This window comes from Hypanus sabinus, chromosome 10 (assembly GCF_030144855.1).
Source record: "Hypanus sabinus isolate sHypSab1 chromosome 10, sHypSab1.hap1, whole genome shotgun sequence".
NCBI lineage: Eukaryota > Metazoa > Chordata > Chondrichthyes > Myliobatiformes > Dasyatidae > Hypanus > Hypanus sabinus.
In genome coordinates, this window is record NC_082715.1 from 150,534,616 (window position 1) to 150,606,704 (window position 72,089).

Sequence of the window (72,089 nt, forward strand, 5' to 3'; positions counted from 1 at the left end):
GCTAACAATGTTTACATCATGTTAGCACATAGTAGTTATCAGCAAAATTGAACTGTACAGTCCATTCATTTCAATGCATTACTTTCTATTCAATGCATTCTGTGGTAAGGTTGTGTACATAACTACTCTGGGTGGTTTGGAACTGTATAGATAATGCATATAGAGTGCTCAGTGCCATGGAATACTCCAATGCAAGGTGAATTCAGTAACCTACCTGGTACCATTTACAGTGGAACAGCCATTGACTTGGTTTACTTCTACAAAGGGTATAGTTCCACTGTCTAGAGAAGGTAATGTTACTGAAAGTAACTTCTGGAGAATAGGTAGCACACTCATAAAATTGGTTGCAGACAACTCTAAATCATATGGTTAGTGTGCTAACAAAGTTTACATCATGTTAGCGCACAGTAGTTATCAGCAAAATTGAACTGTACACTCCTTTGAGTTGAATGCTTTACTTTCTATTCAATGCATTCTGTGGTAAGGTTGTGTACATAACTACTCTGGGTGGTTTGGAACTGTACAGATAATGCATATAGAGTGCTCAGTGCCATGGAATACTCCAATGCAAGCTGAATTCATTAACCTACCTGGTACCAATTACAGTGGAACAGCCATTGACTTGGTTTACTTCTGCAAAGGCTAAAGTTCCTCTGTTTAGTGAAGGTAATGTTACTGAAAGTAACTTCTGGAGCATAGGTAGCACACTCATAAAATTGGTAACAGACAACTCTAAATCATATGGTTAGTGTGCTAACAAAGTTTACATCATGTTAGCACATAGTTATCAGCAAAATTGAACTGTACACTCCTTTGAGTTGAATGCTTTACTTTCTATTCAATGCATTCTGTGGTAAGTTTGTGTACATAACTACTCTGGGTTGTTTGGAACTGTATTGATTTTGCATATAGAGTGCTCAGTGTCATGGAATACTCCAATGCAAGGTGAATTCAGTAACCTACCTGGTACCATTTACAGTGGAACAGCCATTGACTTGGTTTACTTCTGCAAATGCTAAAGTTCCTCTGGGTAGAGAAGGTAATGTTACTGAAAGTAACTTCTGCAGCATAGGTAGCACACTCATAAAATTGGTTGCACACAACTCTAAATCATATGGCTAGTGTGCTAACAATGTTTACATCATGTTAGAACATAGTAGTTATCAGCAAAATTGAACTGTACACTCCTTTGAGTTGAATGCATTACTTTCTATACAATGCATTCTGTGGTAAGGTTGTGTACATAACTACTCTGGGTGGTTTGGAACTGTATAGATTTTGCATGTAGAGTGCTCAGTGCCATGGAATACTCAAATGAAAGGTGAATTCAGTAACCTACCTGGTACCATTTACAGTGGAACAGCCATTGACGGTTTACTTCTACAAAGGCCATAGTTCCACTGTCTAGAGAAGGTAATATTACTGAAAGTAACTTCTGGAGAATAGGTAGCACACTCATAAAATTGGTTGCAGACAACTCTAGATCATATGGTTAGTGTGCTTTCAATGTTTACATCATGTTAGCACATAGTAGTTATCAGCAAAATTGAACTGTACACTCCTTTGAGTTGAAAGCATTACTTTCGATTCAATGCATTCTGTGGTCAGGTTGTGTACATAACTACACTGGGTGGTTTGGAACTGTATAGTTATTGCATGTAGAGTGCTCAGTGCCATGGAATACACCAATGCTAGTTGAACTCAGTAACCTACCTGGTACCATTTACAGTGGAACAACCATTGACTTGGTTTAATTCTACAAAGGCTATAGTTCCACAGTGTAGAGAAGGTAATGTTACTGAAAGAAACTTCTGGAGAATAGGTAGCACACTCATAAAATTGGTGGCAGACAACTCTAAATCATATGGTTAGTGTGCTAACAATGTTTCCATCATGTTAGCACATAGTAGTTATCAGCAAAATTGAACTGTACACTCCTTTGAGTTGAATGCATTACTTTCTATTCAATGCATTCTGTGGTAAGGTTGTGTACATAACTACTCTGGGTGGTTTGGAACTGTATGGATAATGCATATAGAGTGCTCAGTGCCATGGAATACTCCAATGCAAGCTGAATTCAGTAACCTACCTGGTACCAATTACAGTGGAACAGCCATTGACTTCGTTTACTTCTGCAAAGGCTAAAGTTCCTCTGTGTAGTGAAGGTAATGTTACTGAAAGTAACTTCTGGAGCATAGGTAGCACACTCATAAAATTGGTTGCAGACAACTCTAAATCATATGGTTAGTGTGCTAACAATGTTTAGATCATGTTAGCACATAGTAGTTATCAGCAAAATTGAACTGTACACTCCTTTGAGTTGAATGCATTACTTTCTATTCAATGCATTCTGTGGTAAGGTTGTGTACATAACTACTCTGGGTGGTTTGGAACTGTACAGATAATGCATATAGAGTGCTCAGTGCCATGGAATACCCCAATGCAAGCTGAATTCATTAACCTACCTGGTACCAATTACAGTGGAACAGCCATTGACGGTTTACTTCTGCAAAGGCTAAAGTTCCTCTGTTTAGTGAAGGTAATGTTACTGAAAGTAACTTCTGGAGCATAGGTAGCACACTCATAAAATTGGTAACAGACAACTCTAAATCATATGGCTAGTGTGCTAACAATGTTTAGATCATGTTAGCACATAGTAGTTATCAGCAAAATTGAACTGTACACTCCTTTGAGTTGAATGCATTACTTTCGATTCAATGCTTTCTGTGGTAAGGTTGTGGACATAACTACACTGGGTGGTTTGGAACTGTATAGATATTGCATGTAGAGTGCTCAGTGCCATGGAATACCACAATGCAAGGTGAATTCAGTAACCTACCTGGTACCATTTACAGTGGAACAGCCATTGACTTGGTTTACTTCTACAAAGGCTAAAGTTCCACTGGGTAGAGAAGGTAATGTTACTGAAAGTAACTTCTGGAGAATAGGTAGCACTCTCATAAAATTGGTTGCAGACAACTCTAGATCATATGGTTAGTGTGCTTTCAATGTTTACATCATGTTAGCACATAGTAGTTATCAGCAAAATTGAACTGTACACTCCTTTGAGTTGAATGCATTACTTTCTATTCAATGCATTCTGTGGTAAGGTTGTGGACATAACTACTCTGGGTGGTTTGGAACTGTATTGATTTTGCATGTAGAGTGCTCAGTGCCATGGAATACCGCAATGCAAGGTGAATTCAGTAACCTACCTGGTACCATTTACAGTGGAACAGCCATTGACTTGGTTTACTTCTACAAAGGCTAAAGTTCCACTGGGTAGAGAAGGTAATGTTACTGAAAGTAACTTCTGGAGAATAGGTAGCACTCTCATAAAATTGGTTGCAGACAACTCTAGATCATATGGTTAGTGTGCTTTCAATGTTTACATCATGTTAGCACATAGTAGTTATCAGCAAAATTGAACTGTACACTCCTTTGAGTTGAATGCATTACTTTCGATTCAATGCATTCTGTGGTAAGGTTGTGTACATAACTACTCTGGGTGGTTTGGAACTGTATGGATAATGCATACAGAGTGCTCAGTGCCATGGAATACTCCAATGCAAGCTGAATTCAGTAACCTACCTGGTACCAATTACAGTGGAACAGCCATTGACTTGGTTTACTTCTGCAAAGGCTAAAGTTCCTCTGTGTAGTGAAGGTAATGTTACTGAAAGTAACTTCTGGAGCATAGGTAGCACACTCATAAAATTGGTTGCAGACAACTCTAAATCATATGGTTAGTGTGCTAACAATGTTTAGATCATGTTAGCACATAGTAGTTATCAGCAAAATTGAACTGTACACTCCTTTGAGTTGAATGCATTACTTTCTATTCAATGCATTCTGTGGTAAGGTTGTGTACATAACTACTCTGGGTGGTTTGGAACTGTACAGATAATGCATATAGAGTGCTCAGTGCCATGGAATACTCCAATGCAAGCTGAATTCATTAACCTACCTGGTACCAATTACAGTGGAACAGCCATTGACTTGGTTTACTTCTGCAAAGGCTAAAGTTCCTCTGTTTAGTGAAGGTAATGTTACTGAAAGTAACTTCTGGAGCATAGGTAGCACACTCATAAAATTGGTAACAGACAACTCTAAATCATATGGCTAGTGTGCTAACAATGTTTAGATCATGTTAGCACATAGTAGTTATCAGCAAAATTGAACTGTACACTCCTTTGAGTTGAATGCATTACTTTCGATTCAATGCTTTCTGTGGTAAGGTTGTGGACATAACTACACTGGGTGGTTTGGAACTGTATAGATATTGCATGTAGAGTGCTCAGTGCCATGGAATACCACAATGCAAGGTGAATTCAGTAACCTACCTGGTACCATTTACAGTGGAACAGCCATTGACTTGGTTTACTTCTACAAAGGCTAAAGTTCCACTGGGTAGAGAAGGTAATGTTACTGAAAGTAACTTCTGGAGAATAGGTAGCACTCTCATAAAATTGGTTGCAGACAACTCTAGATCATATGGTTAGTGTGCTTCCAATGTTTACATCATGTTAGCACATAGTAGTTATCAGCAAAATTGAACTGTACACTCCTTTGAGTTGAATGCATTACTTTCTATTCAATGAATTCTGTGGTAAGGTTGTGTACATAACTACTCTGGGTGGTTTGGAACTGTATAGATAATGCATATAGAGTACTCAGTGCCATGGAATGCTCCAATGCAAGCTGAATTCAGTAACCTACCTGGTACCAATTACAGTGGAACAGCCATTGACTTGGTTTACTTCTGCAAAGGCTAAAGTTCCTCTGTGTAGTGAAGGTAATGTTACTGAAAGTAACTTCTGGAGCATAGGTAGCACACTCATAAAATTGGTTGCAGACAACTCTAAATCATATGGCTAGTGTGCTAACAATGTTTCGATCATGTTAGCACATAGTAGTTATCAGCAAAATTGAACTGTACACTCCTTTGAGTTGAAAGCATTACTTTCGATTCAATGCATTCTGTGGTAAGGTTGTGTACATAACTACACTGGGTGCTTTGGAACTGTATAGATATTGCATGTAGAGTGCTCAGTGCCATGGAATACCACAATGCAAGGTGAATTCAGTAACCTACCTGGTACCATTTACAGTGGAACAGCCATTGACTTGGTTTACTTCTACAAAGGCTAAAGTTCCACTGGGTAGAGAAGGTAATGTTACTGAAAGTAACTTCTGGAGAATAGGTAGCACTCTCATAAAATTGGTTGCAGACAACTCTAGATCATATGGTTAGTGTGCTTTCAATGTTTACATCATGTTAGCACATAGTAGTTATCAGCAAAATTGAACTGTACACTCCTTTGAGTTGAATGCATTACTTTCGATTCAATGCATTCTGTGGTAAGGTTGTGTACATAACTACTCTGGGTGGTTTGGAACTGTATGGATAATGCATACAGAGTGCTCAGTGCCATGGAATACTCCAATGCAAGCTGAATTCAGTAACCTACCTGGTACCAATTACAGTGGAACAGCCATTGACTTGGTTTACTTCTGCAAAGGCTAAAGTTCCTCTGTGTAGTGAAGGTAATGTTACTGAAAGTAACTTCTGGAGCATAGGTAGCACACTCATAAAATTGGTTGCAGACAACTCTAAATCATATGGTTAGTGTGCTAACAATGTTTAGATCATGTTAGCACATAGTAGTTATCAGCAAAATTGAACTGTACACTCCTTTGAGTTGAATGCATTACTTTCTATTCAATGCATTCTGTGGTAAGGTTGTGTACATAACTACTCTGGGTGGTTTGGAACTGTACAGATAATGCATATAGAGTGCTCAGTGCCATGGAATACTCCAATGCAAGCTGAATTCATTAACCTACCTGGTACCAATTACAGTGGAACAGCCATTGACTTGGTTTACTTCTGCAAAGGCTAAAGTTCCTCTGTTTAGTGAAGGTAATGTTACTGAAAGTAACTTCTGGAGCATAGGTAGCACACTCATAAAATTGGTAACAGACAACTCTAAATCATATGGCTAGTGTGCTAACAATGTTTAGATCATGTTAGCACATAGTAGTTATCAGCAAAATTGAACTGTACACTCCTTTGAGTTGAATGCATTACTTTCGATTCAATGCTTTCTGTGGTAAGGTTGTGGACATAACTACACTGGGTGGTTTGGAACTGTATAGATATTGCATGTAGAGTGCTCAGTGCCATGGAATACCACAATGCAAGGTGAATTCAGTAACCTACCTGGTACCATTTACAGTGGAACAGCCATTGACTTGGTTTACTTCTACAAAGGCTAAAGTTCCACTGGGTAGAGAAGGTAATGTTACTGAAAGTAACTTCTGGAGAATAGGTAGCACTCTCATAAAATTGGTTGCAGACAACTCTAGATCATATGGTTAGTGTGCTTCCAATGTTTACATCATGTTAGCACATAGTAGTTATCAGCAAAATTGAACTGTACACTCCTTTGAGTTGAATGCATTACTTTCTATTCAATGAATTCTGTGGTAAGGTTGTGTACATAACTACTCTGGGTGGTTTGGAACTGTATAGATAATGCATATAGAGTGCTCAGTGCCATGGAATACTCCAATGCAAGCTGAATTCAGTAACCTACCTGGTACCAATTACAGTGGAACAGCCATTGACTTGGTTTACTTCTGCAAAGGCTAAAGTTCCTCTGTGTACTGAAGGTAATGTTACTGAAAGTAACTTCTGGAGCATAGGTAGCACACTCATAAAATTGGTTGCAGAGAACTCTAAATCATATGGCTAGTGTGCTAACAATGTTTAGATCATGATAGCACATAGTAGTTATCAGCAAAATTGAACTGTACACTCCTTTGAGTTGAATGCATTACTTGCGATTCAATGCATTCTGTGGTAAGGTTGTGTACATAACTACACTGGGTGCTTTGGAACTGTATAGATATTGCATGTAGAGTGCTCAGTGCCATGGAATACCACAATGCAAGGTGAATTCAGTAACCTACCTGGTACCATTTACAGTGGAACAGCCATTGACTTGGTTTACTTCTACAAAGGGTATAGTTCCACTGTCTAGAGAAGGTAATGTTACTGAAAGTAACTTCTGGAGAATAGGTAGCACACTCATAAAATTGGTTGCAGACAACTCTAAATCATATGGTTAGTGTGCTAACAATGTTTAGATCATGTTAGCACATAGTAGTTATCAGCAAAATTGAACTGTACACTCCTTTGAGTTGAATGCATTACTTTCGATTCAATGCATTCTGTGGTAAGGTTGTGGACATAACTACACTGGGTGGTTTGGAACTGTATAGATATTGCATGTACAGTGCTCAGTGCCATGGAATACCACAATGCAAGGTGAATTCAGTAACCTACCTGGTACCATTTACAGTGGAACAGCCATTGACTTGGTTTACTTCTACAAAGGCTAAAGTTCCACTGGGTAGAGAAGGTAATGTTACTGAAAGTAACTTCTGGAGAATAGGTAGCACTCTCATAAAATTGGTTGCAGACAACTCTAGATCATATGGTTAGTGTGCTTTCAATGTTTACATCATGTTAGCACATAGTAGTTATCAGCAAAATTGAACTGTACACTCCTTTGAGTTGAATGCATTACTTTCGATTCAATGCATTCTGTGGTAAGGTTGTGTACATAACTACTCTGGGTGGTTTGGAACTGTATGGATAATGCATACAGAGTGCTCAGTGCCATGGAATACTCCAATGCAAGCTGAATTCAGTAACCTACCTGGTACCAATTACAGTGGAACAGCCATTGACTTGGTTTACTTCTGCAAAGGCTAAAGTTCCTCTGTGTAGTGAAGGTAATGTTACTGAAAGTAACTTCTGGAGCATAGGTAGCACACTCATAAAATTGGTTGCAGACAACTCTAAATCATATGGTTAGTGTGCTAACAATGTTTAGATCATGTTAGCACATAGTAGTTATCAGCAAAATTGAACTGTACACTCCTTTGAGTTGAATGCATTACTTTCTATTCAATGCATTCTGTGGTAAGGTTGTGTACATAACTACTCTGGGTGGTTTGGAACTGTACAGATAATGCATATAGAGTGCTCAGTGCCATGGAATACTCCAATGCAAGCTGAATTCATTAACCTACCTGGTACCAATTACAGTGGAACAGCCATTGACTTGGTTTACTTCTGCAAAGGCTAAAGTTCCTCTGTTTAGTGAAGGTAATGTTACTGAAAGTAACTTCTGGAGCATAGGTAGCACACTCATAAAATTGGTAACAGACAACTCTAAATCATATGGCTAGTGTGCTAACAATGTTTAGATCATGTTAGCACATAGTAGTTATCAGCAAAATTGAACTGTACACTCCTTTGAGTTGAATGCATTACTTTCGATTCAATGCTTTCTGTGGTAAGGTTGTGGACATAACTACACTGGGTGGTTTGGAACTGTATAGATATTGCATGTAGAGTGCTCAGTGCCATGGAATACCACAATGCAAGGTGAATTCAGTAACCTACCTGGTACCATTTACAGTGGAACAGCCATTGACTTGGTTTACTTCTACAAAGGCTAAAGTTCCACTGGGTAGAGAAGGTAATGTTACTGAAAGTAACTTCTGGAGAATAGGTAGCACTCTCATAAAATTGGTTGCAGACAACTCTAGATCATATGGTTAGTGTGCTTCCAATGTTTACATCATGTTAGCACATAGTAGTTATCAGCAAAATTGAACTGTACACTCCTTTGAGTTGAATGCATTACTTTCTATTCAATGAATTCTGTGGTAAGGTTGTGTACATAACTACTCTGGGTGGTTTGGAACTGTATAGATAATGCATATAGAGTACTCAGTGCCATGGAATGCTCCAATGCAAGCTGAATTCAGTAACCTACCTGGTACCAATTACAGTGGAACAGCCATTGACTTGGTTTACTTCTGCAAAGGCTAAAGTTCCTCTGTGTAGTGAAGGTAATGTTACTGAAAGTAACTTCTGGAGCATAGGTAGCACACTCATAAAATTGGTTGCAGACAACTCTAAATCATATGGCTAGTGTGCTAACAATGTTTCGATCATGTTAGCACATAGTAGTTATCAGCAAAATTGAACTGTACACTCCTTTGAGTTGAAAGCATTACTTTCGATTCAATGCATTCTGTGGTAAGGTTGTGTACATAACTACACTGGGTGCTTTGGAACTGTATAGATATTGCATGTAGAGTGCTCAGTGCCATGGAATACCACAATGCAAGGTGAATTCAGTAACCTACCTGGTACCATTTACAGTGGAACAGCCATTGACTTGGTTTACTTCTACAAAGGCTAAAGTTCCACTGGGTAGAGAAGGTAATGTTACTGAAAGTAACTTCTGGAGAATAGGTAGCACTCTCATAAAATTGGTTGCAGACAACTCTAGATCATATGGTTAGTGTGCTTTCAATGTTTACATCATGTTAGCACATAGTAGTTATCAGCAAAATTGAACTGTACACTCCATTGAGTTCAATGCATTACTTTATATTAAATGCATTCTGTGATAAGGTTGTGTACATAACTACTCTGGGTGGTTTGGAACTGTATGGATAATGCATATAGAGTGCTCAGTGCCATGGAATACTCCAATGCAAGCTGAATTCAGTAACCTACCTGGTACCATTTACAGTGGAACAGCCATTGACTTGGTTTACTTCTGCAAAGGCTAAAGTTCCTCTGTGTAGTGAAGGTAATGTTACTGAAAGTAACTCCTGGAGCATAGGTAGCACACTCATAAAATTGGTTGCAGACAACTGTAAATCATATGGATAGTGTGCTAACAATGTTTACATCATGTTAGCACATAGTAGTTATCAGCAAAATTGAACTGTACAGTCCATTCATTTCAATGCATTACTTTCTATTCAATGCATTCTGTGGTAAGGTTGTGTACATAACTACTCTGGGTGGTTTGGAACTGTATAGATAATGCATATAGAGTGCTCAGTGCCATGGAATACTCCAATGCAAGGTGAATTCAGTAACCTACCTGGTACCATTTACAGTGGAACAGCCATTGACTTGGTTTACTTCTACAAAGGGTATAGTTCCACTGTCTAGAGAAGGTAATGTTACTGAAAGTAACTTCTGGAGAATAGGTAGCACACTCATAAAATTGGTTGCAGACAACTCTAAATCATATGGTTAGTGTGCTAACAAAGTTTACATCATGTTAGCGCACAGTAGTTATCAGCAAAATTGAACTGTACACTCCTTTGAGTTGAATGCTTTACTTTCTATTCAATGCATTCTGTGGTAAGGTTGTGTACATAACTACTCTGGGTGGTTTGGAACTGTACAGATAATGCATATAGAGTGCTCAGTGCCATGGAATACTCCAATGCAAGCTGAATTCATTAACCTACCTGGTACCAATTACAGTGGAACAGCCATTGACTTGGTTTACTTCTGCAAAGGCTAAAGTTCCTCTGTTTAGTGAAGGTAATGTTACTGAAAGTAACTTCTGGAGCATAGGTAGCACACTCATAAAATTGGTAACAGACAACTCTAAATCATATGGTTAGTGTGCTAACAAAGTTTACATCATGTTAGCACATAGTTATCAGCAAAATTGAACTGTACACTCCTTTGAGTTGAATGCTTTACTTTCTATTCAATGCATTCTGTGGTAAGTTTGTGTACATAACTACTCTGGGTTGTTTGGAACTGTATTGATTTTGCATATAGAGTGCTCAGTGTCATGGAATACTCCAATGCAAGGTGAATTCAGTAACCTACCTGGTACCATTTACAGTGGAACAGCCATTGACTTGGTTTACTTCTGCAAATGCTAAAGTTCCTCTGGGTAGAGAAGGTAATGTTACTGAAAGTAACTTCTGCAGCATAGGTAGCACACTCATAAAATTGGTTGCACACAACTCTAAATCATATGGCTAGTGTGCTAACAATGTTTCCATCATGTTAGCACATAGTAGTTATCAGCAAAATTGAACTGTACACTCCTTTGAGTTGAATGCATTACTTTCTATTCAATGCATTCTGTGGTAAGGTTGTGTACATAACTACTCTGGGTGGTTTGGAACTGTACAGATAATGCATATAGAGTGCTCAGTGCCATGGAATACTCCAATGCAAGCTGAATTCATTAACCTACCTGGTACCAATTACAGTGGAACAGCCATTGACTTGGTTTACTTCTGCAAAGGCTAAAGTTCCTCTGTTTAGTGAAGGTAATGTTACTGAAAGTAACTTCTGGAGCATAGGTAGCACACTCATAAAATTGGTAACAGACAACTCTAAATCATATGGCTAGTGTGCTAACAATGTTTAGATTATGTTAGCACATAGTAGTTATCAGCAAAATTGAACTGTACACTCCTTTGAGTTGAATGCATTACTTTCTATTCAATGAATTCTGTGGTAAGGTTGTGTACATAACTACTCTGTGTGGTTTGGAACTGTATAGATAATGCATATAGAGTGCTCAGTGCCATGGAATACTCCAATGCAAGCTGAATTCAGTAACCTACCTGGTACCAATTACAGTGGAACAGCCATTGACTTGGTTTACTTCTGCAAAGGCTAAAGTTCCTCTGTGTACTGAAGGTAATGTTACTGAAAGTAACTTCTGGAGCATAGGTAGCACACTCATAAAATTGGTTGCAGAGAACTCTAAATCATATGGCTAGTGTGCTAACAATGTTTAGATCATGATAGCACATAGTAGTTATCAGCAAAATTGAACTGTACACTCCTTTGAGTTGAATGCATTACTTGCGATTCAATGCATTCTGTGGTAAGGTTGTGTACATAACTACACTGGGTGCTTTGGAACTGTATAGATATTGCATGTAGAGTGCTCAGTGCCATGGAATACCACAATGCAAGGTGAATTCAGTAACCTACCTGGTACCATTTACAGTGGAACAGCCATTGACTTGGTTTACTTCTACAAAGGGTATAGTTCCACTGTCTAGAGAAGGTAATGTTACTGAAAGTAACTTCTGGAGAATAGGTAGCACACTCATAAAATTGGTTGCAGACAACTCTAAATCATATGGTTAGTGTGCTAACAATGTTTAGATCATGTTAGCACATAGTAGTTATCAGCAAAATTGAACTGTACACTCCTTTGAGTTGAATGCATTACTTTCGATTCAATGCATTCTGTGGTAAGGTTGTGGACATAACTACACTGGGTGGTTTGGAACTGTATAGATATTGCATGTACAGTGCTCAGTGCCATGGAATACCACAATGCAAGGTGAATTCAGTAACCTACCTGGTACCATTTACAGTGGAACAGCCATTGACTTGGTTTACTTCTACAAAGGCTAAAGTTCCACTGGGTAGAGAAGGTAATGTTACTGAAAGAAACTTCTGGAGAATAGGTAGCACTCTCATAAAATTGGTTGCAGACAACTCTAGATCATATGGTTAGTGTGCTTTCAATGTTTACATCATGTTAGCACATAGTAGTTATCAGCAAAATTGAACTGTACACTCCTTTGAGTTGAATGCATTACTTTCGATTCAATGCATTCTGTGGTAAGGTTGTGTACATAACTACTCTGGGTGGTTTGGAACTGTATGGATAATGCATACAGAGTGCTCAGTGCCATGGAATACTCCAATGCAAGCTGAATTCAGTAACCTACCTGGTACCAATTACAGTGGAACAGCCATTGACTTGGTTTACTTCTGCAAAGGCTAAAGTTCCTCTGTGTAGTGAAGGTAATGTTACTGAAAGTAACTTCTGGAGCATAGGTAGCACACTCATAAAATTGGTTGCAGACAACTCTAAATCATATGGTTAGTGTGCTAACAATGTTTAGATCATGTTAGCACATAGTAGTTATCAGCAAAATTGAACTGTACACTCCTTTGAGTTGAATGCATTACTTTCTATTCAATGCATTCTGTGGTAAGGTTGTGTACATAACTACTCTGGGTGGTTTGGAACTGTACAGATAATGCATATAGAGTGCTCAGTGCCATGGAATACTCCAATGCAAGCTGAATTCATTAACCTACCTGGTACCAATTACAGTGGAACAGCCATTGACTTGGTTTACTTCTGCAAAGGCTAAAGTTCCTCTGTTTAGTGAAGGTAATGTTACTGAAAGTAACTTCTGGAGCATAGGTAGCACACTCATAAAATTGGTAACAGACAACTCTAAATCATATGGCTAGTGTGCTAACAATGTTTAGATCATGTTAGCACATAGTAGTTATCAGCAAAATTGAACTGTACACTCCTTTGAGTTGAATGCATTACTTTCGATTCAATGCTTTCTGTGGTAAGGTTGTGGACATAACTACACTGGGTGGTTTGGAACTGTATAGATATTGCATGTAGAGTGCTCAGTGCCATGGAATACCACAATGCAAGGTGAATTCAGTAACCTACCTGGTACCATTTACAGTGGAACAGCCATTGACTTGGTTTACTTCTACAAAGGCTAAAGTTCCACTGGGTAGAGAAGGTAATGTTACTGAAAGTAACTTCTGGAGAATAGGTAGCACTCTCATAAAATTGGTTGCAGACAACTCTAGATCATATGGTTAGTGTGCTTCCAATGTTTACATCATGTTAGCACATAGTAGTTATCAGCAAAATTGAACTGTACACTCCTTTGAGTTGAATGCATTACTTTCTATTCAATGAATTCTGTGGTAAGGTTGTGTACATAACTACTCTGGGTGGTTTGGAACTGTATAGATAATGCATATAGAGTACTCAGTGCCATGGAATGCTCCAATGCAAGCTGAATTCAGTAACCTACCTGGTACCAATTACAGTGGAACAGCCATTGACTTGGTTTACTTCTGCAAAGGCTAAAGTTCCTCTGTGTAGTGAAGGTAATGTTACTGAAAGTAACTTCTGGAGCATAGGTAGCACACTCATAAAATTGGTTGCAGACAACTCTAAATCATATGGCTAGTGTGCTAACAATGTTTCGATCATGTTAGCACATAGTAGTTATCAGCAAAATTGAACTGTACACTCCTTTGAGTTGAAAGCATTACTTTCGATTCAATGCATTCTGTGGTAAGGTTGTGTACATAACTACACTGGGTGCTTTGGAACTGTATAGATATTGCATGTAGAGTGCTCAGTGCCATGGAATACCACAATGCAAGGTGAATTCAGTAACCTACCTGGTACCATTTACAGTGGAACAGCCATTGACTTGGTTTACTTCTACAAAGGCTAAAGTTCCACTGGGTAGAGAAGGTAATGTTACTGAAAGTAACTTCTGGAGAATAGGTAGCACTCTCATAAAATTGTTTGCAGACAACTCTAGATCATATGGTTAGTGTGCTTTCAATGTTTACATCATGTTAGCACATAGTAGTTATCAGCAAAATTGAACTGTACACTCCATTGAGTTCAATGCATTACTTTATATTAAATGCATTCTGTGATAAGGTTGTGTACATAACTACTCTGGGTGGTTTGGAACTGTATGGATAATGCATATAGAGTGCTCAGTGCCATGGAATACTCCAATGCAAGCTGAATTCAGTAACCTACCTGGTACCATTTACAGTGGAACAGCCATTGACTTGGTTTACTTCTGCAAAGGCTAAAGTTCCTCTGTGTAGTGAAGGTAATGTTACTGAAAGTAACTCCTGGAGCATAGGTAGCACACTCATAAAATTGGTTGCAGACAACTGTAAATCATATGGATAGTGTGCTAACAATGTTTACATCATGTTAGCACATAGTAGTTATCAGCAAAATTGAACTGTACAGTCCATTCATTTCAATGCATTACTTTCTATTCAATGCATTCTGTGGTAAGGTTGTGTACATAACTACTCTGGGTGGTTTGGAACTGTATAGATAATGCATATAGAGTGCTCAGTGCCATGGAATACTCCAATGCAAGGTGAATTCAGTAACCTACCTGGTACCATTTACAGTGGAACAGCCATTGACTTGGTTTACTTCTACAAAGGGTATAGTTCCACTGTCTAGAGAAGGTAATGTTACTGAAAGTAACTTCTGGAGAATAGGTAGCACACTCATAAAATTGGTTGCAGACAACTCTAAATCATATGGTTAGTGTGCTAACAAAGTTTACATCATGTTAGCGCACAGTAGTTATCAGCAAAATTGAACTGTACACTCCTTTGAGTTGAATGCTTTACTTTCTATTCAATGCATTCTGTGGTAAGGTTGTGTACATAACTACTCTGGGTGGTTTGGAACTGTACAGATAATGCATATAGAGTGCTCAGTGCCATGGAATACTCCAATGCAAGCTGAATTCATTAACCTACCTGGTACCAATTACAGTGGAACAGCCATTGACTTGGTTTACTTCTGCAAAGGCTAAAGTTCCTCTGTTTAGTGAAGGTAATGTTACTGAAAGTAACTTCTGGAGCATAGGTAGCACACTCATAAAATTGGTAACAGACAACTCTAAATCATATGGTTAGTGTGCTAACAAAGTTTACATCATGTTAGCACATAGTTATCAGCAAAATTGAACTGTACACTCCTTTGAGTTGAATGCTTTACTTTCTATTCAATGCATTCTGTGGTAAGTTTGTGTACATAACTACTCTGGGTTGTTTGGAACTGTATTGATTTTGCATATAGAGTGCTCAGTGTCATGGAATACTCCAATGCAAGGTGAATTCAGTAACCTACCTGGTACCATTTACAGTGGAACAGCCATTGACTTGGTTTACTTCTGCAAATGCTAAAGTTCCTCTGGGTAGAGAAGGTAATGTTACTGAAAGTAACTTCTGCAGCATAGGTAGCACACTCATAAAATTGGTTGCACACAACTCTAAATCATATGGCTAGTGTGCTAACAATGTTTACATCATGTTAGAACATAGTAGTTATCAGCAAAATTGAACTGTACACTCCTTTGAGTTGAATGCATTACTTTCTATACAATGCATTCTGTGGTAAGGTTGTGTACATAACTACTCTGGGTGGTTTGGAACTGTATAGATTTTGCATGTAGAGTGCTCAGTGCCATGGAATACTCAAATGAAAGGTGAATTCAGTAACCTACCTGGTACCATTTACAGTGGAACAGCCATTGACTTGGTTTACTTCTACAAAGGCCATAGTTCCACTGTCTAGAGAAGGTAATATTACTGAAAGTAACTTCTGGAGAATAGGTAGCACACTCATAAAATTGGTTGCAGACAACTCTAGATCATATGGTTAGTGTGCTTTCAATGTTTACATCATGTTAGCACATAGTAGTTATCAGCAAAATTGAACTGTACACTCCTTTGAGTTGAAAGCATTACTTTCGATTCAATGCATTCTGTGGTAAGGTTGTGTACATAACTACACTGGGTGGTTTGGAACTGTATAGTTATTGCATGTAGAGTGCTCAGTGCCATGGAATACACCAATGCTAGTTGAACTCAGTAACCTACCTGGTACCATTTACAGTGGAACAACCATTGACTTGGTTTAATTCTACAAAGGCTATAGTTCCACAGTGTAGAGAAGGTAATGTTACTGAAAGAAACTTCTGGAGAATAGGTAGCACACTCATAAAATTGGTGGCAGACAACTCTAAATCATATGGTTAGTGTGCTAACAATGTTTCCATCATGTTAGCACATAGTAGTTATCAGCAAAATTGAACTGTACACTCCTTTGAGTTGAATGCATTACTTTCTATTCAATGCATTCTGTGGTAAGGTTGTGTACATAACTACTCTGGGTGGTTTGGAACTGTATGGATAATGCATATAGAGTGCTCAGTGCCATGGAATACTCCAATGCAAGCTGAATTCAGTAACCTACCTGGTACCAATTACAGTGGAACAGCCATTGACTTCGTTTACTTCTGCAAAGGCTAAAGTTCCTCTGTGTAGTGAAGGTAATGTTACTGAAAGTAACTTCTGGAGCATAGGTAGCACACTCATAAAATTGGTTGCAGACAACTCTAAATCATATGGTTAGTGTGCTAACAATGTTTAGATCATGTTAGCACATAGTAGTTATCAGCAAAATTGAACTGTACACTCCTTTGAGTTGAATGCATTACTTTCTATTCAATGCATTCTGTGGTAAGGTTGTGTACATAACTACTCTGGGTGGTTTGGAACTGTACAGATAATGCATATAGAGTGCTCAGTGCCATGGAATACCCCAATGCAAGCTGAATTCATTAACCTACCTGGTACCAATTACAGTGGAACAGCCATTGACGGTTTACTTCTGCAAAGGCTAAAGTTCCTCTGTTTAGTGAAGGTAATGTTACTGAAAGTAACTTCTGGAGCATAGGTAGCACACTCATAAAATTGGTAACAGACAACTCTAAATCATATGGCTAGTGTGCTAACAATGTTTAGATCATGTTAGCACATAGTAGTTATCAGCAAAATTGAACTGTACACTCCTTTGAGTTGAATGCATTACTTTCGATTCAATGCTTTCTGTGGTAAGGTTGTGGACATAACTACACTGGGTGGTTTGGAACTGTATAGATATTGCATGTAGAGTGCTCAGTGCCATGGAATACCACAATGCAAGGTGAATTCAGTAACCTACCTGGTACCATTTACAGTGGAACAGCCATTGACTTGGTTTACTTCTACAAAGGCTAAAGTTCCACTGGGTAGAGAAGGTAATGTTACTGAAAGTAACTTCTGGAGAATAGGTAGCACTCTCATAAAATTGGTTGCAGACAACTCTAGATCATATGGTTAGTGTGCTTTCAATGTTTACATCATGTTAGCACATAGTAGTTATCAGCAAAATTGAACTGTACACTCCTTTGAGTTGAATGCATTACTTTCTATTCAATGCATTCTGTGGTAAGGTTGTGGACATAACTACTCTGGGTGGTTTGGAACTGTATTGATTTTGCATGTAGAGTGCTCAGTGCCATGGAATACCGCAATGCAAGGTGAATTCAGTAACCTACCTGGTACCATTTACAGTGGAACAGCCATTGACTTGGTTTACTTCTACAAAGGCTAAAGTTCCACTGGGTAGAGAAGGTAATGTTACTGAAAGTAACTTCTGGAGAATAGGTAGCACTCTCATAAAATTGGTTGCAGACAACTCTAGATCATATGGTTAGTGTGCTTTCAATGTTTACATCATGTTAGCACATAGTAGTTATCAGCAAAATTGAACTGTACACTCCTTTGAGTTGAATGCATTACTTTCGATTCAATGCATTCTGTGGTAAGGTTGTGTACATAACTACTCTGGGTGGTTTGGAACTGTATGGATAATGCATACAGAGTGCTCAGTGCCATGGAATACTCCAATGCAAGCTGAATTCAGTAACCTACCTGGTACCAATTACAGTGGAACAGCCATTGACTTGGTTTACTTCTGCAAAGGCTAAAGTTCCTCTGTGTAGTGAAGGTAATGTTACTGAAAGTAACTTCTGGAGCATAGGTAGCACACTCATAAAATTGGTTGCAGACAACTCTAAATCATATGGTTAGTGTGCTAACAATGTTTAGATCATGTTAGCACATAGTAGTTATCAGCAAAATTGAACTGTACACTCCTTTGAGTTGAATGCATTACTTTCTATTCAATGCATTCTGTGGTAAGGTTGTGTACATAACTACTCTGGGTGGTTTGGAACTGTACAGATAATGCATATAGAGTGCTCAGTGCCATGGAATACTCCAATGCAAGCTGAATTCATTAACCTACCTGGTACCAATTACAGTGGAACAGCCATTGACTTGGTTTACTTCTGCAAAGGCTAAAGTTCCTCTGTTTAGTGAAGGTAATGTTACTGAAAGTAACTTCTGGAGCATAGGTAGCACACTCATAAAATTGGTAACAGACAACTCTAAATCATATGGCTAGTGTGCTAACAATGTTTAGATCATGTTAGCACATAGTAGTTATCAGCAAAATTGAACTGTACACTCCTTTGAGTTGAATGCATTACTTTCGATTCAATGCTTTCTGTGGTAAGGTTGTGGACATAACTACACTGGGTGGTTTGGAACTGTATAGATATTGCATGTAGAGTGCTCAGTGCCATGGAATACCACAATGCAAGGTGAATTCAGTAACCTACCTGGTACCATTTACAGTGGAACAGCCATTGACTTGGTTTACTTCTACAAAGGCTAAAGTTCCACTGGGTAGAGAAGGTAATGTTACTGAAAGTAACTTCTGGAGAATAGGTAGCACTCTCATAAAATTGGTTGCAGACAACTCTAGATCATATGGTTAGTGTGCTTCCAATGTTTACATCATGTTAGCACATAGTAGTTATCAGCAAAATTGAACTGTACACTCCTTTGAGTTGAATGCATTACTTTCTATTCAATGAATTCTGTGGTAAGGTTGTGTACATAACTACTCTGGGTGGTTTGGAACTGTATAGATAATGCATATAGAGTACTCAGTGCCATGGAATGCTCCAATGCAAGCTGAATTCAGTAACCTACCTGGTACCAATTACAGTGGAACAGCCATTGACTTGGTTTACTTCTGCAAAGGCTAAAGTTCCTCTGTGTAGTGAAGGTAATGTTACTGAAAGTAACTTCTGGAGCATAGGTAGCACACTCATAAAATTGGTTGCAGACAACTCTAAATCATATGGCTAGTGTGCTAACAATGTTTCGATCATGTTAGCACATAGTAGTTATCAGCAAAATTGAACTGTACACTCCTTTGAGTTGAAAGCATTACTTTCGATTCAATGCATTCTGTGGTAAGGTTGTGTACATAACTACACTGGGTGCTTTGGAACTGTATAGATATTGCATGTAGAGTGCTCAGTGCCATGGAATACCACAATGCAAGGTGAATTCAGTAACCTACCTGGTACCATTTACAGTGGAACAGCCATTGACTTGGTTTACTTCTACAAAGGCTAAAGTTCCACTGGGTAGAGAAGGTAATGTTACTGAAAGTAACTTCTGGAGAATAGGTAGCACTCTCATAAAATTGGTTGCAGACAACTCTAGATCATATGGTTAGTGTGCTTTCAATGTTTACATCATGTTAGCACATAGTAGTTATCAGCAAAATTGAACTGTACACTCCTTTGAGTTGAATGCATTACTTTCGATTCAATGCATTCTGTGGTAAGGTTGTGTACATAACTACTCTGGGTGGTTTGGAACTGTATGGATAATGCATACAGAGTGCTCAGTGCCATGGAATACTCCAATGCAAGCTGAATTCAGTAACCTACCTGGTACCAATTACAGTGGAACAGCCATTGACTTGGTTTACTTCTGCAAAGGCTAAAGTTCCTCTGTGTAGTGAAGGTAATGTTACTGAAAGTAACTTCTGGAGCATAGGTAGCACACTCATAAAATTGGTTGCAGACAACTCTAAATCATATGGTTAGTGTGCTAACAATGTTTAGATCATGTTAGCACATAGTAGTTATCAGCAAAATTGAACTGTACACTCCTTTGAGTTGAATGCATTACTTTCTATTCAATGCATTCTGTGGTAAGGTTGTGTACATAACTACTCTGGGTGGTTTGGAACTGTACAGATAATGCATATAGAGTGCTCAGTGCCATGGAATACTCCAATGCAAGCTGAATTCATTAACCTACCTGGTACCAATTACAGTGGAACAGCCATTGACTTGGTTTACTTCTGCAAAGGCTAAAGTTCCTCTGTTTAGTGAAGGTAATGTTACTGAAAGTAACTTCTGGAGCATAGGTAGCACACTCATAAAATTGGTAACAGACAACTCTAAATCATATGGCTAGTGTGCTAACAATGTTTAGATCATGTTAGCACATAGTAGTTATCAGCAAAATTGAACTGTACACTCCTTTGAGTTGAATGCATTACTTTCGATTCAATGCTTTCTGTGGTAAGGTTGTGGACATAACTACACTGGGTGGTTTGGAACTGTATAGATATTGCATGTAGAGTGCTCAGTGCCATGGAATACCACAATGCAAGGTGAATTCAGTAACCTACCTGGTACCATTTACAGTGGAACAGCCATTGACTTGGTTTACTTCTACAAAGGCTAAAGTTCCACTGGGTAGAGAAGGTAATGTTACTGAAAGTAACTTCTGGAGAATAGGTAGCACTCTCATAAAATTGGTTGCAGACAACTCTAGATCATATGGTTAGTGTGCTTCCAATGTTTACATCATGTTAGCACATAGTAGTTATCAGCAAAATTGAACTGTACACTCCTTTGAGTTGAATGCATTACTTTCTATTCAATGAATTCTGTGGTAAGGTTGTGTACATAACTACTCTGGGTGGTTTGGAACTGTATAGATAATGCATATAGAGTGCTCAGTGCCATGGAATACTCCAATGCAAGCTGAATTCAGTAACCTACCTGGTACCAATTACAGTGGAACAGCCATTGACTTGGTTTACTTCTGCAAAGGCTAAAGTTCCTCTGTGTACTGAAGGTAATGTTACTGAAAGTAACTTCTGGAGCATAGGTAGCACACTCATAAAATTGGTTGCAGAGAACTCTAAATCATATGGCTAGTGTGCTAACAATGTTTAGATCATGATAGCACATAGTAGTTATCAGCAAAATTGAACTGTACACTCCTTTGAGTTGAATGCATTACTTGCGATTCAATGCATTCTGTGGTAAGGTTGTGTACATAACTACACTGGGTGCTTTGGAACTGTATAGATATTGCATGTAGAGTGCTCAGTGCCATGGAATACCACAATGCAAGGTGAATTCAGTAACCTACCTGGTACCATTTACAGTGGAACAGCCATTGACTTGGTTTACTTCTACAAAGGGTATAGTTCCACTGGGTAGAGAAGGTAATGTTACTGAAAGTAACTTCTGGAGAATAGGTAGCACTCTCATAAAATTGGTTGCAGACAACTCTAGATCATATGGTTAGTGTGCTTTCAATGTTTACATCATGTTAGCACATAGTAGTTATCAGCAAAATTGAACTGTACACTCCATTGAGTTCAATGCATTACTTTATATTAAATGCATTCTGTGATAAGGTTGTGTACATAACTACTCTGGGTGGTTTGGAACTGTATGGATAATGCATATAGAGTGCTCAGTGCCATGGAATACTCCAATGCAAGCTGAATTCAGTAACCTACCTGGTACCATTTACAGTGGAACAGCCATTGACTTGGTTTACTTCTGCAAAGGCTAAAGTTCCTCTGTGTAGTGAAGGTAATGTTACTGAAAGTAACTCCTGGAGCATAGGTAGCACACTCATAAAATTGGTTGCAGACAACTGTAAATCATATGGATAGTGTGCTAACAATGTTTACATCATGTTAGCACATAGTAGTTATCAGCAAAATTGAACTGTACAGTCCATTCATTTCAATGCATTACTTTCTATTCAATGCATTCTGTGGTAAGGTTGTGTACATAACTACTCTGGGTGGTTTGGAACTGTATAGATAATGCATATAGAGTGCTCAGTGCCATGGAATACTCCAATGCAAGGTGAATTCAGTAACCTACCTGGTACCATTTACAGTGGAACAGCCATTGACTTGGTTTACTTCTACAAAGGGTATAGTTCCACTGTCTAGAGAAGGTAATGTTACTGAAAGTAACTTCTGGAGAATAGGTAGCACACTCATAAAATTGGTTGCAGACAACTCTAAATCATATGGTTAGTGTGCTAACAAAGTTTACATCATGTTAGCGCACAGTAGTTATCAGCAAAATTGAACTGTACACTCCTTTGAGTTGAATGCTTTACTTTCTATTCAATGCATTCTGTGGTAAGGTTGTGTACATAACTACTCTGGGTGGTTTGGAACTGTACAGATAATGCATATAGAGTGCTCAGTGCCATGGAATACTCCAATGCAAGCTGAATTCATTAACCTACCTGGTACCAATTACAGTGGAACAGCCATTGACTTGGTTTACTTCTGCAAAGGCTAAAGTTCCTCTGTTTAGTGAAGGTAATGTTACTGAAAGTAACTTCTGGAGCATAGGTAGCACACTCATAAAATTGGTAACAGACAACTCGAAATCATATGGTTAGTGTGCTAACAAAGTTTACATCATGTTAGCACATAGTTATCAGCAAAATTGAACTGTACACTCCTTTGAGTTGAATGCTTTACTTTCTATTCAATGCATTCTGTGGTAAGTTTGTGTACATAACTACTCTGGGTTGTTTGGAACTGTATTGATTTTGCATATAGAGTGCTCAGTGTCATGGAATACTCCAATGCAAGGTGAATTCAGTAACCTACCTGGTACCATTTACAGTGGAACAGCCATTGACTTGGTTTACTTCTGCAAATGCTAAAGTTCCTCTGGGTAGAGAAGGTAATGTTACTGAAAGTAACTTCTGCAGCATAGGTAGCACACTCATAAAATTGGTTGCACACAACTCTAAATCATATGGCTAGTGTGCTAACAATGTTTACATCATGTTAGAACATAGTAGTTATCAGCAAAATTGAACTGTACACTCCTTTGAGTTGAATGCATTACTTTCTATACAATGCATTCTGTGGTAAGGTTGTGTACATAACTACTCTGGGTTGTTTGGAACTGTATAGATTTTGCATGTAGAGTGCTCAGTGCCATGGAATACTCAAATGAAAGGTGAATTCAGTAACCTACCTGGTACCATTTACAGTGGAACAGCCATTGACTTGGTTTACTTCTACAAAGGCTATAGTTCCACAGTGTAGAGAAGGTAATGTTACTGAAAGAAACTTCTGGAGAATAGGTAGCACACTCATAAAATTGGTGGCAGACAACTCTAAATCATATGGTTAGTGTGCTAACAATGTTTCCATCATGTTAGCACATAGTAGTTATCAGCAAAATTGAACTGTACACTCCTTTGAGTTGAATGCATTACTTTCTATTCAATGCATTCTGTGGTAAGGTTGTGTACATAACTACTCTGGGTGGTCTGGAACTGTACAGATAATGCATGTAGAGTGCTCAGTGCCATGGAATACACCAATGCAAGTTGAACTCAGTAACCTACCTGGTACCATTTGCAGTGGAACAACCATTGACTTGGTTTACTTCTACAAAGGCTATAGTTCCACTGTGTAGAGAAGGTAATGTTACTGAAAGAAACTTCTGGAGAATAGGTAGCACATAAAATTGGTTGCAGACAACTCTAAATCATATGGTTAGTGTGCTAACAAAGTTTACATCATGTTAGCACATAGTAGTTATCTGCAAAATTGAACTGTACACTCCTTTGAGTTGAATGCATTACTTTATATTAAATGCATTCTGTGATAAGGTTGTGTACATAACTACTCTGGGTGGTTTGGAACTGTATAGATAATGCATATAGAGTGCTCAGTGCCATGGAATACTCCAATGCAAGCTGAATTCAGTAACCTACCTGGTACCAATTACAGTGTAACAGCCATTGACTTGGTTTACTTCTGCAAAGGCTAAAGTTCCTATGTGTAGTGAAGGTAATGTTACTGAAAGTAACTTCTGCAGCATAGGTAGCACACTCATAAAATTGGTAACAGACAACTCTAAATCATATGGCTAGTGTGCTAACAATGTTTAGATTATGTTAGCACATAGTAGTTATCAGCAAAATTGAACTGTACACTCCTTTGAGTTGAATGCATTACTTTCTATTCAATGAATTCTGTGGTGTTGTGTACATAACTACTCTGTGTGGTTTGGAACTGTATAGATAATGCATATAGAGTGCTCAGTGCCATGGAATACTCCAATGCAAGCTGAATTCAGTAACCTACCTGGTACCAATTACAGTGGAACAGCCATTGACTTGGTTTACTTCTGCAAAGGCTAAAGTTCCTCTGTGTACTGAAGGTAATGTTACTGAAAGTAACTTCTGGAGCATAGGTAGCACACTCATAAAATTGGTTGCAGAGAACTCTAAATCATATGGCTAGTGTGCTAACAATGTTTAGATCATGATAGCACATAGTAGTTATCAGCAAAATTGAACTGTACACTCCTTTGAGTTGAATGCATTACTTGCGATTCAATGCATTCTGTGGTAAGGTTGTGTACATAACTACACTGGGTGCTTTGGAACTGTATAGATATTGCATGTAGAGTGCTCAGTGCCATGGAATACCACAATGCAAGGTGAATTCAGTAACCTACCTGGTACCATTTACAGTGGAACAGCCATTGACTTGGTTTACTTCTACAAAGGGTATAGTTCCACTGTCTAGAGAAGGTAATGTTACTGAAAGTAACTTCTGGAGAATAGGTAGCACACTCATAAAATTGGTTGCAGACAACTCTAAATCATATGGTTAGTGTGCTAACAATGTTTAGATCATGTTAGCACATAGTAGTTATCAGCAAAATTGAACTGTACACTCCTTTGAGTTGAATGCATTACTTTCGATTCAATGCATTCTGTGGTAAGGTTGTGGACATAACTACACTGGGTGGTTTGGAACTGTATAGATATTGCATGTACAGTGCTCAGTGCCATGGAATACCACAATGCAAGGTGAATTCAGTAACCTACCTGGTACCATTTACAGTGGAACAGCCATTGACTTGGTTTACTTCTACAAAGGCTAAAGTTCCACTGGGTAGAGAAGGTAATGTTACTGAAAGTAACTTCTGGAGAATAGGTAGCACTCTCATAAAATTGGTTGCAGACAACTCTAGATCATATGGTTAGTGTGCTTTCAATGTTTACATCATGTTAGCACATAGTAGTTATCAGCAAAATTGAACTGTACACTCCTTTGAGTTGAATGCATTACTTTCGATTCAATGCATTCTGTGGTAAGGTTGTGTACATAACTACTCTGGGTGGTTTGGAACTGTATGGATAATGCATACAGAGTGCTCAGTGCCATGGAATACTCCAATGCAAGCTGAATTCAGTAACCTACCTGGTACCAATTACAGTGGAACAGCCATTGACTTGGTTTACTTCTGCAAAGGCTAAAGTTCCTCTGTGTAGTGAAGGTAATGTTACTGAAAGTAACTTCTGGAGCATAGGTAGCACACTCATAAAATTGGTTGCAGACAACTCTAAATCATATGGTTAGTGTGCTAACAATGTTTAGATCATGTTAGCACATAGTAGTTATCAGCAAAATTGAACTGTACACTCCTTTGAGTTGAATGCATTACTTTCTATTCAATGCATTCTGTGGTAAGGTTGTGTACATAACTACTCTGGGTGGTTTGGAACTGTACAGATAATGCATATAGAGTGCTCAGTGCCATGGAATACTCCAATGCAAGCTGAATTCATTAACCTACCTGGTACCAATTACAGTGGAACAGCCATTGACTTGGTTTACTTCTGCAAAGGCTAAAGTTTCTCTGTTTAGTGAAGGTAATGTTACTGAAAGTAACTTCTGGAGCATAGGTAGCACACTCATAAAATTGGTAACAGACAACTCTAAATCATATGGCTAGTGTGCTAACAATGTTTAGATCATGTTAGCACATAGTAGTTATCAGCAAAATTGAACTGTACACTCCTTTGAGTTGAATGCATTACTTTCGATTCAATGCTTTCTGTGGTAAGGTTGTGGACATAACTACACTGGGTGGTTTGGAACTGTATAGATATTGCATGTAGAGTGCTCAGTGCCATGGAATACCACAATGCAAGGTGAATTCAGTAACCTACCTGGTACCATTTACAGTGGAACAGCCATTGACTTGGTTTACTTCTACAAAGGCTAAAGTTCCACTGGGTAGAGAAGGTAATGTTACTGAAAGTAACTTCTGGAGAATAGGTAGCACTCTCATAAAATTGGTTGCAGACAACTCTAGATCATATGGTTAGTGTGCTTCCAATGTTTACATCATGTTAGCACATAGTAGTTATCAGCAAAATTGAACTGTACACTCCTTTGAGTTGAATGCATTACTTTCTATTCAATGAATTCTGTGGTAAGGTTGTGTACATAACTACTCTGGGTGGTTTGGAACTGTATAGATAATGCATATAGAGTACTCAGTGCCATGGAATGCTCCAATGCAAGCTGAATTCAGTAACCTACCTGGTACCAATTACAGTGGAACAGCCATTGACTTGGTTTACTTCTGCAAAGGCTAAAGTTCCTCTGTGTAGTGAAGGTAATGTTACTGAAAGTAACTTCTGGAGCATAGGTAGCACACTCATAAAATTGGTTGCAGACAACTCTAAATCATATGGCTAGTGTGCTAACAATGTTTCGATCATGTTAGCACATAGTAGTTATCAGCAAAATTGAACTGTACACTCCTTTGAGTTGAAAGCATTACTTTCGATTCAATGCATTCTGTGGTAAGGTTGTGTACATAACTACACTGGGTGCTTTGGAACTGTATAGATATTGCATGTAGAGTGCTCAGTGCCATGGAATACCACAATGCAAGGTGAATTCAGTAACCTACCTGGTACCATTTACAGTGGAACAGCCATTGACTTGGTTTACTTCTACAAAGGCTAAAGTTCCACTGGGTAGAGAAGGTAATGTTACTGAAAGTAACTTCTGGAGAATAGGTAGCACTCTCATAAAATTGGTTGCAGACAACTCTAGATCATATGGTTAGTGTGCTTTCAATGTTTACATCATGTTAGCACATAGTAGTTATCAGCAAAATTGAACTGTACACTCCATTGAGTTCAATGCATTACTTTATATTAAATGCATTCTGTGATAAGGTTGTGTACATAACTACTCTGGGTGGTTTGGAACTGTATGGATAATGCATATAGAGTGCTCAGTGCCATGGAATACTCCAATGCAAGCTGAATTCAGTAACCTACCTGGTACCATTTACAGTGGAACAGCCATTGACTTGGTTTACTTCTGCAAAGGCTAAAGTTCCTCTGTGTAGTGAAGGTAATGTTACTGAAAGTAACTCCTGGAGCATAGGTAGCACACTCATAAAATTGGTTGCAGACAACTGTAAATCATATGGATAGTGTGCTAACAATGTTTACATCATGTTAGCACATAGTAGTTATCAGCAAAATTGAACTGTACAGTCCATTCATTTCAATGCATTACTTTCTATTCAATGCATTCTGTGGTAAGGTTGTGTACATAACTACTCTGGGTGGTTTGGAACTGTATAGATAATGCATATAGAGTGCTCAGTGCCATGGAATACTCCAATGCAAGGTGAATTCAGTAACCTACCTGGTACCATTTACAGTGGAACAGCCATTGACTTGGTTTACTTCTACAAAGGGTATAGTTCCACTGTCTAGAGAAGGTAATGTTACTGAAAGTAACTTCTGGAGAATAGGTAGCACACTCATAAAATTGGTTGCAGACAACTCTAAATCATATGGTTAGTGTGCTAACAAAGTTTACATCATGTTAGCGCACAGTAGTTATCAGCAAAATTGAACTGTACACTCCTTTGAGTTGAATGCTTTACTTTCTATTCAATGCATTCTGTGGTAAGGTTGTGTACATAACTACTCTGGGTGGTTTGGAACTGTACAGATAATGCATATAGAGTGCTCAGTGCCATGGAATACTCCAATGCAAGCTGAATTCATTAACCTACCTGGTACCAATTACAGTGGAACAGCCATTGACTTGGTTTACTTCTGCAAAGGCTAAAGTTCCTCTGTTTAGTGAAGGTAATGTTACTGAAAGTAACTTCTGGAGCATAGGTAGCACACTCATAAAATTGGTAACAGACAACTCTAAATCATATGGTTAGTGTGCTAACAAAGTTTACATCATGTTAGCACATAGTTATCAGCAAAATTGAACTGTACACTCCTTTGAGTTGAATGCATTACTTTCTATTCAATGCATTCTGTGGTAAGGTTGTGTACATAACTACTCTGGGTGGTTTGGAACTGTACAGATAATGCATATAGAGTGCTCAGTGCCATGGAATACTCCAATGCAAGCTGAATTCATTAACCTACCTGGTACCAATTACAGTGGAACAGCCATTGACTTGGTTTACTTCTGCAAAGGCTAAAGTTCCTCTGTTTAGTGAAGGTAATGTTACTGAAAGTAACTTCTGGAGCATAGGTAGCACACTCATAAAATTGGTAACAGACAACTCTAAATCATATGGCTAGTGTGCTAACAATGTTTAGATTATGTTAGCACATAGTAGTTATCAGCAAAATTGAACTGTACACTCCTTTGAGTTGAATGCATTACTTTCTATTCAATGAATTCTGTGGTAAGGTTGTGTACATAACTACTCTGTGTGGTTTGGAACTGTATAGATAATGCATATAGAGTGCTCAGTGCCATGGAATACTCCAATGCAAGCTGAATTCAGTAACCTACCTGGTACCAATTACAGTGGAACAGCCATTGACTTGGTTTACTTCTGCAAAGGCTAAAGTTCCTCTGTGTACTGAAGGTAATGTTACTGAAAGTAACTTCTGGAGCATAGGTAGCACACTCATAAAATTGGTTGCAGAGAACTCTAAATCATATGGCTAGTGTGCTAACAATGTTTAGATCATGTTAGCACATAGTAGTTATCAGTAAAATTGAACTGTACACTCCTTTGAGTTGAATGCATTACTTGCGATTCAATGCATTCTGTGGTAAGGTTGTGTACATAACTACACTGGGTGCTTTGGAACTGTATAGATATTGCATGTAGAGTGCTCAGTGCCATGGAATACCACAATGCAAGGTGAATTCAGTAACCTACCTGGTACCATTTACAGTGGAACAGCCATTGACTTGGTTTACTTCTACAAAGGCTAAAGTTCCACTGGGTAGAGAAGGTAATGTTACTGAAAGTAACTTCTGGAGAATAGGTAGCACTCTCATAAAATTGGTTGCAGACAACTCTAGATCATATGGTTAGTGTGCTTTCAATGTTTACATCATGTTAGCACATAGTAGTTATCAGCAAAATTGAACTGTACACTCCTTTGAGTTGAATGCATTACTTTCGATTCAATGCATTCTGTGGTAAGGTTGTGTACATAACTACTCTGGGTGGTCTGGAACTGTACAGATAATGCATGTAGAGTGCTCAGTGCCATGGAATACACCAATGCAAGTTGAACTCAGTAACCTACCTGGTACCATTTGCAGTGGAACAACCATTGACTTGGTTTACTTCTACAAAGGCTATAGTTCCACTGTGTAGAGAAGGTAATGTTACTGAAAGAAACTTCTGGAGAATAGGTAGCACATAAAATTGGTTGCAGACAACTCTAAATCATATGGTTAGTGTGCTAACAAAGTTTACATCATGTTAGCACATAGTAGTTATCTGCAAAATTGAACTGTACACTCCTTTGAGTTGAATGCATTACTTTATATTAAATGCATTCTGTGATAAGGTTGTGTACATAACTACTCTGGGTGGTTTGGAACTGTATAGATAATGCATATAGAGTGCTCAGTGCCATGGAATACTCCAATGCAAGCTGAATTCAGTAACCTACCTGGTACCAATTACAGTGTAACAGCCATTGACTTGGTTTACTTCTGCAAAGGCTAAAGTTCCTATGTGTAGTGAAGGTAATGTTACTGAAAGTAACTTCTGCAGCATAGGTAGCACTCTCATAAAATTGGTTGCAGACAACTCTAGATCATATGGTTAGTGTGCTTTCAATGTTTACATCATGTTAGCACATAGTAGTTATCAGCAAAATTGAACTGTACACTCCTTTGAGTTGAATGCATTACTTTCTATTCAATGAATTCTGTGGTAAGTTTGTGTACATAACTACTCTGGGTGGTTTGGAACTGTATTGATTTTGCATGTAGAGTGCTCAGTGCCATGGAATACCGCAATGCAAGGTGAATTCAGTAACCTACCTGGTACCATTTACAGTGGAACAACCATTGACTTGGTTTACTTCTACAAAGGCTAAAGTTCCACTGGGTAGAGAAGGTAATGTTACTGAAAGTAACTTCTGGAGAATAGGTAGCACTCTCTTAACATTGGTTGCAGACAACTCTAAATCATATGGTTAGTGTGCTAACAATGTTTACATCATGTTAGCACATAGTAGTTATCAGCAAAATTGAACTGTACACTCCATTCAGTTCAATGCATTACTTTCTATTCAATGCATTCTGTGGTAAGGTTGTGTACATAGCTACTCTGGGTGGTTTGGAACTGTATAGATAATGCATGTAGAGAGCTCAGTGCCGTGGAATACTCCAATGCAAGGTGAATTCAGTAACCTACCTGGTACCAATTACAGTGGAACAGCCATTGACTTGGTTTACTTCTGCAAAGGCTAAAGTTCCTCTGTGTAGTGAAGGTAATGTTACTGAAAGTAACTTCTGGAGCATAGGTAGCACACTCATAAAATTGGTTGCAGACAACTCTAAATCATATGGTTAGTGTGCTAACAATGTTTAGATCATGTTAGCACATAGTAGTTATCAGCAAAATTGAACTGTACACTCCTTTGAGTTGAATGCATTATTTTCTATTCAATGCATTCTGTGGTAAGGTTGTGTACATAACTACTCTGGGTGGTTTGGAACTGTACAGATAATGCATGTAGAGTGCTGAGTGCCATGGAATACACCAATGCAAGTTGAACTCAGTAACCTACCTGGTACCATTTACAGTGGAACAACCATTGACTTGGTTTACTTCTACAAAGGCTATAGTTCCACTGTGTAGAGAAGGTAATGTTACTGAAAGAAACTTCTGGAGAATAGGTAGCACATAAAATTGGTTGCAGACAACTCTAAATCATATGGTTAGTGTGCTAACAAAGTTTACATCATGTTAGCACATAGTAGTTATCAGCAAAATTGAACTGTACACTCCTTTGAGTTGAATGCTTTACTTTCTATTCAATGCATTCTGTGGTAAGTTTGTGTACATAACTACTCTGGGTTGTTTGGAACTGTATTGATTTTGCATATAGAGTGCTCAGTGTCATGGAATACTCCAATGCAAGGTGAATTCAGTAACCTACCTGGTACCATTTACAGTGGAACAGCCATTGACTTGGTTTACTTCTGAAAATGCTAAAGTTCCTCTGGGTAGAGAAGGTAATGTTACTGAAAGTAACTTCTGCAGCATAGGTAGCACACTCATAAAATTGGTTGCACACAACTCTAAATCATATGGCTAGTGTGCTAACAATGTTTACATCATGTTAGAACATAGTAGTTATCAGCAAAATTGAACTGTACACTCCTTTGAGTTGAATGCATTACTTTCTATACAATGCATTCTGTGGTAAGGTTGTGTACATAACTACTCTGGGTGGTTTGGAACTGTATAGATTTTGCATGTAGAGTGCTCAGTGCCATGGAATACCGCAATGCAAGGTGAATTCAGTAAACTACCTGGTACCATTTACAGTGGAACAGCCATTGACTTGGTTTACTTCTACAAAGGCTAAAGTTCCACTGGGTAGAGAAGGTAATGTTACTGAAAGTAACTTCTGGAGAATAGGTAGCACTCTCATAACATTGGTTGCAGACAACTCTAAATCATATGGTTAGTGTGCTAACAATGTTTACATCATGTTAGCACATAGTAGTTATCACCAAAATTGAACTGTACACTCCATTCAGTTCAATGCATTACTTTCTATTCAATGCATTCTGTGGTAAGGTTGTGTACATAACTACTCTGGGTGGTTTGGAACTGTATAGATAATGCATGTAGAGTGCTCAGTGCCGTGGAATACACCAATGCAAGGTGAATTCAGTAACCTGCCTGGTACCAATTACAGTGGAACAGCCATTGACTTGGTTTACTTCTGCAAAGGCTAAAGTTCCTCTGTGTAGTGAAGGTAATGTTACTGAAAGTAACTTCTGGAGCATAGGTAGCACACTCATAAAATTGGTTGCAGACAACTCTAAATCATATGGTTAGTGTGCTAACAATGTTTAGATCATGTTAGCACATAGTAGTTATCAGCAAAATTGAACTGTACACTCCTTTGAGTTGAATGCATTACTTTATATTCAATGCATTCTGTGGTAAGGTTGTGTACATAACTACTCTGGGTGGTTTGGAACTGTATAGATAATGCATATAGAGTGCTCAGTGCCATGGAATACTCCAATGCAAGCTGAATTCAGTAACCTACCTGGTACCAATTACAGTGTAACAGCCATTGACTTGGTTTACTTCTGCAAAGGCTAAAGTTCCTATGTGTAGTGAAGGTAATGTTACTGAAAGTAACTTCTGCAGCATAGGTAGCACTCTCATAAAATTGGTTGCAGACAACTCTAGATCATATGGTTAGTGTGCTTTCAATGTTTACATCATGTTAGCACATAGTAGTTATCAGCAAAATTGAACTGTACACTCCTTTGAGTTGAATGCATTACTTTCTATTCAATGAATTCTGTGGTAAGTTTGTGTACATAACTACTCTGGGTGGTTTGGAACTGTATTGATTTTGCATGTAGAGTGCTCAGTGCCATGGAATACCGCAATGCAAGGTGAATTCAGTAACCTACCTGGTACCATTTACAGTGGAACAGCCATTGACTTGGTTTACTTCTACAAAGGCTAAAGTTCCACTGGGTAGAGAAGGTAATGTTACTGAAAGTAACTTCTGGAGAATAGGTAGCACTCTCATAACATTGGTTGCAGACAACTCTAAATCATATGGTTAGTGTGCTAACAATGTTTACATCATGTTAGCACATAGTAGTTATCAGCAAAATTGAACTGTACACTCCATTCAGTTCAATGCATTACTTTCTATTCAATGCATTCTGTGGTAAGGTTGTGTACATAACTACTCTGGGTGGTTTGGAACTGTATAGATAATGCATGTAGAGAGCTCAGTGCCGTGGAATACTCCAATGCAAGGTGAATTCAGTAACCTACCTGGTACCAATTACAGTGGAACAGCCATTGACTTGGTTTACTTCTGCAAAGGCTAAAGTTCCTCTGTGTAGTGAAGGTAATGTTACTGAAAGTAACTTCTGGAGCATAGGTAGCACACTCATAAAATTGGTTGCAGACAACTCTAAATCATATGGCTAGTGTGCTAACAATGTTTAGATCATGTTAGCACATAGTAGTTATCAGCAAAATTGAACTGTACACTCCTTTGAGTTGAATGCATTACTTTCGATTCAATGCATTCTGTGATAAGGTTGTGTACATAACTACACTGGGTGCTTTGGAACTGTATAGATATTGCATGTAGAGTGCTCAGTGCCATGGAATACCACAATGCAAGGTGAATTCAGTAACCTACCTGGTACCATTTACAGTGGAACAGCCATTGACTTGGTTTACTTCTACAAAGGCTAAAGTTCCACTGGGTAGAGAAGGTAATGTTACTGAAAGTAACTTCTGGAGAATAGGTAGCACTCTCATAAAATTGGTTGCAGACAACTCTAGATCATATGGTTAGTGTGCTTTCAATGTTTACATCATGTTAGCACATAGTAGTTATCAGCAAAATTGAACTGTACACTCCTTTGAGTTGAATGCATTACTTTCTATTCAATGAATTCTGTGGTAAGTTTGTGTACATAACTACTCTGGGTGGTTTGGAACTGTATTGATTTTGCATGTAGAGTGCTCAGTGCCATGGAATACACCAATGCAAGTTGAACTCAGTAACCTACCTGGTACCATTTACAGTGGAACAACCATTGACTTGGTTTACTTCTACAAAGGCTAAAGTTCCACTGGGTAGAGAAGGTAATGTTACTGAAAGTAACTTCTGGAGAATAGGTAGCACTCTCATAAAATTGGTTGCAGACAACTCTAGATCATATGGTTAGTGTGCTTTCAATGTTTACATCATGTTAGCACATAGTAGTTATCAGCAAAATTGAACTGTACACTCCTTTGAGTTGAATGCATTACTTTCTATTCAATGAATTCTGTGGTAAGGTTGTGTACATAACTACTCTGGGTGGTTTGGAACTGTATAGATAATGCATATAGAGTGCTCAGTGCCATGGAATACTCCAATGCAAGCTGAATTCAGTAACCTACCTGGTACCAATTACAGTGGAACAGCCATTGACTTGGTTTACTTCTGCAAAGGCTAAAGTTCCTCTGTGTAGTGAAGGTAATGTTACTGAAAGTAACTTCTGGAGCATAGGTAGCACACTCATAAAATTGGTTGCAGACAACTCTAAATCATATGGCTAGTGTGCTAACAATGTTTAGATCATGTTAGCACATAGTAGTTATCAGCAAAATTGAACTGTACTCTCCTTTGAGTTGAATGCATTACTTTCGATTCAATGCATTCTGTGGTAAGGTTGTGTACGTAACTACACTGGGTGCTTTGGAACTGTATAGATATTGCATGTAGAGTGCTCAGTGCCATGGAATACCACAATGCAAGGTGAATTCAGTAACCTACCTGGTACCATTTACAGTGGAACAGCCATTGACTTGGTTTACTTCTACAAAGGCTAAAGTTCCACTGGGTAGAGAAGGTAATGTTACTGAAAGTAACTTCTGGAGAATAGGTAGCACTCTCATAAAATTGGTTGCAGACAACTCTAGATCATACGGTTAGTGTGCTTTCAATGTTTACATCATGTTAGCACATAGTAGTTATCAGCAAAATTGAACTGTAAACTCCATTGAGTTCAATGCATTACTTTATATTAAATGCATTCTGTGATAAGGTTGTGTACATAACTACTCTGGGTGGTTTGGAACTGTATGGATAATGCATATAGAGTGCTCAGTGCCATGGAATACTCCAATGCAAGCTGAGTTCAGTAACCTACCTGGTACCATTTACAGTGGAACAGCCATTGACTTGGTTTACTTCTGCAAAGGCTAAAGTTCCTCTGTGTAGTGAAGGTAATGTTACTGAAAGTAACTTCTGGAGCATAGGTAGCACACTCATAAAATTGGTTGCAGACAACTCTAAATCATATGGTTAGTGTGCTAACAATGTTTAGATCATGTTAGCACATAGTAGTTATCAGCAAAATTTAACTGTACACTCCTTTGAGTTGAATGCATTATTTTCTATTCAATGCATTCTGTGGTAAGGTTGTGTACATAACTACTCTGGGTGGTTTGGAACTGTACAGATACTGCATGTAGAGTGCTCAGTGCCATGGAATACACCAATGCAAGTTGAACTCAGTAACCTACCTGGTACCATTTACAGTGGAACAACCATTGACTTGGTTTACTTCTACAAAGGCTATAGTTCCACTGTGTAGAGAAGGTAATGTTACTGAAAGAAACTTCTGGAGAATAGGTAGCACATAAAATTGGTTGCAGACAACTCTAAATCATATGGTTAGTGTGCTAACAAAGTTTACATCATGTTAGCACATAGTAGTTATCAGCAAAATTGAACTGTACACTCCTTTGAGTTGAATGCTTTACTTTCTATTCAATGCATTCTGTGGTAAGTTTGTGTACATAACTACTCTGGGTTGTTTGGAACTGTATTGATTTTGCATATAGAGTGCTCAGTGTCATGGAATACTCCAATGCAAGGTGAATTCAGTAACCTACCTGGTACCATTTACAGTGGAACAGCCATTGACTTGGTTTACTTCTGCAAATGCTAAAGTTCCTCTGGGTAGAGAAGGTAATGTTACTGAAAGTAACTTCTGCAGCATAGGTAGCACACTCATAAAATTGGTTGCACACAACTCTAAATCATATGGCTAGTGTGCTAACAATGTTTACATCATGTTAGAACATAGTAGTTATCAGCAAAATTGAACTGTACACTCCATTCAGTTCAATGCATTACTTTCTATTCAATGCATTCTGTGGTAAGGTTGTGTACATAACTACTCTGGGTGGTTTGGAACTGTATAGATTTTGCATGTAGTGCCATGGAATACTCAAATGAAAGGTGAATTCAGTAACCTACCTGGTACCATTTACAGTGGAACAGCCATTGACTTGGTTTACTTCTACAAAGGCTATAGTTCCACTGTCTAGAGAAGGTAATATTACTGAAAGTAACTTCTGGAGAATAGGTAGCACACTCATAAAATTGGTTGCAGACAACTCTAAATCATATGGTTAGTGTGCTAACAAAGTTTACATCATGTCAGCACATAGTAGTTATCAGCAAAATTGAACTGTACACTCCTTTGAGTTGAATGCTTTACTTTCTATTCAATGCATTCTGTCGTAAGGTTGTGTACATAACTACTCTGGGTGGTTTGGAACTGTATAGATAATGCATATAGAGTGCTCAGTGCCATGGAATGCTCCAATGCAAGCTGAATTCAGTAACCTACCTGGTACCAATTACAGTGGAACAGCCATTGACTTGGTTTACTTCTGCAAAGGCTAAAGTTCCTCTGTGTAGTGAAGGTAATGTTACTGAAAGTAACTTCTGGAGCATAGGTAGCACACTCATAAAATTGGTTGCAGACAACTCTAAATCATATGGTTAGTGTGCTAACAATGTTTAGATCATGTTAGCACATAGTAGTTATCAGCAAAATTTAACTGTACACTCCTTTGAGTTGAATGCATTATTTTCTATTCAATGCATTCTGTGGTAAGGTTGTGTACATAACTACTCTGGGTGGTTTGGAACTGTACAGATAATGCATGTAGAGTGCTCAGTGCCATGGAATACACCAATGCAAGTTGAACTCAGTAACCTACCTGGTACCATTTACAGTGGAACAACCATTGACTTGGTTTACTTCTACAAAGGCTATAGTTCCACTGTGTAGAGAAGGTAATGTTACTGAAAGAAACTTCTGGAGAATAGGTAGCACATAAAATTGGTTGCAGACAACTCTAAATCATATGGTTAGTGTGCTAACAAAGTTTACATCATGTTAGCACATAGTAGTTATCAGCAAAATTGAACTGTACACTCCTTTGAGTTGAATGCTTTACTTTCTATTCAATGCATTCTGTGGTAAGTTTGTGTACATAACTACTCTGGGTTGTTTGGAACTGTATTGATTTTGCATATAGAGTGCTCAGTGTCATGGAATACTCCAATGCAAGGTGAATTCAGTAACCTACCTGGTACCATTTACAGTGGAACAGCCATTGACTTGGTTTACTTCTGCAACTGCTAAAGTTCCTCTGGGTAGAGAAGGTAATGTTACTGAAAGTAACTTCTGCAGCATAGGTAGCACACTCATAAAATTGGTTGCACACAACTCTAAATCATATGGCTAGTGTGCTAACAATGTTTACATCATGTTAGAACATAGTAGTTATCAGCAAAATTGAACTGTACACTCCATTCAGTTCAATGCATTACTTTCTATTCAATGCATTCTGTGGTAAGGTTGTGTACATAACTACTCTGGGTGGTTTGGAACTGTATAGATTTTGCATGTAGTGCCATGGAATACTCAAATGAAAGGTGAATTCAGTAACCTACCTGGTACCATTTACAGTGGAACAGCCATTGACTTGGTTTACTTCTACAAAGGCTATAGTTCCACTGTCTAGAGAAGGTAATATTACTGAAAGTAACTTCTGGAGAATAGGTAGCACACTCATAAAATTGGTTGCAGACAACTCTAAATCATATGGTTAGTGTGCTAACAAAGTTTACATCATGTCAGCACATAGTAGTTATCAGCAAAATTGAACTATACACTCCTTTGAGTTGAATGCTTTACTTTCTATTCAATGCATTCTGTGGTAAGGTTGTGTACATAACTTCTCTGGGTGGTTTGGAACTGTATAGATAATGCATATAGAGTGCTCAGTGCCATGGAATGCTCCAATGCAAGCTGAATTCAGTAACCTACCTGGTACCAATTACAGTGGAACAGCCATTGACTTGGTTTACTTCTGCAAAGGCTAAAGTTCCTATGTGTAGTGAAGGTAATGTTACTGAAAGTAACTTCTGGAGCATAGGTAGCACACTCATAAAATTGGTTGCAGACAACTCTAAATCATATGGCTAGTGTGCTAACAATGTTTCGATCATGTTAGCACATAGTAGTTATCAGCAAAATTGAACTGTACACTCCTTTGAGTTGAAAGCATTACTTTCGATTCAATGCATTCTGTGGTAAGGTTGTGTACATAACTACACTGGGTGCTTTGGAACTGTATAGATATTGCATGTAGAGTGCTCAGTGCCATGGAATACCACAATGCAAGGTGAATTCAGTAACCTACCTGGTACCATTTACAGTGGAACAGCCATTGACTTGGTTTACTTCTACAAAGGCTAAAGTTCCACTGGGTAGAGAAGGTAATGTTACTGAAAGTAACTTCTGCAGCATAGGTAGCACACTCATAAAATTGGTTGCACACAACTCTAAATCATATGGCTAGTGTGCTAACAATGTTTACATCATGTTAGAACATAGTAGTTATCAGCAAAATTGAACTGTACACTCCATTCAGTTCAATGCATTACTTTCTATTCAATGCATTCTGTGGTAAGGTTGTGTACATAACTACTCTGGGTGGTTTGGAACTGTATAGATTTTGCATGTAGTGCCATGGAATACTCAAATGAAAGGTGAATTCAGTAACCTACCTGGTACCATTTACAGTGGAACAGCCATTGACTTGGTTTACTTCTACAAAGGCTATAGTTCCACTGTCTAGAGAAGGTAATATTACTGAAAGTAACTTCTGGAGAATAGGTAGCACACTCATAAAATTGGTTGCAGACAACTCTAAATCATATGGTTAGTGTGCTAACAAAGTTTACATCATGTCAGCACATAGTAGTTATCAGCAAAATTGAACTGTACACTCCTTTGAGTTGAATGCTTTACTTTCTATTCAATGCATTCTGTCGTAAGGTTGTGTACATAACTACTCTGGGTGGTTTGGAACTGTATAGATAATGCATATAGAGTGCTCAGTGCCATGGAATGCTCCAATGCAAGCTGAATTCAGTAACCTACCTGGTACCAATTACAGTGGAACAGCCATTGACTTGGTTTACTTCTGCAAAGGCTAAAGTTCCTCTGTGTAGTGAAGGTAATGTTACTGAAAGTAACTTCTGGAGCATAGGTAGCACACTCATAAAATTGGTTGCAGACAACTCTAAATCATATGGTTAGTGTGCTAACAATGTTTAGATCATGTTAGCACATAGTAGTTATCAGCAAAATTTAACTGTACACTCCTTTGAGTTGAATGCATTATTTTCTATTCAATGCATTCTGTGGTAAGGTTGTGTACATAACTACTCTGGGTGGTTTGGAACTGTACAGATAATGCATGTAGAGTGCTCAGTGCCATGGAATACACCAATGCAAGTTGAACTCAGTAACCTACCTGGTACCATTTACAGTGGAACAACCATTGACTTGGTTTACTTCTACAAAGGCTATAGTTCCACTGTGTAGAGAAGGTAATGTTACTGAAAGAAACTTCTGGAGAATAGGTAGCACATAAAATTGGTTGCAGACAACTCTAAATCATATGGTTAGTGTGCTAACAAAGTTTACATCATGTTAGCACATAGTAGTTATCAGCAAAATTGAACTGTACACTCCTTTGAGTTGAATGCTTTACTTTCTATTCAATGCATTCTGTGGTAAGTTTGTGTACATAACTACTCTGGGTTGTTTGGAACTGTATTGATTTTGCATATAGAGTGCTCAGTGTCATGGAATACTCCAATGCAAGGTGAATTCAGTAACCTACCTGGTACCATTTACAGTGGAACAGCCATTGACTTGGTTTACTTCTGCAACTGCTAAAGTTCCTCTGGGTAGAGAAGGTAATGTTACTGAAAGTAACTTCTGCAGCATAGGTAGCACACTCATAAAATTGGTTGCACACAACTCTAAATCATATGGCTAGTGTGCTAACAATGTTTACATCATGTTAGAACATAGTAGTTATCAGCAAAATTGAACTGTACACTCCATTCAGTTCAATGCATTACTTTCTATTCAATGCATTCTGTGGTAAGGTTGTGTACATAACTACTCTGGGTGGTTTGGAACTGTATAGATTTTGCATGTAGTGCCATGGAATACTCAAATGAAAGGTGAATTCAGTAACCTACCTGGTACCATTTACAGTGGAACAGCCATTGACTTGGTTTACTTCTACAAAGGCTATAGTTCCACTGTCTAGAGAAGGTAATATTACTGAAAGTAACTTCTGGAGAATAGGTAGCACACTCATAAAATTGGTTGCAGACAACTCTAAATCATATGGTTAGTGTGCTAACAAAGTTTACATCATGTCAGCACATAGTAGTTATCAGCAAAATTGAACTATACACTCCTTTGAGTTGAATGCTTTACTTTCTATTCAATGCATTCTGTGGTAAGGTTGTGTACATAACTTCTCTGGGTGGTTTGGAACTGTATAGATAATGCATATAGAGTGCTCAGTGCCATGGAATGCTCCAATGCAAGCTGAATTCAGTAACCTACCTGGTACCAATTACAGTGGAACAGCCATTGACTTGGTTTACTTCTGCAAAGGCTAAAGTTCCTATGTGTAGTGAAGGTAATGTTACTGAAAGTAACTTCTGGAGCATAGGTAGCACACTCATAAAATTGGTTGCAGACAACTCTAAATCATATGGCTAGTGTGCTAACAATGTTTCGATCATGTTAGCACATAGTAGTTATCAGCAAAATTGAACTGTACACTCCTTTGAGTTGAAAGCATTACTTTCGATTCAATGCATTCTGTGGTAAGGTTGTGTACATAACTACACTGGGTGCTTTGGAACTGTATAGATATTGCATGTAGAGTGCTCAGTGCCATGGAATACCACAATGCAAGGTGAATTCAGTAACCTACCTGGTACCATTTACAGTGGAACAGCCATTGACTTGGTTTACTTCTACAAAGGCTAAAGTTCCACTGGGTAGAGAAGGTAATGTTACTGAAAGTAACTTCTGGAGAATAGGTAGCACTCACATAAAATTGGTTGCAGACAACTCTAGATCATATGGTTAGTGTGCTTTCAATGTTTACATCATGTTAGCACATAGTAGTTATCAGCAAAATTGAACTGTACACTCCATTGAGTTCAATGCATTACTTTATATTAAATGCATTCTGTGATAAGGTTGTGTACATAACTACTCTGGGTGGTTTGGAACTGTATGGATAATGCATATAGAGTGCTCAGTGCCATGGAATACTCCAATGCAAGCTGAATTCAGTAACCTACCTGGTACCATTTACAGTGGAACAGCCATTGACTTGGTTTACTTCTGCAAAGGCTAAAGTTCCACTGTGTAGTGAAGGTAATGTTACTGAAAGTAACTCCTGGAGCATAGGTAGCACACTCATAAAATTGGTTGCAGACAACTCTAAATCATATGGTTAGTGTGCTACCAATGTTTCCATCATGTTAGCACATAGTAGTGATCAGCAAAATTGAACTCTGCACTCCATTGAGTTGAATGCATTACTTTCTATTCAATGCATTCTGTGGTAAGGTTGCGTACATAACTACTCTGGGTGGTTTGGAACTGTATAGATATTGCATGTAGAGTGCTCAGTGCAATGTAATACCACAATGCAAGTTGAATTCAGTAACGTACCTCGTACCATTTACAGTGGAACATCCATTGACTTGGTTTACTTCTGCAAAGGATAAAGTTCCACTGGGCAGAGAAGGTAATGTTACTGAAAGTAACTTCTGCTGCATAGGTAGCACACTCATAAAATTGGTTACGGACAACTGTAAATCATATGGATAGTGTGCTAACAATGTTTACATCATGTTAGCACATAGTAGTTATCAGCAAAATTGAACTGTACACTCCATTCATTTCAATGCATTACTTTCTATTCAATGCATTCTGTGGTAAGGTTGTGTACATAACTACTCTGGGTGGTTTGGAACTGTATAGATAATGCATGTAGAGTGCTCAGTGCCATGGAATACTCCAATGCAAGGTGAATTCAGTAACCTACCTGGTACCATTTACAGTGGAACAGCCATTGACTTGGTTTACTTCTACAAAGGGTATAGTTCCACTGTCTAGAGAAGGTAATGTTACTGAAAGTAACTTCTGGAGAATAGGTAGCACACTCATAAAATTGGTTGCAGACAACTCTAAATCATATGGTTAGTGTGCTAACAAAGTTTACAACATGTTAGCGCATAGTAGTTATCAGCAAAATTGAACTGTACACTCCTTTGAGTTGAATGCTTTACTTTCTATTCAATGCATTCTGTGGTAAGTTTGTGTACATAACTACTCTGGGTTGTTTGGAACTGTATTGATTTTGCATATAGAGTGCTCAGTGTCATGGAATACTCCAATGCAAGGTGAATTCAGTAACCTACCTGGTACCATTTACAGTGGAACAGCCATTGACTTGGTTTACTTCTGCAAATGCTAAAGTTCCTCTGGGTAGAGAAGGTAATGTTACTGAAAGTAACTTCTGGAGAATAGGTAGCACTCTCATAAAATTGGTTGCAGACAACTCTAGATCATATGGTTAGTGTGCTTTCAATGTTTACATCATGTTAGCACATAGTAGTTATCAGCAAAATTGAACTGTACACTCCTTTGAGTTGAATGCATTACTTTCTATTCAATGAATTCTGTGGTAAGGTTGTGTACATAACTACTCTGGGTGGTTTGGAACTGTATAGATAATGCATATAGAGTGCTCAGTGCCATGGAATACTCCAATGCAAGCTGAATTCAGTAACCTACCTGGTACCAATTACAGTGGAACAGCCATTGACTTGGTTTACTTCTGCAAAGGCTAAAGTTCCTCTGTGTAGTGAAGGTAATGTTACTGAAAGTAACTTCTGGAGCATAGGTAGCACACTCATAAAATTGGTTGCAGACAACTCTAAATCATATGGCTAGTGTGCTAACAATGTTTAGATCATGTTAGCACATAGTAGTTATCAGCAAAATTGAACTGTACACTCCTTTGAGTTGAATGCATTACTTTCGATTCAATGCATTCTGTGGTAAGGTTGTGTACGTAACTACACTGGGTGCTTTGGAACTGTATAGATATTGCATGTAGAGTGCTCAGTGCCATGGAATACCACAATGCAAGGTGAATTCAGTAACCTACCTGGTACCATTTACAGTGGAACAGCCATTGACTTGGTTTACTTCTACAAAGGCTAAAGTTCCACTGGGTAGAGAAGGTAATGTTACTGAAAGTAACTTCTGGAGAATAGGTAGCACTCTCATAAAATTGGTTGCAGACAACTCTAGATCATATGGTTAGTGTGCTTTCAATGTTTACATCATGTTAGCACATAGTAGTTATCAGCAAAATTGAACTGTAAACTCCATTGAGTTCAATGCATTACTTTATATTAAATGCATTCTGTGATAAGGTTGTATACATAACTACTATGGATGGTTTGGAACTGTATGGATAATGCATATAGAGTGCTCAGTGCCATGGAATACTCCAATGCAAGCTGAATTCAGTAACCTACCTGGTACCATTTACAGTGGAACAGCCATTGACTTGGTTTACTTCTGCAAAGGCTAAAGTTCCTCTGTGTAGTGAAGGTAATGTTACTGAAAGTAACTTCTGGAGCATAGGTAGCACACTCATAAAATTGGTTGCAGACAACTCTAAATCATATGGTTAGTGTGCTAACAATGTTTAGATCATGTTAGCACATAGTAGTTATCAGCAAAATTTAACTGTACACTCCTTTGAGTTGAATGCATTATTTTCTATTCAATGCATTCTGTGGTAAGGTTGTGTACATAACTACTCTGGGTGGTTTGGAACTGTACAGATAATGCATGTAGAGTGCTCAGTGCCATGGAATACACCAATGCAAGTTGAACTCAGTAACCTACCTGGTACCCTTTACAGTGGAACAACCATTGACTTGGTTTACTTCTACAAAGGCTATAGTTCCACTGTGTAGAGAAGGTAATGTTACTGAAAGAAACTTCTGGAGAATAGGTAGCACATAAAATTGGTTGCAGACAACTCTAAATCATATGGTTAGTGTGCTAACAAAGTTTACATCATGTTAGCACATAGTAGTTATCAGCAAAATTGAACTGTACACTCCTTTGAGTTGAATGCTTTACTTTCTATTCAATGCATTCTGTGGTAAGTTTGTGTACATAACTACTCTGGGTTGTTTGGAACTGTATTGATTTTGCATATAGAGTGCTCAGTGTCATGGAATACTCCAATGCAAGGTGAATTCAGTAACCTACCTGGTACCATTTACAGTGGAACAGCCATTGACTTGGTTTACTTCTGCAAATGCTAAAGTTCCTCTGGGTAGAGAAGGTAATGTTACTGAAAGTAACTTCTGCAGCATAGGTAGCACACTCATAAAATTGGTTGCACACAACTCTAAATCATATCGCTAGTGTGCTAACAATGTTTACATCATGTTAGAACATAGCAGTTATCAGCAAAATTGAACTGTACACTCCATTCAGTTCAATGCATTACTTTCTATTCAATGCATTCTGTGGTAAGGTTGTGTACATAACTACTCTGGGTGGTTTGGAACTGTATAGATTTTGCATGTAGTGCCATGGAATACTCAAATGAAAGGTGAATTCAGTAACCTACCTGGTACCATTTACAGTGGAACAGCCATTGACTTGGTTTACTTCTACAAAGGCTATAGTTCCACTGTCTAGAGAAGGTAATATTACTGAAAGTAACTTCTGGAGAATAGGTAGCACACTCATAAAATTGGTTGCAGACAACTCTAAATCATATGGTTAGTGTGCTAACAAAGTTTACATCATGTCAGCACATAGTAGTTATCAGCAAAATTGAACTGTACACTCCTTTGAGTTGAATGCTTTACTTTCTATTCAATGCATTCTGTGGTAAGGTTGTGTACATAACTACTCTGGGTGGTTTGGAACTGTATAGATAATGCATATAGAGTGCTCAGTGCCATGGAATGCTCCAATGCAAGCTGAATTCAGTAACCTACCTGGTATCAATTACAGTGGAACAGCCATTGACTTGGTTTACTTCTGCAAAGGCTAAAGTTCCTCTGTGTAGTGAAGGTAATGTTACTGAAAGTAACTTCTGGAGCATAGGTAGCACACTCATAAAATTGGTTGCAGACAACTCTAAATCATATGGCTAGTGTGCTAACAATGTTTCGATCATGTTAGCACATAGTAGTTATCAGCAAAATTGAACTGTACACTCCTTTGAGTTGAAAGCATTACGTTCGATTCAATGCATTCTGTGGTAAGGTTGTGTACATAACTACACTGGGTGCTTTGGAACTGTATAGATATTGCATGTAGAGTGCTCAGTGCCATGGAATACCACAATGCAAGGTGAATTCAGTAACCTACCTGGTACCATTTACAGTGGAACAGCCATTGACTTGGTTTACTTCTACAAAGGCTAAAGTTCCACTGGGTAGAGAAGGTAATGTTACTGAAAGTAACTTCTGGAGAATAGGTAGCACTCTCATAAAATTGGTTGCAGACAACTCTAGATCATATGGTTAGTGTGCTTTCAATGTTTACATCATGTTAGCACATAGTAGTTATCAGCAAAATTGAACTGTAAACTCCATTGAGTTCAATGCATTACTTTATATTAAATGCATTCTGTGATAAGGTTGTATACATAACTACTATGGATGGTTTGGAACTGTATGGATAATGCATATAGAGTGCTCAGTGCCATGGAATACTCCAATGCAAGCTGAATTCAGTAACCTACCTGGTACCATTTACAGTGGAACAGCCATTGACTTGGTTTACTTCTGCAAAGGCTAAAGTTCCTCTGTGTAGTGAAGGTAATGTTACTGAAAGTAACTTCTGGAGCATAGGTAGCACACTCATAAAATTGGTTGCAGACAACTCTAAATCATATGGTTAGTGTGCTAACAATGTTTAGATCATGTTAGCACATAGTAGTTATCAGCAAAATTTAACTGTACACTCCTTTGAGTTGAATGCATTATTTTCTATTCAATGCATTCTGTGGTAAGGTTGTGTACATAACTACTCTGGGTGGTTTGGAACTGTACAGATAATGCATGTAGAGTGCTCAGTGCCATGGAATACACCAATGCAAGTTGAACTCAGTAACCTACCTGGTACCCTTTACAGTGGAACAACCATTGACTTGGTTTACTTCTACAAAGGCTATAGTTCCACTGTGTAGAGAAGGTAATGTTACTGAAAGAAACTTCTGGAGAATAGGTAGCACATAAAATTGGTTGCAGACAACTCTAAATCATATGGTTAGTGTGCTAACAAAGTTTACATCATGTTAGCACATAGTAGTTATCAGCAAAATTGAACTGTACACTCCTTTGAGTTGAATGCTTTACTTTCTATTCAATGCATTCTGTGGTAAGTTTGTGTACATAACTACTCTGGGTTGTTTGGAACTGTATTGATTTTGCATATAGAGTGCTCAGTGTCATGGAATACTCCAATGCAAGGTGAATTCAGTAACCTACCTGGTACCATTTACAGTGGAACAGCCATTGACTTGGTTTACTTCTGCAAATGCTAAAGTTCCTCTGGGTAGAGAAGGTAATGTTACTGAAAGTAACTTCTGCAGCATAGGTAGCACACTCATAAAATTGGTTGCACACAACTCTAAATCATATCGCTAGTGTGCTAACAATGTTTACATCATGTTAGAACATAGCAGTTATCAGCAAAATTGAACTGTACACTCCATTCAGTTCAATGCATTACTTTCTATTCAATGCATTCTGTGGTAAGGTTGTGTACATAACTACTCTGGGTGGTTTGGAACTGTATAGATTTTGCATGTAGTGCCATGGAATACTCAAATGAAAGGTGAATTCAGTAACCTACCTGGTACCATTTACAGTGGAACAGCCATTGACTTGGTTTACTTCTACAAAGGCTATAGTTCCACTGTCTAGAGAAGGTAATATTACTGAAAGTAACTTCTGGAGAATAGGTAGCACACTCATAAAATTGGTTGCAGACAACTCTAAATCATATGGTTAGTGTGCTAACAAAGTTTACATCATGTCAGCACATAGTAGTTATCAGCAAAATTGAACTGTACACTCCTTTGAGTTGAATGCTTTACTTTCTATTCAATGCATTCTGTGGTAAGGTTGTGTACATAACTACTCTGGGTGGTTTGGAACTGTATAGATAATGCATATAGAGTGCTCAGTGCCATGGAATGCTCCAATGCAAGCTGAATTCAGTAACCTACCTGGTACCAATTACAGTGGAACAGCCATTGACTTGGTTTACTTCTGCAAAGGCTAAAGTTCCTCTGTGTAGTGAAGGTAATGTTACTGAAAGTAACTTCTGGAGCATAGGTAGCACACTCATAAAATTGGTTGCAGACAACTCTAAATCATATGGCTAGTGTGCTAACAATGTTTCGATCATGTTAGCACATAGTAGTTATCAGCAAAATTGAACTGTACACTCCTTTGAGTTGAAAGCATTACGTTCGATTCAATGCATTCTGTGGTAAGGTTGTGTACATAACTACACTGGGTGCTTTGGAACTGTATAGATATTGCATGTAGAGTGCTCAGTGCCATGGAATACCACAATGCAAGGTGAATTCAGTAACCTACCTGGTACCATTTACAGTGGAACAGCCATTGACTTGGTTTACTTCTACAAAGGCTAAAGTTGCACTGGGTAGAGAAGGTAATGTTACTGAAAGTAACTTCTGGAGAATAAGTAGCACTCACATAAAATTGGTTGCAGACAACTCTAGATCATATGGTTAGTGTGCTTTCAATGTTTACATCATGTTAGCACATAGTAGTTATCAGCAAAATTGAACTGTACACTCCATTGAGTTCAATGCATTACTTTATATTAAATGCATTCTGTGATAAGGTTGTGTACATAACTACTCTGGGTGGTTTGGAACTGTATGGATAATGCATATAGAGTGCTCAGTGCCATGGAATACTCCAATGCAAGCTGAATTCAGTAACCTACCTGGTACCATTTACAGTGGAACAGACATTGACTTGGTTTACTTCTGCAAAGGCTAAAGTTCCACTGTGTAGTGAAGGTAATGTTACTGAAAGTAACTCCTGGAGCATAGGTAGCACACTCATAAAATTGGTTGCAGACAACTCTAAATCATATGGTTAGTGTGCTACCAATGTTTCCATCATGTTAGCACATAGTAGTGATCAGCAAAATTGAACTCTGCACTCCATTGAGTTGAATGCATTACTTTCTATTCAATGCATTCTGTGGTAAGGTTGCGTACATAACTACTCTGGGTGGTTTGGAACTGTATAGATATTGCATGTAGAGTGCTCAGTGCAATGTAATACCACAATGCAAGTTGAATTCAGTAACGTACCTCGTACCATTTACAGTGGAACATCCATTGACTTGGTTTACTTCTGCAAAGGATAAAGTTCCACTGGGCAGAGAAGGTAATGTTACTGAAAGTAACTTCTGCTGCATAAGTAGCACACTCATAAAATTGGTTACGGACAACTGTAAATCATATGGATAGTGTGCTAACAATGTTTACATCATGTTAGCACATAGTAGTTATCAGCAAAATTGAACTGTACACTCCATTCATTTCAATGCATTACTTTCTATTCAATGCATTCTGTGGTAAGGTTGTGTACATAACTACTCTGGGTGGTTTGGAACTGTATAGATAATGCATGTAGAGTGCTCAGTGCCATGGAATACTCCAATGCAAGGTGAATTCAGTAACCTACCTGGTACCATTTACAGTGGAACAGCCATTGACTTGGTTTACTTCTACAAAGGGTATAGTTCCACTGTCTAGAGAAGGTAATGTTACTGAAAGTAACTTCTGGAGAATAGGTAGCACACTCATAAAATTGGTTGCAGACAACTCTAAATCATATGGTTAGTGTGCTAACAAAGTTTACAACATGTTAGCGCATAGTAGTTATCAGCAAAATTGAACTGTACACTCCTTTGAGTTGAATGCTTTACTTTCTATTCAATGCATTCTGTGGTAAGTTTGTGTACATAACTACTCTGGGTTGTTTGGAACTGTATTGATTTTGCATATAGAGTGCTCAGTGTCATGGAATACTCCAATGCAAGGTGAATTCAGTAACCTACCTGGTACCATTTACAGTGGAACAGCCATTGACTTGGTTTACTTCTGCAAATGCTAAAGTTCCTCTGGGTAGAGAAGGTAATGTTACTGAAAGTAACTTCTGGAGAATAGGTAGCACTCTCATAAAATTGGTTGCAGACAACTCTAGATCATATGGTTAGTGTGCTTTTAATGTTTACATCATGTTAGCACATAGTAGTTATCAGCAAAATTGAACTGTACACTCCTTTGAGTTGAATGCATTACTTTCTATTCAATGAATTCTGTGGTAAGGTTGTGTACATAACTACTCTGGGTGGTTTGGAACTGTATAGATAATGCATATAGAGTGCTCAGTGCCATGGAATACTCCAATGCAAGCTGAATTCAGTAACCTACCTGGTACCAATTACAGTGGAACAGCCATTGACTTGGTTTACTTCTGCAAAGGCTAAAGTTCCTCTGTGTAGTGAAGGTAATGTTACTGAAAGTAACTTCTGGAGCATAGGTAGCACACTCATAAAATTGGTTGCAGACAACTCTAAATCATATGGCTAGTGTGCTAACAATGTTTAGATCATGTTAGCACATAGTAGTTATCAGCAAAATTGAACTGTACACTCCTTTGAGTTGAATGCATTACTTTCGATTCAATGCATTCTGTGGTAAGGTTGTGTACGTAACTACACTGGGTGCTTTGGAACTGTATAGATATTGCATGTAGAGTGCTCAGTGCCATGGAATACCACAATGCAAGGTGAATTCAGTAACCTACCTGGTACCATTTACAGTGGAACAGCCATTGACTTGGTTTACTTCTACAAAGGCTAAAGTTCCACTGGGTAGAGAAGGTAATGTTACTGAAAGTAACTTCTGGAGAATAGGTAGCACTCTCATAAAATTGGTTGCAGACAACTCTAGATCATATGGTTAGTGTGCTTTCAATGTTTACATCATGTTAGCACATAGTAGTTATCAGCAAAATTGAACTGTAAACTCCATTGAGTTCAATGCATTACTTTATATTAAATGCATTCTGTGATAAGGTTGTGTACATAACTACTCTGGGTGGTTTGGAACTGTATGGATAATGCATATAGAGTGCTCAGTGCCATGGAATACTCCAATGCAAGCTGAATTCAGTAACCTACCTGGTACCATTTACAGTGGAACAGCCATTGACTTGGTTTACTTCTGCAAAGGCTAAAGTTCCTCTGTGTAGTGAAGGTAATGTTACTGAAAGTAACTTCTGGAGCATAGGTAGCACACTCATAAAATTGGTTGCAGACAACTCTAAATCATATGGTTAGTGTGCTAACAATGTTTAGATCATGTTAGCACATAGTAGTTATCAGCAAAATTGAACTGTACACTCCTTTGAGTTGAATGCATTATTTTCTATTCAATGCATTCTGTGGTAAGGTTGTGTACATAACTACTCTGGGTGGTTTGGAACTGTACAGATAATGCATGTAGAGTGCTCAGTGCCATGGAATACACCAATGCAAGTTGAACTCAGTAACCTACCTGGTACCATTTACAGTGGAACAACCATTGACTTGGTTTACTTCTACAAAGGCTATAGTTCCACTGTGTAGAGAAGGTAATGTTACTGAAAGAAACTTCTGGGGAATAGGTAGCACATAAAATTGGTTGCAGACAACTCTAAATCATATGGTTAGTGTGCTAACAAAGTTTACATCATGTTAGCACATAGTAGTTATCAGCAAAATTGAACTGTACACTCCTTTGAGTTGAATGCTTTACTTTCTATTCAATGCATTCTGTGGTAAGTTTGTGTACATAACTACTCTGGGTTGTTTGGAACTGTATTGATTTTGCATATAGAGTGCTCAGTGCCATGGAATGCTCCAATGCAAGCTGAATTCAGTAACCTACCTGGTACCAATTACAGTGGAACAGCCATTGACTTGGTTTACTTCTGCAAAGGCTAAAGTTCCTCTGTGTAGTGAAGGTAATGTTACTGAAAGTAACTTCTGGAGCATAGGTAGCACACTCATAAAATTGGTTGCAGACAACTCTAAATCATATGGCTAGTGTGCTAACAATGTTTCGATCATGTTAGCACATAGTAGTTATCAGCAAAATTGAACTGTACACTCCTTTGAGTTGAAAGCATTACTTTCGATTCAATGCATTCTGTGGTAAGGTTGTGTACATAACTACACTGGGTGCTTTGGAACTGTATAGATATTGCATGTAGAGTGCTCAGTGCCATGGAATACCACAATGCAAGGTGAATTCAGTAACCTACCTGGTACCATTTACAGTGGAACAGCCATTGACTTGGTTTACTTCTACAAAGGCTAAAGTTCCACTGGGTAGAGAAGGTAATGTTACTGAAAGTAACTTCTGGAGAATAGGTAGCACTCTCATAAAATTGGTTGCAGACAACTCTAGATCATATGGTTTGTGTGCTTTCAATGTTTACATCATGTTAGCACATAGTAGTTATCAGCAAAATTGAACTGTAAACTCCATTGAGTTCAATGCATTACTTTATATTAAATGCATTCTGTGATAAGGTTGTGTACATAACTACTCTGGGTGGTTTGGAACTGTATGGATAATGCATATAGAGTGCTCAGTGCCATGGAATACTCCAATGCAAGCTGAATTCAGTAACCTACCTGGTACCATTTACAGTGGAACAGCCAATGACTTGGTTTACTTCTGCAAAGGCTAAAGTTCCTCTGTGTAGTGAAGGTAATGTTACTGAAAGTAACTTCTGGAGCATAGGTAGCACACTCATAAAATTGGTTGCAGACAACTCTAAATCATATGGTTAGTGTGCTAACAATGTTTAGATCATGTTAGCACATAGTAGTTATCAGCAAAATTGAACTGTACACTCCTTTGAGTTGAATGCATTATTTTCTATTCAATGCATTCTGTGGTAAGGTTGTGTACATAACTACTCTGGGTGGTTTGGAACTGTACAGATAATGCATGTAGAGTGCTCAGTGCCATGGAATACACCAATGCAAGTTGAACTCAGTAACCTACCTGGTACCATTTACAGTGGAACAACCATTGACTTGGTTTACTTCTACAAAGGCTATAGTTCCACTGTGTAGAGAAGGTAATGTTACTGAAAGAAACTTCTGGGGAATAGGTAGCACATAAAATTGGTTGCAGACAACTCTAAATCATATGGTTAGTGTGCTAACAAAGTTTACATCATGTTAGCACATAGTAGTTATCAGCAAAATTGAACTGTACACTCCTTTGAGTTGAATGCTTTACTTTCTATTCAATGCATTCTGTGGTAAGTTTGTGTACATAACTACTCTGGGTTGTTTGGAACTGTATTGATTTTGCATATAGAGTGCTCAGTGTCATGGAATACTCCAATGCAAGGTGAATTCAGTAACCTACCTGGTACCATTTACAGTGGAACAGCCATTGACTTGGTTTACTTCTGCAAAGGCTAAAGTTCCTCTGTGTAGTGAAGGTAATGTTACTGAAAGTAACTTCTGGAGAATAGGTAGCACACTCATAAAATTGGTTGCAGACAACTCTAAATCATATGGTTAGTGTGCTAACAAAGTTTACATCATGTTAGAACATAGTAGTTATCAGCAAAATTGAACTGTACACTCCATTCAGTTCAATGCATTACTTTCTATTCAATGCATTCTGTGGTAAGGTTGTGTACATAACTACTCTGGGTGGTTTGGAACTGTATAGATTTTGCATGTAGTGCCATGGAATGCTCAAATGAAAGGTGAATTCAGTAACCTACCTGGTACCATTTACAGTGGAACAGCCATTGACTTGGTTTACTTCTACAAAGGCTATAGTTCCACTGTCTAGAGAAGGTAATATTACTGAAAGTAACTTCTGGAGAATAGGTAGCACACTCATAAAATTGGTTGCAGACAACTCTAAATCATATGGTTAGTGTGCTAACAAAGTTTACATCATGTGAGCACATAGTAGTTATCAGCAAAATTGAACTGTACACTCCTTTGAGTTGAATGCTTTACTTTCTATTCAATGCATTCTGTGGTAAGGTTGTGTACATAACTACTCTGGGTGGTTTGGAACTGTATAGATAATGCATATAGAGTGCTCAGTGCCATGGAATGCTCCAATGCAAGCTGAATTCAGTAACCTACCTGGTACCAATTACAGTGGAACAGCCATTGACTTGGTTTACTTCTGCAAAGGCTAAAGTTCCTCTGTGTAGTGAAGGTAATGTTACTGAAAGTAACTTCTGGAGCATAGGTAGCACACTCATAAAATTGGTTGCAGACAACTCTAAATCATATGGCTAGTGTGCTAACAATGTTTCGATCATGTTAGCACATAGTAGTTATCAGCAAAATTGAACTGTACACTCCTTTGAGTTGAAAGCATTACTTTCGATTCAATGCATTCTGTGGTAAGGTTGTGTACATAACTACACTGGGTGCTTTGGAACTGTATAGATATTGCATGTAGAGTGCTCAGTGCCATGGAATACCACAATGCAAGGTGAATTCAGTAACCTACCTGGTACCATTTACAGTGGAACAGCCATTGACTTGGTTTACTTCTACAAAGGCTAAAGTTCCACTGGGTAGAGAAGGTAATGTTACTGAAAGTAACTTCTGGAGAATAGGTAGCACTCACATAAAATTGGTTGCAGACAACTCTAGATCATATGGTTAGTGTGCTTTCAATGTTTACATCATGTTAGCACATAGTAGTTATCAGCAAAATTGAACTGTACACTCCATTGAGTTCAATGCATTACTTTATATTAAATGCATTCTGTGATAAGGTTGTGTACATAACTACTCTGGGTGGTTTGGAACTGTATGGATAATGTATATAGAGTGCTCAGTGCCATGGAATACTCCAATGCAAGCTGAATTCAGTAACCTACCTGGTACCATTTACAGTGGAACAGCCATTGACTTGGTTTACTTCTGCAAAGGCTAAAGTTCCTCTGTGTAGTGAAGGTAATGTTACTGAAAGTAACTCCTGGAGCATAGGTAGCACACTCATAAAATTGGTTGCAGACAACTCTAAATCATATGGTTAGTGTGCTACCAATGTTTCCATCATGTTAGCACATAGTAGTGATCAGCAAAATTGAACTCTGCACTCCATTGAGTTGAATGCATTACTTTCTATTCAATGCATTCTGTGGTAAGGTTGCGTACATAACTACTCTGGGTGGTTTGGAACTGTATAGATATTGCATGTAGAGTGCTCAGTGCAATGTAATACCACAATGCAAGTTGAATTCAGTAACGTACCTCGTACCATTTACAGTGGAACATCCATTGACTTGGTTTACTTCTGCAAAGGATAAAGTTCCACTGGGCAGAGAAGGTAATGTTACCGAAAGTAACTTCTGCTGCATAGGTAGCACACTCATAAAATTGGTTACGGACAACTGTAAATCATATGGATAGTGTGCTAACAATGTTTACATCATGTTAGCACATAGTAGTTATCAGCAAAATTGAACTGTACACTCCATTCATTTCAATGCATTACTTTCTATTCAATGCATTCTGTGGTAAGGTTGTGTACATAACTACTCTGGGTGGTTTGGAACTGTATAGATAATGCATGTAGAGTGCTCAGTGCCATGGAATACTCCAATGCAAGGTGAATTCAGTAACCTACCTGGTACCATTTACAGTGGAACAGCCATTGACTTGGTTTACTTCTACAAAGGGTATAGTTCCACTGTCTAGAGAAGGTAATGTTACTGAAAGTAACTTCTGGAGAATAGGTAGCACACTCATAAAATTGGTTGCAGACAACTCTAAATCATATGGTTAGTGTGCTAACAAAGTTTACATCATGTTAGCGCATAGTAGTTATCAGCAAAATTGAACTGTACACTCCTTTGAGTTGAATGCTTTACTTTCTATTCAATGCATTCTGTGGTAAGTTTGTGTACATAACTACTCTGGGTTGTTTGGAACTGTATTGATTTTGCATATAGAGAGCTCAGTGTCATGGAATACTCCAATGCAAGGTGAATTCAGTAACCTACCTGGTACCATTTACAGTGGAACAGCCATTGACTTGGTTTACTTCTGCAAATGCTAAAGTTCCTCTGGGTATAGAAGGTAATGTTACTGAAAGTAACTTCTGCATTATAGGTAGCACACTCATAAAATTGGTTGCACACAACTCTAAATCATATGGCTAGTGTGCTAACAATGTTTACATCATGTTAGAACATAGTAGTTATCAGCAAAATTGAACTGTACACTCCTTTGAGTTGAATGCATTACTTTCTATACAATGCATTCTGTGGTAAGGTTGTGTACATAACTACTCTGGGTGGTTTGGAACTGTATAGATATTGCATGTAGAGTGCTCAGTGCCATGGAATACCACAATGCAAGGTGAATTCAGTAACCTACCTGGTACCATTTACAGTGGAACAGCCATTGACTTGGTTTACTTCTACAAAGGCTAAAGTTCCACTGGGTAGAGGAGGTAATGTTACTGAAAGTAACTTCTGGAGAATAGGTAGCACTCTCATAAAATTGGTTGCAGACAACTCTAGATCATATGGTTAGTGTGATTTCAATGTTTACATCATCTTAGCACATAGTAGTTATCAGCAAAATTGAACTGTACACTCCTTTGAGTTGAATGCATTACTTTCGATTCAATGCATTCTGTGGTAAGGTTGTGTACATAACTACACTGGGTGGTTTGGAACTGTATAGATATTGCATGTAGAGTGCTCAGTGCCATGGAATACACCAATGCTAGTTGAACTCAGTAACCTACCTGGTACCATTTACAGTGGAACAACCATTGACTTGGTTTAATTCTACAAAGGCTATAGTTCCACTGTGTAGAGAAGGTAATGTTACTGAAAGAAACTTCTGGAGAATAGGTAGCACACTCATAAAATTGGTTGCAGACAACTCTAAATCATATGGTTAGTGTGCTAACAATGTTTCCATCATGTTAGCACATAGTAGTTATCAGCAAAATTGAACTGTACACTCCTTTGAGTTGAATGCATTACTTTCTATTCAATGCATTCTGTGGTAAGGTTGTGTACATAACTACTCTGGGTGGTTTGGAACTGTATGGATAATGCATATAGAGTGCTCAGTGCCATGGAATACTCCAATGCAAGCTGAATTCAGTAACCTACCTGGTACCAATTACAGTGGAACAGCCATTGACTTGGTTTACTTCTGCAAAGGCTAAAGTTCCTCTGTGTAGTGAAGGTAATGTTACTGAAAGTAACTTCTGGAGCATAGGTAGCACACTCATAAAATTGGTTGCAGACAACTCTAAATCATATGGTTAGTGTGCTAACAATGTTTAGATCATGTTAGCACATAGTAGTTATCAGCAAAATTCAACTGTACACTCCTTTGAGTTGAATGCATTACTTTCTATTCAATGCATTCTGTGGTAAGGTTGTGTACATAACTACTCTGGGTGGTTTGGAACTGTACAGATAATGCATATAGAGTGCTCAGTGCCATGGAATACAATGCAAGCTGAATTCATTAACCTACCTGGTACCAATTACAGTGGAACAGCCATTGACTTGGTTTACTTCTGCAAAGGCTAAAGTTCCTCTGTTTAGTGAAGGTAATGTTACTGAAAGTAACTTCTGGAGCATAGGTAGCACATAAAATTGGTAACAGACAACTCTAAATCATATGGGTAGTGTGCTAACAATGTTTAGATCATGTTAGCACATAGTAGTTATCAGCAAAATTGAACTGTACACTCCTTTGAGTTGAATGCATTACTTTCGATTCAATGCTTTCTGTGGTAAGGTTGTGGACATAACTACACTGGGTGGTTTGGAACTGTATAGATATTGCATGTAGAGTGCTCAGTGCCATGGAATACCACAATGCAAGGTGAATTCAGTAACCTACCTGGTACCATTTACAGTGGAACAGCCATTGACTTGGTTTACTTCTACAAAGGCTAAAGTTCCACTGGGTAGAGAAGGTAATGTTACTGAAAGTAACTTCTGGAGAATAGGTAGTACTCTCATAAAATTGGTTGCAGACAACTCTAGATCATATGGTTAGTGTGCTTTCAATGTTTACATCATGTTAGCACATAGTAGTTATCAGCAAAATTGAACTGTACACTCCTTTGAGTTGAATGCATTACTTTCTATTCAATGAATTCTGTGGTAAGGTTGTGTACATAACTACTCTGGGTGGTTTGGAACTGTATAGATAATGCATATAGAGTGCTCAGTGCCATGGAATACTCCAATGCAAGCTGAATTCAGTAACCTACCTGGTACCAATTACAGTGGAACAGCCATTGACTTGGTTTACTTCTGCAAAGGCTAAAGTTCCTCTGTGTAGTGAAGGTAATGTTACTGAAAGTAACTTCTGGAGCATAGGTAGCACACTCATAAAATTGGTTGCAGACAACTCTAAATCATATGGTTAGTGTGCTAACAAAGTTTACATCATGTTAGCACATAGTAGTTATCAGCAAAATTGAACTGTACACTCCTTTGATTTGAATGCATTACTTTATATTAAATGCATTCTGTGATAAGGTTGTGTACATAACTACTCTGGGTGGTTTGGAACTGAATAGATAATGCATATAGAGTGCTCAGTGCCATGGAATACTCCAATGCAAGCTAAATTCAGTAACCTACCTGGTACCAATTACAGTGGAACAGCCATTGACTTGGTTTACTTCTGCAAAGGCTAAAGTTCCTATGTGTAGTGAAGGTAATGTTACTGAAAGTAACTTCTGGAGAATAGGTAGCACTCTCATAAAATTGGTTGCAGACAACTCTAGATCATATGGTTAGTGTGCTTTCAATGTTTACATCATGTTAGCACATAGTAGTTATCAGCAAAATTGAACTGTACACTCCTTTGAGTTGAATGCATTACTTTCTATTCAATGAATTCTGTGGTAAGTTTGTGTACATAACTACTCTGGGTGGTTTGGAACTGTATTGATTTTGCATGTAGAGTGCTCAGTGCCATGGAATACCGCAATGCAAGGTGAATTCAGTAACCTACCTGGTACCATTTACAGTGGAACAGCCATTGACTTGGTTTACTTCTACAAAGGCTAAAGTTCCACTGGGTAGAGAAGGTAATGTTACTGAAAGTAACTTCTGGAGAATAGGTAGCACTCTCATAAAATTGGTTGCAGACAACTCTAGATCATATGGTTAGTGTGCTTTCAATGTTTACATCATGTTAGCACATAGTAGTTATCAGCAAAATTGAACTGTACACTCCTTTGAGTTGAATGCATTACTTTCGATTCAATGCATTCTGTGGTAAGGTTGTGTACGTAACTACACTGGGTGCTTTGGAACTGTATAGATATTGCATGTAGAGTGCTCAGTGCCATGGAATACCACAATGCAAGGTGAATTCAGTAACCTACCTGGTACCATTTACAGTGGAACAGCCATTGACTTGGTTTACTTCTACAAAGGCTAAAGTTCCACTGGGTAGAGAAGGTAATGTTACTGAAAGTAACTTCTGGAGAATAGGTAGCACTCTCATAAAATTGGTTGCAGACAACTCTAGATCATATGGTTAGTGTGCTTTCAATGTTTACATCATGTTAGCACATAGTAGTTATCAGCAAAATTGAACTGTACACTCCATTGAGTTCAATGCATTACTTTATATTAAATGCATTCTGTGATAAGGTTGTGTACATAACTACTCTGGGTGGTTTGGAACTGTATGGATAATGCATATAGAGTGCTCAGTGCCATGGAATACTCCAATGCAAGCTGAATTCAGTAACCTACCTGGTACCATTTACAGTGGAACAGCCATTGACTTGGTTTACTTCTGCAAAGGCTAAAGTTCCTCTGTGTAGTGAAGGTAATGTTACTGAAAGTAACTTCTGGAGCATAGGTAGCACACTCATAAAATTGGTTGCAGACAACTCTAAATCATATGGTTAGTGTGCTAACAATGTTTAGATCATGTTAGCACATAGTAGTTATCAGCAAAATTGAACTGTACACTCCTTTGAGTTGAATGCATTATTTTCTATTCAATGCATTCTGTGGTAAGGTTGTGTACATAACTACTCTGGGTGGTTTGGAACTGTACAGATAATGCATGTAGAGTGCTCAGTGCCATGGAATACACCAATGCAAGTTGAACTCAGTAACCTACCTGGTACCATTTATAGTGGAACAACCATTGACTTGGATTACTTCTACAAAGGCTATAGTTCCACTGTGTAGAGAAGGTAATGTTACTGAAAGAAACTTCTGGAGAATAGGTAGCACATAAAATTGTTTGCAGACAACTCTAAATCATATGGTTAGTGTGCTAACAAAGTTTACATCATGTTAGCACATAGTAGTTATCAGCAAAATTGAACTGTACACTCCTTTGAGTTGAATGCTTTACTTTCTATTCAATGCATTCTGTGGTAAGTTTGTGTACATAACTACTCTGGGTTGTTTGGAACTGTATTGATTTTGCATATAGAGTGCTCAGTGTCATGGAATACTCCAATGCAAGGTGAATTCAGTAACCTACCTGGTACCATTTACAGTGGAACAGCCATTGACTTGGTTTACTTCTGCAAATGCTAAAGTTCCACTGTGTAGAGAAGGTAATGTTACTGAAAGAAACTTCTGGAGAATAGGTAGCACACTCATAAAATTGGTTGCAGACAACTCTAAATCATATGGTTAGTGTGCTAACAATGTTTACATCATGTTAGCACATAGTAGTGATCAGCAAAATTGAACTGTACACTTCACTGAGTTCAATGCATTACTTTCTATTCAATGCATTCTGTGGTAAGGTTGTGTACATAACTACTCTGGGTGGTTTGGAACTGTATAGATTTTGCATGTAGTGCCATGGAATATTCAAATGAAAGGTGAATTCAGTAACCTACCTGGTACCATTTACAGTGGAACAGCCATTGACTTGGTTTACTTCTACAAAGGCTATAGTTCCACTGTCTAGAGAAGGTAATATTACTGAAAGTAACTTCTGGAGAATAGGTAGCACACTCATAAAATTGGTTGCAGACAACTCTAAATCATATGGTTAGTGTGCTAACAAAGTTTACATCATGTCAGCACATAGTAGTTATCAGCAAAATTGAACTGTACACTCCTTTGAGTTGAATGCTTTACTTTCTATTCAATGCATTCTGTGGTAAGTTTGTGTACATAACTACTCTGGGTGGTTTGGAACTGTATTGATTTTGCATGTAGAGTGCTCAGTGCCATGGAATACCGCAATGCAAGGTGAATTCAGTAACCTACCTGGTACCATTTACAGTGGAACAGCCATTGACTTGGTTTACTTCTACAAAGGCTAAAGTTCCACTGGGTAGAGAAGGTAATGTTACTGAAAGTAACTTCTGGAGAATAGGTAGCACTCTCATAACATTGGTTGCAGACAACTCTAAATCATATGGTTAGTGTGCTAACAATGTTTACATCATGTTAGCACATAGTAGTTATCAGCAAAATTCAACTGTACACTCCATTCAGTTCAATGCATTACTTTCTATTCAATGCATTCTGTGGTAAGGTTGTGTACATAACTACTCTGGGTGGTTTGGAACTGTATAGATAATGCATGTAGAGTGCTCAGTGCCGTGGAATACTCCAATGCAAGATGAATTCAGTAACCTACCTGGTAACATTTACAGTGGAACAGCCATTGACTTGGTTTACTTCTGCAAAGGCTAAAGTTCCACTGTGTAGAGAAGGTAATGTTACTGAAAGAAACTTCTGGAGAATAGGTAGCACACTCATAAAATTGGTTGCAGACAACTCTAAATCATATGGTTAGTGTGCTAACAAAGTTTACATCATGTTAGCACATAGTAGTTATCAGCAAAATTGAACTGTACACTTCACTGAGTTCAATGCATTACTTTCTACTCAATGCATTCTTTGGTAAGGTTGTGTACATAACTGCTCTGGGTGGTTTGGAACTGTATAGATATTGCATGTAGAGTGCTCAGTGCCATGGAATACACCAATTGAAGCTGAATTCAGTAACCTACCTGGTACCACTTACAGTGGAACAGCCATTGACTTGGTTAACTCTGCAAAGGCTAAAGTTCCTCTGTGTAGAGAAGGTAATGTTAGTGAAAGTAACTTCTGGAGCATAGGTAGCACACTCATAAAATTGGTTGCAGACAACTCTAAATCATATGGTTAGTGTGCTAACAATGTTTACATCATGTCAGCACATTGTAGTTATCAGCAAAATTGAACTGTACTCTCCATTCAGTTCAATGCATTACTTTCTGTTCAATGCATTCTGTGGTAAGGTTGCGTACATAAATACTCTGGGTGGTTTGGAACTGTATAGATATTGCATGTAGAGTGCTCAGTGCCAAGTAATACCACAATGCAAGTTGAAATCAGTAACTTACCTGGTACCATTTACAGTGGAGCAACCATTGACTTGGTTTACTTCTACAAAGGCTTCAGTTCCACTGTGTAGAGAAGGTAATGTAACTGAAAGTAACTTCTGGAGAATAGGTAGCACACTAATAAAATTGGTTGCAGACAACTCTAAATCATATGGTTAGTGTGCTAACAATGTTTACATCATGTTAGCACATAGTAGTGATCAGCAAAATTGAATAGTACACTCTTTGAGTTGAATGCATTACTTTCTATTTTATGCATTCTGTGGTAAGGTTGTGTACATAACTACTCTGGGTGGTTTGGAACTGTATAGATTTTGCATGTAGAGTGCTTAGTGCCATGGAATACTCCAATGCAAGGTGAATTCAGTAACCTACCTGGTACCACATACAGTGGAACAGCCATTGACTTGGTTAACTCTGCAAAGGCTAAAGTTCCTATGTGTAGAGAAGGTAATGTTACTGAAAGTAACTTCTGCATCATAGGTAGCGCACTCATAAAATTGGTTGCAGACAACTCTAAATCATACGGTTAGTGTGCTAACAATGTTTAGATCATGTTAGCACATAGTAGTGATCAGCAAAATTGAACTCTGCACTCCTTTGAGTTCAATGCATTACTTTCTATTCAATGCATTCTGTGGTAAGGTTGTGTACATAACTGCTCTGGGTGGTTTGGAACTGTATAGATATTGCATGTAGAGAGCTCAGTGTCATGGAATACTCCAATGCAAGGTGAATTCAGTAACCTACCTGGTACCATTTACAGTGGAACAGCCATTGACTTGGTTTACTTCTGCAAATGCTAAAGTTCCTCTGGGTAGAGAAGGTAATGTTACTGAAAGTAACTTCTGCATTATAGGTAGCACACTCATAAAATTGGTTGCACACAACTCTAAATCATATGGCTAGTGTGCTAACAATGTTTACATCATGTTAGAACATAGTAGTTATCAGCAAAATTGAACTGTACACTCCTTTGAGTTGAAAGCATTACTTTCGATTCAATGCATTCTGTGGTAAGGTTGTGTACATAACTACACTGGGTGCTTTGGAACTGTATAGATATTGCATGTAGAGTGCTCAGTGCCATGGAATACCACAATGCAAGGTGAATTCAGTAACCTACCTGGTACCATTTACAGTGGAACAGCCATTGACTTGGTTTACTTCTACAAAGGCTAAAGTTCCACTGGGTAGAGAAGGTAATGTTACTGAAAGTAACTTCTGGAGAATAGGTAGCACTCACATAAAATTGGTTGCAGACAACTCTAGATCATATGGTTAGTGTGCTTTCAATGTTTACATCATGTTAGCACATAGTAGTTATCAGCAAAATTGAACTGTACACTCCATTGAGTTCAATGCATTACTTTATATTAAATGCATTCTGTGATAAGGTTGTGTACATAACTACTCTGGGTGGTTTGGAACTGTATGGATAATGTATATAGAGTGCTCAGTGCCATGGAATACTCCAATGCAAGCTGAATTCAGTAACCTACCTGGTACCATTTACAGTGGAACAGCCATTGACTTGGTTTACTTCTGCAAAGGCTAAAGTTCCTCTGTGTAGTGAAGGTAATGTTACTGAAAGTAACTCCTGGAGCATAGGTAGCACACTCATAAAATTGGTTGCAGACAACTCTAAATCATATGGTTAGTGTGCTACCAATGTTTCCATCATGTTAGCACATAGTAGTGATCAGCAAAATTGAACTCTGCACTCCATTGAGTTGAATGCATTACTTTCTATTCAATGCATTCTGTGGTAAGGTTGCGTACATAACTACTCTGGGTGGTTTGGAACTGTATAGATATTGCATGTAGAGTGCTCAGTGCAATGTAATACCACAATGCAAGTTGAATTCAGTAACGTACCTCGTACCATTTACAGTGGAACATCCATTGACTTGGTTTACTTCTGCAAAGGATAAAGTTCCACTGGGCAGAGAAGGTAATGTTACCGAAAGTAACTTCTGCTGCATAGGTAGCACACTCATAAAATTGGTTACGGACAACTGTAAATCATATGGATAGTGTGCTAACAATGTTTACATCATGTTAGCACATAGTAGTTATCAGCAAAATTGAACTGTACACTCCATTCATTTCAATGCATTACTTTCTATTCAATGCATTCTGTGGTAAGGTTGTGTACATAACTACTCTGGGTGGTTTGGAACTGTATAGATAATGCATGTAGAGTGCTCAGTGCCATGGAATACTCCAATGCAAGGTGAATTCAGTAACCTACCTGGTACCATTTACAGTGGAACAGCCATTGACTTGGTTTACTTCTACAAAGGGTATAGTTCCACTGTCTAGAGAAGGTAATGTTACTGAAAGTAACTTCTGGAGAATAGGTAGCACACTCATAAAATTGGTTGCAGACAACTCTAAATCATATGGTTAGTGTGCTAACAAAGTTTACATCATGTTAGCGCATAGTAGTTATCAGCAAAATTGAACTGTACACTCCTTTGAGTTGAATGCTTTACTTTCTATTCAATGCATTCTGTGGTAAGTTTGTGTACATAACTACTCTGGGTTGTTTGGAACTGTATTGATTTTGCATATAGAGAGCTCAGTGTCATGGAATACTCCAATGCAAGGTGAATTCAGTAACCTACCTGGTACCATTTACAGTGGAACAGCCATTGACTTGGTTTACTTCTGCAAATGCTAAAGTTCCTCTGGGTAGAGAAGGTAATGTTACTGAAAGTAACTTCTGCATTATAGGTAGCACACTCATAAAATTGGTTGCACACAACTCTAAATCATATGGCTAGTGTGCTAACAATGTTTACATCATGTTAGAACATAGTAGTTATCAGCAAAATTGAACTGTACACTCCTTTGAGTTGAATGCATTACTTTCTATACAATGCATTCTGTGGTAAGGTTGTGTACATAACTACTCTGGGTGGTTTGGAACTGTATAGATATTGCATGTAGAGTGCTCAGTGCCATGGAATACCACAATGCAAGGTGAATTCAGTAACCTACCTGGTACCATTTACAGTGGAACAGCCATTGACTTGGTTTACTTCTACAAAGGCTAAAGTTCCACTGGGTAGAGGAGGTAATGTTACTGAAAGTAACTTCTGGAGAATAGGTAGCACTCTCATAAAATTGGTTGCAGACAACTCTAGATCATATGGTTAGTGTGATTTCAATGTTTACATCATCTTAGCACATAGTAGTCATCAGCAAAATTGAACTGTACACTCCTTTGAGTTGAATGCATTATTTTCTATTCAATGCATTCTGTGGTAAGGTTGTGTACATAACTACACTGGGTGGTTTGGAACTGTATAGATATTGCATGTAGAGTGCTCAGTGCCATGGAATACACCAATGCTAGTTGAACTCAGTAACCTACCTGGTACCATTTACAGTGGAACAACCATTGACTTGGTTTAATTCTACAAAGGCTATAGTTCCACTGTGTAGAGAAGGTAATGTTACTGAAAGAAACTTCTGGAGAATAGGTAGCACACTCATAAAATTGGTTGCAGACAACTCTAAATCATATGGTTAGTGTGCTAACAATGTTTCCATCATGTTAGCACATAGTAGTTATCAGCAAAATTGAACTGTACACTCCTTTGAGTTGAATGCATTACTTTCTATTCAATGCATTCTGTGGTAAGGTTGTGTACATAACTACTCTGGGTGGTTTGGAACTGTATGGATAATGCATATAGAGTGCTCAGTGCCATGGAATACTCCAATGCAAGCTGAATTCAGTAACCTACCTGGTACCAATTACAGTGGAACAGCCATTGACTTGGTTTACTTCTGCAAAGGCTAAAGTTCCTCTGTGTAGTGAAGGTAATGTTACTGAAAGTAACTTCTGGAGCATAGGTAGCACACTCATAAAATTGGTTGCAGACAACTCTAAATCATATGGTTAGTGTGCTAACAATGTTTAGATCATGTTAGCACATAGTAGTTATCAGCAAAATTCAACTGTACACTCCTTTGAGTTGAATGCATTACTTTCTATTCAATGCATTCTGTGGTAAGGTTGTGTACATAACTACTCTGGGTGGTTTGGAACTGTACAGATAATGCATATAGAGTGCTCAGTGCCATGGAATACAATGCAAGCTGAATTCATTAACCTACCTGGTACCAATTACAGTGGAACAGCCATTGACTTGGTTTACTTCTGCAAAGGCTAAAGTTCCTCTGTTTAGTGAAGGTAATGTTACTGAAAGTAACTTCTGGAGCATAGGTAGCACATAAAATTGGTAACAGACAACTCTAAATCATATGGGTAGTGTGCTAACAATGTTTAGATCATGTTAGCACATAGTAGTTATCAGCAAAATTGAACTGTACACTCCTTTGAGTTGAATGCATTACTTTCGATTCAATGCTTTCTGTGGTAAGGTTGTGGACATAACTACACTGGGTGGTTTGGAACTGTATAGATATTGCATGTAGAGTGCTCAGTGCCATGGAATACCACAATGCAAGGTGAATTCAGTAACCTACCTGGTACCATTTACAGTGGAACAGCCATTGACTTGGTTTACTTCTACAAAGGCTAAAGTTCCACTGGGTAGAGAAGGTAATGTTACTGAAAGTAACTTCTGGAGAATAGGTAGCACTCTCATAAAATTGGTTGCAGACAACTCTAGATCATATGGTTAGTGTGCTTTCAATGTTTACATCATGTTAGCACATAGTAGTTATCAGCAAAATTGAACTGTACACTCCTTTGAGTTGAATGCATTACTTTCTATTCAATGAATTCTGTGGTAAGGTTGTGTACATAACTACTCTGGGTGGTTTGGAACTGTATAGATAATGCATATAGAGTGCTCAGTGCCATGGAATACTCCAATGCAAGCTGAATTCAGTAACCTACCTGGTACCAATTACAGTGGAACAGCCATTGACTTGGTTTACTTCTGCAAAGGCTAAAGTTCCTCTGTGTAGTGAAGGTAATGTTACTGAAAGTAACTTCTGGAGCATAGGTAGCACACTCATAAAATTGGTTGCAGACAACTCTAAATCATATGGTTAGTGTGCTAACAAAGTTTACATCATGTTAGCACATAGTAGTTATCAGCAAAATTGAACTGTACACTCCTTTGATTTGAATGCATTACTTTATATTAAATGCATTCTGTGATAAGGTTGTGTACATAACTACTCTGGGTGGTTTGGAACTGAATAGATAATGCATATAGAGTGCTCAGTGCCATGGAATACTCCAATGCAAGCTAAATTCAGTAACCTACCTGGTACCAATTACAGTGGAACAGCCATTGACTTGGTTTACTTCTGCAAAGGCTAAAGTTCCTATGTGTAGTGAAGGTAATGTTACTGAAAGTAACTTCTGGAGAATAGGTAGCACTCTCATAAAATTGGTTGCAGACAACTCTAGATCATATGGTTAGTGTGCTTTCAATGTTTACATCATGTTAGCACATAGTAGTTATCAGCAAAATTGAACTGTACACTCCTTTGAGTTGAATGCATTACTTTCTATTCAATGAATTCTGTGGTAAGTTTGTGTACATAACTACTCTGGGTGGTTTGGAACTGTATTGATTTTGCATGTAGAGTGCTCAGTGCCATGGAATACCGCAATGCAAGGTGAATTCAGTAACCTACCTGGTACCATTTACAGTGGAACAGCCATTGACTTGGTTTACTTCTACAAAGGCTAAAGTTCCACTGGGTAGAGAAGGTAATGTTACTGAAAGTAACTTCTGGAGAATAGGTAGCACTCTCATAAAATTGGTTGCAGACAACTCTAGATCATATGGTTAGTGTGCTTTCAATGTTTACATCATGTTAGCACATAGTAGTTATCAGCAAAATTGAACTGTACACTCCTTTGAGTTGAATGCATTACTTTCGATTCAATGCATTCTGTGGTAAGGTTGTGTACGTAACTACACTGGGTGCTTTGGAACTGTATAGATATTGCATGTAGAGTGCTCAGTGCCATGGAATACCACAATGCAAGGTGAATTCAGTAACCTACCTGGTACCATTTACAGTGGAACAGCCATTGACTTGGTTTACTTCTACAAAGGCTAAAGTTCCACTGGGTAGAGAAGGTAATGTTACTGAAAGTAACTTCTGGAGAATAGGTAGCACTCTCATAAAATTGGTTGCAGACAACTCTAGATCATATGGTTAGTGTGCTTTCAATGTTTACATCATGTTAGCACATAGTAGTTATCAGCAAAATTGAACTGTACACTCCATTGAGTTCAATGCATTACTTTATATTAAATGCATTCTGTGATAAGGTTGTGTACATAACTACTCTGGGTGGTTTGGAACTGTATGGATAATGCATATAGAGTGCTCAGTGCCATGGAATACTCCAATGCAAGCTGAATTCAGTAACCTACCTGGTACCATTTACAGTGGAACAGCCATTGACTTGGTTTACTTCTGCAAAGGCTAAAGTTCCTCTGTGTAGTGAAGGTAATGTTACTGAAAGTAACTTCTGGAGCATAGGTAGCACACTCATAAAATTGGTTGCAGACAACTCTAAATCATATGGTTAGTGTGCTAACAATGTTTAGATCATGTTAGCACATAGTAGTTATCAGCAAAATTGAACTGTACACTCCTTTGAGTTGAATGCATTATTTTCTATTCAATGCATTCTGTGGTAAGGTTGTGTACATAACTACTCTGGGTGGTTTGGAACTGTACAGATAATGCATGTAGAGTGCTCAGTGCCATGGAATACACCAATGCAAGTTGAACTCAGTAACCTACCTGGTACCATTTATAGTGGAACAACCATTGACTTGGATTACTTCTACAAAGGCTATAGTTCCACTGTGTAGAGAAGGTAATGTTACTGAAAGAAACTTCTGGAGAATAGGTAGCACATAAAATTGTTTGCAGACAACTCTAAATCATATGGTTAGTGTGCTAACAAAGTTTACATCATGTTAGCACATAGTAGTTATCAGCAAAATTGAACTGTACACTCCTTTGAGTTGAATGCTTTACTTTCTATTCAATGCATTCTGTGGTAAGTTTGTGTACATAACTACTCTGGGTTGTTTGGAACTGTATTGATTTTGCATATAGAGTGCTCAGTGTCATGGAATACTCCAATGCAAGGTGAATTCAGTAACCTACCTGGTACCATTTACAGTGGAACAGCCATTGACTTGGTTTACTTCTGCAAATGCTAAAGTTCCACTGTGTAGAGAAGGTAATGTTACTGAAAGAAACTTCTGGAGAATAGGTAGCACACTCATAAAATTGGTTGCAGACAACTCTAAATCATATGGTTAGTGTGCTAACAATGTTTACATCATGTTAGCACATAGTAGTGATCAGCAAAATTGAACTGTACACTTCACTGAGTTCAATGCATTACTTTCTATTCAATGCATTCTGTGGTAAGGTTGTGTACATAACTACTCTGGGTGGTTTGGAACTGTATAGATTTTGCATGTAGTGCCATGGAATACTCAAATGAAAGGTGAATTCAGTAACCTACCTGGTACCATTTACAGTGGAACAGCCATTGACTTGGTTTACTTCTACAAAGGCTATAGTTCCACTGTCTAGAGAAGGTAATATTACTGAAAGTAACTTCTGGAGAATAGGTAGCACACTCATAAAATTGGTTGCAGACAACTCTAAATCATATGGTTAGTGTGCTAACAAAGTTTACATCATGTCAGCACATAGTAGTTATCAGCAAAATTGAACTGTACACTCCTTTGAGTTGAATGCTTTACTTTCTATTCAATGCATTCTGTGGTAAGTTTGTGTACATAACTACTCTGGGTGGTTTGGAACTGTATTGATTTTGCATGTAGAGTGCTCAGTGCCATGGAATACCGCAATGCAAGGTGAATTCAGTAACCTACCTGGTACCATTTACAGTGGAACAGCCATTGACTTGGTTTACTTCTACAAAGGCTAAAGTTCCACTGGGTAGAGAAGGTAATGTTACTGAAAGTAACTTCTGGAGAATAGGTAGCACTCTCATAACATTGGTTGCAGACAACTCTAAATCATATGGTTAGTGTGCTAACAATGTTTACATCATGTTAGCACATAGTAGTTATCAGCAAAATTCAACTGTACACTCCATTCAGTTCAATGCATTACTTTCTATTCAATGCATTCTGTGGTAAGGTTGTGTACATAACTACTCTGGGTGGTTTGGAACTGTATAGATAATGCATGTAGAGTGCTCAGTGCCGTGGAATACTCCAATGCAAGATGAATTCAGTAACCTACCTGGTAACATTTACAGTGGAACAGCCATTGACTTGGTTTACTTCTGCAAAGGCTAAAGTTCCACTGTGTAGAGAAGGTAATGTTACTGAAAGAAACTTCTGGAGAATAGGTAGCACACTCATAAAATTGGTTGCAGACAACTCTAAATCATATGGTTAGTGTGCTAACAAAGTTTACATCATGTTAGCACATAGTAGTTATCAGCAAAATTGAACTGTACACTTCACTGAGTTCAATGCATTACTTTCTACTCAATGCATTCTTTGGTAAGGTTGTGTACATAACTGCTCTGGGTGGTTTGGAACTGTATAGATATTGCATGTAGAGTGCTCAGTGCCATGGAATACACCAATTGAAGCTGAATTCAGTAACCTACCTGGTACCACTTACAGTGGAACAGCCATTGACTTGGTTAACTCTGCAAAGGCTAAAGTTCCTCTGTGTAGAGAAGGTAATGTTAGTGAAAGTAACTTCTGGAGCATAGGTAGCACACTCATAAAATTGGTTGCAGACAACTCTAAATCATATGGTTAGTGTGCTAACAATGTTTACATCATGTCAGCACATTGTAGTTATCAGCAAAATTGAACTGTACTCTCCATTCAGTTCAATGCATTACTTTCTGTTCAATGCATTCTGTGGTAAGGTTGCGTACATAAATACTCTGGGTGGTTTGGAACTGTATAGATATTGCATGTAGAGTGCTCAGTGCCAAGTAATACCACAATGCAAGTTGAAATCAGTAACTTACCTGGTACCATTTACAGTGGAGCAACCATTGACTTGGTTTACTTCTACAAAGGCTTCAGTTCCACTGTGTAGAGAAGGTAATGTAACTGAAAGTAACTTCTGGAGAATAGGTAGCACACTAATAAAATTGGTTGCAGACAACTCTAAATCATATGGTTAGTGTGCTAACAATGTTTACATCATGTTAGCACATAGTAGTGATCAGCAAAATTGAATAGTACACTCTTTGAGTTGAATGCATTACTTTCTATTTTATGCATTCTGTGGTAAGGTTGTGTACATAACTACTCTGGGTGGTTTGGAACTGTATAGATTTTGCATGTAGAGTGCTTAGTGCCATGGAATACTCCAATGCAAGGTGAATTCAGTAACCTACCTGGTACCACATACAGTGGAACAGCCATTGACTTGGTTAACTCTGCAAAGGCTAAAGTTCCTATGTGTAGAGAAGGTAATGTTACTGAAAGTAACTTCTGCATCATAGGTAGCGCACTCATAAAATTGGTTGCAGACAACTCTAAATCATACGGTTAGTGTGCTAACAATGTTTAGATCATGTTAGCACATAGTAGTGATCAGCAAAATTGAACTCTGCACTCCTTTGAGTTCAATGCATTACTTTCTATTCAATGCATTCTGTGGTAAGGTTGTGTACATAACTGCTCTGGGTGGTTTGGAACTGTATAGATATTGCATGTAGAGTGCTCAGTGCCATGGAATACACCAATGCAAGTTGAACTCAGTAACCTACCTGGTACCATTTACAGTGGAACAACCATTGACTTGGTTTACTTCTACAAAGGCTATAGTTCCACTGTGTAGAGAAGGTAATGTTACTGAAAGAAACTTCTGGAGAATAGGTAGCACACTCATAAAATTGGTTGCAGACAACTCTAAATCATATGGTTAGTGTGCTAACAAAGTTTACATCATGTCAGCACATAGTAGTTATCAGCAAAATTCAACTGTACACTCCTTTGAGT